At 46.2% G+C, this 72,089-nt stretch overlaps 1 protein-coding gene across 3 annotated transcripts; it reads right to left on the bottom strand.

The window, feature by feature from the left end:
• Positions 1-37,400: 37,400 nt before the first annotated feature.
• ZNF275 (zinc finger protein 275) lies at positions 37,401-54,964 on the bottom strand. 3 transcript variants are annotated; one of them, XM_079764868.1, is made up of 5 exons: positions 54,830-54,952; positions 52,461-52,539; positions 44,697-44,806; positions 43,941-44,037; positions 37,401-43,372 (listed from the first exon to the last, which is right to left on the bottom strand). In XM_079764868.1, exon 5 carries the CDS (start codon positions 43,341-43,343, stop codon positions 42,216-42,218), a length of 1,128 nt encoding a protein of 375 aa, XP_079620994.1. In that variant the 5' UTR covers positions 43,344-43,372; positions 43,941-44,037; positions 44,697-44,806; positions 52,461-52,539; positions 54,830-54,952; the 3' UTR covers positions 37,401-42,215. The 3 variants fall into 3 exon arrangements, with proteins under 3 accessions (XP_079620994.1, XP_079620995.1, XP_079620993.1); XM_079764869.1 differs by lacking the exon at positions 54,830-54,952 and adding an exon at positions 54,694-54,754; XM_079764867.1 differs by lacking the exon at positions 52,461-52,539 and having other exon boundaries at positions 54,830-54,964.
• Between the last annotated feature and the right edge of the window lie 17,125 nt (positions 54,965-72,089).

Here is a 72,089-nt window from a genome sequence, read left to right as displayed (position 1 = left end):
ACATGACAAACTCCACAAGGATTTATTGAGTACCTGCTATGTGTCAAGGTCCACAAGCATTTATTAAGTACATGCTGTATGTCAAGCTCCACAAGCATTTACAGAGTGCCTGCTGTATGACAAACTCCACAAGCATTTGAGAACATTCTGTATGCCAAGCTCCATAAGCATTTATTGAGTATCTGCTTTATGCCAAGCTCCACAAGCATTTATTTATTACCTGCTGTATGCCATGCTCCACAAACATTTATTGAGTATCTGCTCTATGCCAAGATCCATAAGCATTATTGAGCAGCACAATATTGCCAGATTTACTAGGAATTATTGAGGACATGCTGTATGCCAGGTTCCACAAGCTTTTAAAGAGTAACTGCTGTATGACAGACTCCAAAAGCATTTGACGACTTGCTGTATGCCTATCTCTTCAAGCATTTATTGAGTACCCCCTGTATGCCAAGCTCCACAATTATTTATTTGTTACCTGTTGTATTCCAAGCTCCACAATCATTTATTACCTGCTGTATGCCATGCTCCACAATTAATTATTTATTACCTGTTGTATGCCATTCTTCTCAAGCTTTTATCGACTCCCTGCTATATGTCAAGCTCCACAAGCATTTATTGAGTAGCAGCTTTATGCCAAGCTCACAAGCATTTATTGAGTACCTGGTATATACCAAACTGCACAGGCATTTATTTGCTACCTGCTGTATGCCAAGCTCACAAGCATTTATTGAGTACCTGCTGTATGACAAATTCCACAAGGATTGGAGTACCTGCTGTATGCGAAGCCCGTAAAGTATTTATAGAGTACCTACTGTATGCAAAGATCCACAATCATTTACTTATTGTCTACTGTATGCCGAGCTCCTTAAGCATTTATTGAGTACCTGCTGTCAGCGAACCTCCACAAGCATTTATTGAGTGCTAAAATATGCCAGAAAGATTTATTGAGTACCTGATATTTGCCATACTCCACAAGCAATTATTGACTACCTTCTATATGACAAGCTTGCAAGCATTTATTTATTACCTTCTGTATGCCATGCTCCACAAGCATTTATTGAGTACCAGCTATATGTCAAGTTCCAGAAGCATTTATTGTGTACCAGCTGTATGCCATGCACCACAAGCATTCATTGAGTAGGTGCTGTAAGCCAAGCTCCTTAAGCATTTATTGAGTACCTGCTGTAGGCCAAACTCCACAAGCATTTATTGAATACCTGCAATATGGCCAGCTCCACAAGCATTTATTGAGTACCTAATGAATGCAAAGCTCCACAAGCGTATATTGAGTACCTGGTGTATGCAAAGATCAACATGCATTTATTGAGTACCTGCTGTATACAAAGCCCCGCAAGCATTTATTGAGTACCTCCTGTATGCCATGCTCCACAAGCATTTATTGAGCCTCAGCCTGCAGATTAAAGGGTCCCAGGAGCAATTCCTGGCAAGGGCATGTACACGTACCTCAGTTGAAGGCCCCATCCCCCGGTCAGGGCACTGGCGCTGCAACCTGTCCATGTCTTTCTTAAATCAAGTTTCTCTCTGTCTCTCTCCCTCCTTGCACTCTCTAAAAATCAATGGGGAAAACATATATCTCCTGTTAAGGTTAAGAAAAAATTATTTTACATACGCTTTTGGCCTAACACCATCACACTGGTGATGAGGGAAAGAAGAGAAACATGTGGGCAAGGGTGCCCTGCCCACCGTTAACAGAGGTGAGGATACTAGGGATTCTTCTGGATTTAGCCTCTTAGGAATTATGCATTGGTGAGCTGTTTGAATTTTGTCCCCACTGAGCACCTATTATTCATATAATTAAAATATATTTATATAATAAAAAAACATGCCCCCACACCACGTTTTTCAGAGAGAATGGGTCACAAATAACTATGGGTTCCTCACCCTTAACCATTTCCTGAAATTCATGCAAAATGGATTTATTGAGTACCTACTGTATGTCAAGCACCACAAGGATTTATTGAGTACCTGCTGTATGCTGAACTCCACAAGCTTTCATTGACTACCTGCAATATGGCCAGCTCCACAACCATTTTTTGAGTACCTGCTATATGCCAAACACCACAAGCATTTATAGAGTAACTGCTGAATGCCAAGCTGCACAAGCATTTATTGAGTACCTGGTGTATACCTAGATCCATAAGCTTTATTGGGTATATTCAGTATGGCCAGCTTCACAAGCATTCATTGAGTACCTGCTGTATACCAAGCTCTACAAGCATTTATTGAGTGCTTAACTATGCCCAACTCCACAAAGATTCATCGAGTACCAGCTATATGCCGACCTCCACAATCATTTATTTATTAGCTGATATATGCCAACGTCCATGATCATTTATTTATTACCTACTGTATGACAAGCTCCACAAGCATTTACTGAGGACCTGCTTTATGCCAAGCTCCACAAGCATTTATTGAGTACCTGGTATATACCAAAATACACAGGCATTTATTGACATCCTGCTGTATGCCAAGCTCACAAGCATTTATTAATTACCTGCTGTATGCCATGCACCACAAGTATTTATAGAGTACCTGCAGTAAGCCAAGCTCCTCAAGCATTTATTGAGGGCCTCCTATATGCCAAGCTCCACAAGCATTTATTGAGTACCTTCTGTATGACATATTCTACAAGGATTTGAGTAACTGCTGTATGCCAAGCTCCTGACGTATTTATTGAGTACCTGCTGTATGCCATCGCCACAAGCATTTACTGAGTAACTGCTGTATGACAAACTCCACAAGCATTTGACGACCTGCTGTATTCCAAGCTCCTGAAGTATTTATTGAGTACCTGCTGTATGCCAAGCTCCACAATTATTTATTTATTTCCTGCTGTATTTCAGGCTCCACAATCATTTATCTATTACCTGCTGTATGCCAATCTCCTCAGACATTTATTTACTCCCTGCTCTATGCCATGCTCCACAAGCATTTATGGAGAACCTGCTATATGTCAAGCTCCACAAGCATTTATTGAGAATCTGCTTTATACCAAGCTCCACCAATATTTATTGAGTACCTGGTATATACCAAATTGCACAGGTATTTACAGACTACCTGCTGTATGCCAAGCTCACAAGCATTTATTGAGTACCTGCTGTATGCAGTGCTCTACAATAATTTATTGATACCTGTTGTATGACAAATTCCACAAGGATTAGAGTACCTGCTGTATGGCAAACTCCTAAAGTATTTATAGAGTACCTACTGTATCCAAAGCTCCACAATCATTTACTCATTGTCTACTGTATGCCAAGCTCCATAAGCCTTTATTGAGTAAATTATTTATTTATTAACTCCTGTATACCAACCTCCACAATCATTTATTCAATACCTGCTGTATGCCATTTTCCTCAAGCTTTTATGGAGTCCCTGCTATATGCCAAGCTCCACAAGCATTTATTGAGGACCTGCTATATGTCAAGCTCCACAAGCATTTATTGACTACCTACTGTATGCCAAGCTCAAAAGCATTTATTGGGTACCTGTTGTATGACAAACTCCACAAAGATTTGAGTACCTCCTGTATGGGAAGCTCCTAAAGTATTTATGGAGTACCTACTGTATGCAAAGCTCCTCAAGTATTTATTGATTTCCTGCTGTATGACATGCTCCATAAGCATTTATTGAGTACCTGCTGTCAGTGAAGCTCCAAAAGCATTTATTGAGTGCTGAAATATGCCAAACTCCAGAATGATTTATTGAGTACCTGCTATTTGACATACTTGACAAGCAATTATTGAGTACCTGCTGCATGCCAGGATCCATAAGCATTATTGAGTACCTTCAGTAATGCCAGATCTAAAACCATTTATTATGTTCATGATGTATGCCAGCTCCACAAGCATTTATTGAGTACCTGGTATATACCAAACTGCACAGGCATTTATTTAGTACCTGCTGTATGCCTAGCTCCTCAAGTATTTATTGAGTACCTGCTCTAGCTCCTCAAGTATTTATTGAGTACCTGCTCTATGCCAAGCTCTTCAAGTATTTATTAAGTACCTGCTATATGCCATGCTCCACAAGCATTTATTGACTCCTTGCTATATGAGAAACTCCACATGCATTTAATGAGTACCTGCTGTGTCAAGCTCCACAAGCATTTATTTACTACGTACTTTATGCCAAGCTCCACAAGCATTTATTGAGTACCTGGTATATACCAAACTGCACAGGCATTTATTGAGTACCTGCTGTATGCCATGATCCACAAGCATTTATTGACTCGCTGCTATATGACAAACTCCACATGCATTTATTGAGTACCTGCTGTGTCAAGCTCCACAAGCATTTATTGACTCCCTGCTATATGCCAAGCTCCAAAAGTATTTTTGAGAACCTGCTTTATACTAAGCTCCACAATCTTTTTTGAGTACCTGGTATATGCCAAAATGCATAGTCATTTATTGACTACCTGCTATATGCTAAGAACCCAAGAATTTATATATTACCTTCTGTATGCCATCCTCCAAAGCATTTATTGAGTACAGGCTATATGCCAACGTCCACAAGCATTTATTGAGAACCTGTTTAGGGCAAGCTCCTCAAGCATTTATTGATTTCCTGCTGTATGACATGCTCCACAAGCATTTATTGAGTATCTGCTGCATGGAAAATTACAAGGATTTGAGTACCTGTTGTATACCAAGATCCTGAATTACTTATTGAGTACCTGCTGTATGCAAGCTCCATAAGTTTTGTTGAATACATTTAGTATGGCCTGCTCCACAAGTATCCATTGAGTACCTGCTCTATGCCAAGCGCCACAAGCTTTTATTGAGTGCTTAAGTATGCTAAACTCTACAAGGATTTATTGACTACCTGCTGTATGCCAAGCTCCTCAAGCATTTACAGAGTACCTGCTGTATGAGAAACTCCACATGTATTTGAGTACCTGCTGTATGCCAAGTTCTTCAAGTATTTATAGAGTACCTGCTTTATGCCAAGCTCAACAAGCATTTATTGAGTACCTGGTATATAGCAAACTGCACAGACATTTATTGACTACCTGCTGTATGCCATGCTTCATAATCATTTATTGACTTCCTGCTATATGCCAAGCTCCACGAGCACCTTTTGAGTACCTGGTATATGACAAACTACATAGGCATTTATTGACTACCTGGTATATGCCATGCTTCCAAGCATTTATTTATTACCTGCTGTATGCCATGCTCCACATGCATTTATTGAGTACCTGCTATATGCCAAGGCCACAAGCATTTATTGAGCACCAGCTATATTCCATGCACCACAAGCATTTATTGAGTAGGTGCTGTAAGCCAAGTTCCTTAAGCATTTATTGAGTACCTACTGTATGCCAAGCTCCACAAGGATTTATTGAGTACCTGCTGTATGCCGAACTCCACAAGCTTTCATTGACTAACTTCAGTATGGTCAGTTCCGCAACCATTTTTTTGAGTACCTGCTATATGCCAAACACCACAAGCGTTTATAGAGTAACTGCTGAATGCCAAGGTGCACAAGCATTTATTGAGTACCTGCTGTATAACTAGATCCATTATCTTTATTGAGTATATTCAGTATGGCCAGCTCCACAAGCATTCATTGAGTACCTGCTGTATGCCACGCTCCACAAGCATTTATTGAGTGCTTAAATATGCCAAACTCCACAAATATTCATTGAGTACCATCTATATGCCAAGCTCCACAAACATTTCTTTATTAGCTGCTATATGCCAACTTCCATGATCATTTATTTATTACCTACTGTATGCCAAGCTCCGAAAGCATTTATTGAGGACCTGCTTTATGCCATGCACCACAAATATTTATAGAGTACCTGCTGTAAGCAAAGCTCCTAAAGCATTTATTGAGTACCTGCTGTATGCCAAGCTCCTGAAGTACTTTTGAGTACTTGCTGTATCCAAAGCTCCACAGTCATTTACCTATTGCCTGCTGTATGCCAACCTCCATAACCATTTATTGAACACCAACTGTCCGTGAAGCTCCACAAGCATTTCTTGAGTGCTGAAATATGCCAAAATCCACAAAGATTCATTGAGTACATTGGATATGCCAAGCTCCACAAGCATTTCTTTGTTTCCTGCTGTATGCCAAAATCTATAAGCATTGTTGAATACCTTCAATATTGCCAGATCTACAAGCATTTATTAAGTACATGCTGTATGTCAAGCTCCACAGGCATTTACAGAGTACCTGCTGTATGACAAACTCCACAAGCATTTGAGGACATGCTGTATGCCAATCTCCATAAGCATTTATTGAGTACCTGCTTTATGCCAAGCTCTCCAAGCATTTATTGAGTACCTGCTGTATGACATATTCTACAAGGATTTGAGTACCTGCTCTATGCCAAACTCCTAAAGTATTTATTGAGTGCCTGCTGTGTACCTAGCTCCATAAGCTTTATTGAGTACATTCAGTATGGCCAGCTCAACAAATATTCATTGAGTACCTGCTGTATGCCTAGCTCCACAAGCATTTATTGAGTGCTTAAGTAAGCCAAACGGCAAAAGATTTATTGAGTACCTGCTGTATGCCATACTGCACAAGCATTTATTGAATACCTGCTGTATGCCAAGATCCATAAGCATTATTGAGCAGCTTCAATATTGCCAGATTTACAAGCAATTATTGAAGACATGCTGTATGCCAAGCTGCACAATCATTTACAGAGTAACTGCTGTGTGACAAAGTCCACAAGTATTTGACGACCTGCTGTATGCCAAGCTCTTCAAGCATATATTGAGTACATTCTGTATGCCAAGCTCCACAAGTATTTATTTATTACCTGCTGTATGCCAAGCTCCACAATCATTTATTTCTTACCTGCTGTATGCCATGCTCCACAATTATTTGTTTATTAACTGCTGTATGCCATTCTCCTCAAGCATTTATTAACTACTTGCTTTATGCCAAGCTCCACAAGCATTTATTGAGTACCTAGTATATACCAAACTGCACAGGCATTTATTGAGTACCTGCTGTATATCAAGCTCCACAATCATTTATTTATTTATTTATTTATTTTTAAATATATTTTATTGATTTTTTACAGAGAGGAAGGGAGAGAGATAGAGAGCTACAAACATCGATGAGAGAGAAACATCGACCAGCTGTCTCCTGCACACACCCCACCGGGAATGTGCCCGCAACCAATGTACATGCCCTTGACCGGAATCCAACCTGGGACCTTTCAGTCCACAGACCGACGCTCTATCCACTGAGCCAAACTGGTTTCGGCAACACAATCATTTATTTACTCCATGCTATATTCCAAGCTCCACAAGCATTTATTGAGTACCTGCTGTATGACATAGTCTACAAGGATTTCAAGACCTACTCTATGCCAAACTCCAGAAGTATTTATTGAGTGCCTGCTATGTGCCTAGCTCCATAAGCTTTATTAAGTACATTCAGTATGGCCAGCTCAACAAATATTCATTGAGTACCTGCTGTATGCCTAGCTCCACAAGCATTTATTGAGTGCTCAAGTATGCCAAACTCCACAAAGATTCATTGAGTACCTGCTGTATGCAAAGCTCCACAAGCATTTATTTATTACCTGCTATATGACAACTTCCATGATCATTTATTTATTACCTACTGTATGCCAAGCGCCACAAGCATTTATTGCGGACCTGCTTTATGCCAAGCTCCACAAGCATTTATTGAGTACCTGGTATATACCAAACTACACAGGCTTTATTGAGTACATTTTGGGACTTGTCATACAGCAGGTATGCAATAAATGCTTGTGAGTTTGGCATACAGCAGGTAGCAAATAAATGCCTGTGCAGTTTGGTATATACCAGGTACTCAATAAATGCTTGTGGAGTTTGGCATAAAGCTGGTACTCAAATGCTTGTGTATCTTGATATATAGCAGGTCCTCAATAAATGCTTATGGAGCTTGGAATATAGCAGGGAGTCAATAAAAGCTTGAGGAGAATGGCATACAGCATGTAATAAATAAATAATTGTGGAGCATGGCATACAGCAAGTAATAAATAAATGATTGTTGAAGTTGGTATGCAACAGGTAATAAATAAATAATTGTGGAGCTTGGCATACAGCAGGTACTCAATAAATGCTTGAAGAGCTTGGCATACAGCACGTCGTCAAATACTTGTGGAGTATGTCATACAGCAGTTATTCTGTAAATCTTGTGGAGGTTGGCATACAGCATGTCCTCAATAATTGCTTGTAAATCTGGCAATATTGAAGCTTCTCAATAATGCTTATGGATCTTGGCATACAGCAGGTACTCAATAAATGCTTGTGGTGCTTGGAATATAGCAGGTACTCAATAAATACTTGAAGAGCTTGGCATACAGAAGGTACTCAATAAATACTTAAGGAGCTTGAAATACAGCAGGTTCTCAAATGCTTGTGGAGTTTGTCATACAGTAGGTACTCTGTAAATTCTTGTGGAGCTTGGCATACAGCATGTACTTGATAAATGCTTGTAGATCTGGCAATATTGAGCTGCTCAATAATGTTTATGGATCTTGGCATACAGCAGGTACTCAATAAATGCTTGTGGAGCATGGCATACAGCAGGTAATAAATAAATGCCTGTGAGGCTTGGCATACAGCAGGTACTCAAGAAATCTTTGTGGCGTTTGGAATATTTCAGCACTCAAGAAATGCTTGTGGAGCATCACAGACAGTTGGTGCTCAATAAATGGTTATGGAAGTTGGCATACAGCAGGCAATAGGTAAATGACTGTGGAGTTTTGGATACATCAGGTACTCAAGAAATGCTTGAGGAGCTTGGCTTACAGCAGGTACTCTATAAATACTTCTGGTGCATGGCATACAGCAGGTAATTAGTAAATGCTTGTGAGCTTGGCATACAGCAGGAAGTCAATAAATGCTTGTGTAGTTTGGTATATATCAGGTACTCAATAAATGCTTGTGGAGCTTGGCATAAAGCAGGTCCTCAATAAATGCTTGTGGCGCTTGGCATACAGTAGGTAATAAATAAATGATCATGGAAGTTTTCATATAGCAGGTAATAAATAAATGCTTGTGGAGCTTTGCATACAGCAGGTACTCAATGAATATTTGTGGAGTTTGGCATACTTGAGCACTCAATAAATGCTTGTGGAGCTAGGCCTACAGCAGGTACTGAATATTTTTTGAGCTGGCCATACTGAATGTACTCAATAAAGCTTATGGGGCTAGGCACATAGCAGGCACTCAATAAATACTTCTGGAGTTTGGCATAGAGTAGGTCCTGAAATCCTTGTAGACTATGTCATACAGCAGGTACTCAATAAATGCTTGTGGAGCTTGGAATATAGCAGGGAGTAAATAAATGAATGTGTTTTTGAAACCGGTTTGGCTCAGTGGATAGAGCGTCGGTCTGTGGACTGAAAGGTCCCAGGTTCGATTCTGGTCAAGGACATGTACATTGGTTGCGAGCACATCCCCGGTGGGGGATGTGCAGGAGGCAGCTGGTGGATGTTTCTCTCTCATCGATGTTTCTAACTCTCTATCTCTCTCCCTTCCTCTCTGTAAAAAATCAATAAAATATGTTTACATAAATAAATAAATAAATAAATAAATAAATAAATGATCGTGGAGCTTGATATACAGCAGGTACTCAATAAATGCCTGTGCAGTTTGGTATATACCAGGTACTCAATAAATGCTTGTGGAGCTTGGCATAAATCAGGTAGTCAATAAAAGCTTGTGGATCTTGACACATAGCAGGTACTCAATAAATGCTTGAGGAGCATGGCATATAGGAGGTACTTAATAAATACTTGAGGAGCTTGGCATACAGCTGGTACTCAATAAACGCGTATGGAGGTTGGCATACAGCATATCCTCAAATGCTTGTGGAGTTTGTCATATAGCAGGTACTCTGTAAGTGCTTGTGGAATTTGGCATACATCATGAACATAATAAATGCTTCTAGATCTGGCATTACTGAAGGTACTCAATAATGCTTATGGATCTTGGCATAAAGCAGGTACTCAATAATTGCTTGTGGAGTATGGCAAATAGCAGGTACTCAATAAATCTTTCTGGAGTTTGGCATATTTCAGCACTCAATAAATGCTTGTGGAGGTTCGCTGACAGCAGGTACTCAATAAATGCTTAAGGAGCTCGGCATACAATAGGCAATAAGTAAATGATTGTGAAGCTTTGCATACAGTAGGTACTCTATTAATATTTTAGGAGCTTCGCATACAGCAGGTACTCCACTCCTTGTGGAATTTGTCATACAGCAGGTACTCAATAAATGCTTGTGAGCTTGGCATACAGCAGGTAGCAAATAAATGCCTGTGCAGTTTGGTATGTACCAGGTACTCAATAAATGCTTGTGGAGCTTGGCATAAAGATGGTAGTCAATAAATGCTTGTGGAGCTTGACATATAGCTGGTCCTCAATAAATGATTGTGGAGCTTGGCATATAGCAGGGAGTCAATAAAAGCTTGAGGAGAATGGCATACAGTAGTTACTAAAAAAATAATTGTGGAGCTTGGCATACAGCAGGTAATAAAGAAATTATTGTGGAGCTTGGCATACAGGAGGTACTCAATAAATGCTTGAAGAGTTTGGCATAAAGCAGGCCGTCAAATGCTTGTGGAGTTTGTCATACAGCAGTTACTCTGTAAATGCTTGTGGAGCTTGGCATACAGAATGTCCTCAATAATTGCTTGTAAATCTCGCAGTATTGAAGCTGCTCAATAATGCTTATGGATCTTGGCATACAGCAGGTACTCAATAAAAGCTTGTGGAGCATGTCATGCAGCAGGTAATAAATAAATGCTTGTGGAGTTTTGCATACAGCAGGTACTGAATAAATCTTTGTGGAGTTGGGCATTCTCAAGTACTCAATAAATGCTTGTGGAACATGGCATACAGCATGTACTCTATAAATGCCTGTGCAGTTTGGTATATACAAGGTACTCAATAAATACTTGTGGAGCTTGGCATAAATCAGGTAGTCAATAAATGCTTGTGGAGCTTGACACCTAGCAGGTACTCAATAAATGCCTGAGGAGCATGGCATATAGCAGGTAATTAAAAAATACTTGAGGAACTTGGCATACAGCAGGTACTCAATAAATGCTTGTTGAGCTTAGCATACAGCATGTCCTCAAATGCTTGTGGAGTTTGTCATACAGCAGGTACTGTGTAAATGCTTGTAGAGTTTGGCATACATCATGAACATAATAAATGCTTCTAGATCTGGCATTATTGAAGGTATTCAATAATGCTTATGGATCTTGGGATACAGCAGGTATTCAATAATTGCTTGTGGAGTATGGCAAATAGCAGGTACTCAATAAATCTTTCTGGAGTTTGGCATATTTCAGCATTCAATAAATGCTTGTGGAGGTTCGCTGACAGCAGGTACTCAATAAATGCTTAAGGAGCTCGGCATACAGCAGACAATAAATAAATGATTGTGGAGCTTTCCATACAGTAGGTACTCTATACATACTTTTGGAGCTTCGCATACAGCAGGTACTCCAATCCTTGTGGAATTTGTCATACAGCTGGTACTCAATAAATGCTTGTGTGGTTGGCATACAGCAGTAGGAAATAAATGCCTGTGCAGTTTGTTATATACCAGGTACTCATGAATGCTTTTGGAGGTTGGCATAAAGGTGGTACTCAATAAATGCTTGTGGAGCTTGATATATAGTAGGTCCTCAATAAATGCTTGTGGAGCTTAGAATATAGCAGGGAGTCAATAGAAGCTTGAGGACAATGGCATACAACAGGTAATAAATAAATAATTGTGGAGTATGGCATACAGCAGGTAATAAAGGAATGATTGTGGAGCTTGGCATACAGGAGGTACTCAATAAATGCTTGAAGAGTTTGGCATAAAGCAGGCCGTCAAATGCTTGTGGAGTTTGTCATACAGCAGTTAGTCTGTAAATGCGTGTGGACCTTGGCATACAGCATGTCCTCAATAATTGCTTGTAAATCTAGCAGTATTGAAGCTTCTCAATAATGCTTATGCATCTTGGCATACAGCAGGTACTCAATAAAAGCTTGTGGAGCATGGCATGCAGCAGGTAATAAATAAATGCTTGTGGAGCTTCGCATACAGCAGGTACTCAATAAATCTTTGTGGCGTTTGGCAAACTTAAGAACTCAATAAATGCTTGTGGAGCTAGGCATACAGCAGGTAGTCAATGAATACTTCAGGAGTTTGGCATAGAGCAGGTACTCAAATCCTTGTAGAATATGTCATACAGCAGGTACTCAATAAATGCTTGTGGAGTTTGGCATAAAGCAGGCACTCAATAAATGCTTGTGGAGCTTGGCATACAGCAAGTACTCTGTAAATGCTCGTGGAGCTTGACATACAGCATGTACTTAATAAATGCTTGTAGATCTGGCAATATTGAAGGTATTCAACAATGCTTATAGATTTTGGCATACAGCAAGTAACAAATAAATGCTTGTGGAGCTTGGCATATCCAATGTACTCAATGAATCTTTGTGGATTTTGGCATATTTCACCACTCAAGAAATGGTTGTGGAGCTTCATGTACAGTTGGTGTTCAATAAAAGCTTATGGAGGTTGGCATACAGCAGGCAATAGGTAAATGACTGTGGAGCTTTGGATACAGCAGGTACTCAAAAGTATTTCTGGAGCTTGGCATACAGCAGGTACTCAATAAATGCTTGTAAATATGGCAATATTGAAGCTTCTCAATAATGCTTATGGATCGTGGCATACAGCAGGTACTCAACAAATGTTTGTGGAGTATGGCATACAGCAGGTAATAAATAAATGCTTGTGGAGCTTGGCATAGAGCAGGTACTCAATAAATCTTTGTGGAGTTTGGCATTCTCAAGCACTCAATAAATGCTTGTGGAGCATGACACCTAGCAGGTACTCAATAAATGCCTGAGGAGCATGGCATATAGCAGGTACTTAATAAATACTTGAGGAGCTTGGCATACAGCAGGTACTCAATAAATGCTTGTTGAGCTTAGCATACAGCATGTCCTCAAATGCTTGTTGAGTTTGTCATACAGCAGGTACTGTGTAAATGCTTGTGGAGTTTGGCATACATCATGAAAATAATAAATGCTTCTAGATCTGGCATTATTGAAGGTACTCAATAATGCTTATGAATCTTGGCATATAGCAGGTATTCAATAATTGCTTGTGGAGTATGGCAAATAGCAGGTACTCAACAAATCTTTCAGGACTTTGGCATATTTCAGCACTCAGTAAATGCTTGTGGAGCTTCGCTGACAACAGGTACTCAATAAATGCTTGAGGAGCTCGGCATACAGCAGACAATAAGTAAATGATTGTGGAGCTTAGCATACACTGGGTACTCTATACATACTTTAGGAGCTTCACATACAGTAGGCAATCCAATCATTTTGGAATTTGTCATACAACAGGTACTCAATAATTGCTTGTGAGGTTGGAATACAGCAGGTAGCAAATAAATGCCTGTGCAGTTTGCTATATACCAGATACTCAATAAATGCTTGTGGAGCTTGATATATAGCAGGTCCTCAATAAATGCTTGTGGAGCTTGGAATATAGGAGGGAGTCAATAAAAGCTTGAGGAGAATGGCATACAGCAGGTAATAAATAAATAATTGTGGAGCTTGGCATATAGAAGGTACTCAATAAATGCTTGAAGAGCTTGGCATACAGCAGGTGGTCACATGCTTGTTGAGTTTGTCATACAGCAGGTACTCTGTAAATGCTCGTGGAGCTTGACATACAGCATGTCCTCAATAATTGCTAGTAAATCTGGCAATATTGAAGGTATTCAATAATGCTTATGGATTTTGGCATACAGCAGGTAACAAATAAATGCTTGTGGAGCTTGGTATATCCAATGTACTCAATAAATCTTTGTGGATTTTGGCATATTTCAGCACTCAAGAAATGCTTGTGGAGCTTCACGGACAGTTGGTGCTCAATAAATGGTTATGGAGGTTGGCATACAGCAGGCAATATGTAAATGACTGTGGAGGTTTGGATACATTAGGTACTCAAGAAATGCTTGAGGAGCTTGGCTTACAGCAGGTACTCTATAAATATATCTGGTGCATGGCATACAGCAGGTAATTAATAAATGCTTGTGAGCTTGGCATACAGCAGGAATCAATAAGTACCTGTGTAGTTTGGTATATACCAGGTACTCAATAAACGCTTGTGGAGCTTGGCATAAAGCAGGTCCTCAATAAATGCTTGTGGAGCTTGGCATACAGTAGGTAATAAATAAATGATCATGGAGGTTGTCATATAGTAGGTAATAAATAAATGCTTGTGGAGCTTTGCATACAGCAGGTACTCAATGAATCTTTGTGGAGTTTGGCATACTTGAGCACTCAATAAATGCTTGTGGAGCTAGGCATACAGCAGTTACTCAATGAATATTTGTTGAGCTGGCCATACTGAATGTACTTAATAAAGCTTATGGAGCTAGGCACATAGCAGGCACTCAATAAATACTTCTGGAGTTTGGCATAGAGTAGGTCCTGAAATCCTTGTAGACTATGTCATACAGCAGGTACTCAATAAATGCTTGTGGAGCTTGGAATATAGCACGGAGTAAATAAATGATTGTGTTGCCGAAACCAGTTTGGCTCAGTGGATAGAGCGTCGGTCTGTGGACTGAAAGGTCCCAGGTTGGATTCCGGTCAAGGGCATGTACATTGGTTGCGGGCACATTCCCGGTGGGGTGTGTGCAGGAGACAGCTGGTCGATGTTTCTCTCTCATCGATGTTTGTAGCTCTCTATCTCTCTCCCTTCCACTCTGTAAAAAATCAATAAAATATATTTAAAAATAAATAAATAAATAAATGATTGTGGAGCTTGATATACAGCAGGTACTCAATAAATGCCTGTGCAGTTTGGTATATACTAGGTACTCAATAAATTCTTGTGGAGCTTGGCATAAAGCAAGTAGTTAATAAATGCTTGAGGAGAATGGCATACAGCAGTTAATAAACAAATAATTGTGGAGCATGGCATACAGCAGGTAAGAAATAAATGATTGTGGAGCTTGGCATACAGCAGGTAATAAATAAATAATTGTGAAGCTTGGCATACAGAATGTACTCAATATATGCTTGAAGAGCTTGGCATACAGCAGGTCGTCAAATACTTGTGGAGTTTGTCATACAGCAGTTACTCTGTAAATGATTGTGCAGTATGGCATACAGCATGTCTTCAATAATTGCTTGTAAATCTGGCAATACTGAAGCTGCTCAATAATGCTTATGGATCTTGGCATACAGCAGGTATTCAATAAATGCTTGTGGAGCTAGGCATACAGCAGGTACTCAATGAATATTTGTTGAGCTGGCCATACTGAATGTACTCAATAAAGCTTATGGAGCTAGGTACACAGCAGGCACTCAATAAATACTTTAGGAGTTTGGCATAGAGCAGGTACTCAAATCCTTGTAGAATATGCCATACAGCAGGTACTCAATAAATGCTTGGAGAGCTTGGCATAAAGCAGGTACTCAATAAATGCTTATGGAGATTGGCATACAGCATGTCCTCAAATGCTTGTGGAGTTTGTCATACAGCAGGTACTCTGTAAATGCTTGTGGAGCTTGACATATACCATGTACTTAATAAATGCTTGTAGATCTGGCAATATTGAAGGTATTCAACAATGCTTATAGATTTTGGTATACAGCAGGTAACAAATAAATGCTTGTGGAATTGGCATATCCAATGTACTCAATGAATCTTGTGGTGCATGGAATACAGCTGGTGCTCAATAAATGCTTGTGGCCTTGACATATAGCAGGTCCTCAATAAATGCATTCGGAGCTTGGCATACAGTAGGTAATAAATAAATGATCATGGAAGTTGGCATATAGCAGCTAATGAAGAAATGCTTGTGGAGCTTGGCATATAGATGGTACTCAATGAATATTTGTGGAGTTTGGCATACTTAAGCACTCAATAAATGCTTGTGGAGCGTGGCATACAGCAGGTACTCAATGAATGCTTGTGGAGCTGACCATACTGAATATACTCAATAAAGCTTATGGATCTAGGTATACAGCAGGTGCTCAATAAATGCTTGGCATACAGCACCTTGGCATTCAGCAGTTACTCTATAAATGCTTGTGGTGTTTGGCATATAGCAGGTACTCAAAAAATGGTTGTGGAACTGCCCATACTGCAGGTAGTCAATGAAAGCTTGTGGAGTTCAGCATACAGCATGTATTCAATAAATCCTTGTGGAGCTTGGCATACAGTAGGTACTCAATAAATGCTTAAGGAACTTGGCTTACAGCACCTACTCAATAAATGCTTGTGGTGCATGGAATACAGCTGGTGCTCAATAAATGCTCGTGGCCTTGACATAGAGCAGGTACTCAATAAATGCTAGTGGAGCATGGCATACAGCAGGTAATAAATAAATGCTTGGAAGCATGGCATATACCAGGTAGTCAATAAATGCCTATGTAGTTTGTCATATACCAGGTACTCAAAAGATGCTTGTGGAGCTTGGCATATAGCAGGAAGTCAATAAATGTCTGTGCAGTTTGCTATATACCAGGTACTCAATAAATGCTTGTTGAGCTTGGCATAAAGCAGGTACTCTATAAATACTTGAGGAACTTGGCATACAGCAGGTACTCAAATACATGTGGAGTTTCTCCTACAGCAGGTACTCTGTAAATGCTTGCGGACCTTGGCATACAGCAGGTAGTCAATAAATCCTTGTAGAGTTTGGCATTCTTAAGCACTCAATAAAAGCTTGTGGCGCTTGGCATACAGCAGGTACTCAATGGATACTTGTGGAGCAGGCCATACTAAATGTATTCAATAAAACTTAGGGAGCTGGCATACAGCAGGTACTCAATAAGTACTTCAGGATCTTGGTATACAACAGGTACTCAAATCCTTGTGGAATTTTCCATGCAGCAGGTACTCAATAAATGCTTGTGGAGCATGTCATACAGCAGGAAATCAATAAATGCTTGAGTAGCTTGCCTTATCACAGGTACTCAATAAATGCTTGTGGACGTTTGCATATACCCTGTACTCAATAAATGCTTTGGAGCATGGCATACAGAAGGTAATATATAAATGCTTGGGTTCTTAGCATATAGCAGGCAGTCAATAAATGACTATGCATTTTGGCATATACCAGGTACTCAAAAAAGATTGTGGAGCTTAGTATAAAGCAGGTTCTCAAAAATACTTTTGGAGCTTGGCATATAGCAGGGAGTCAATAAATGATTGTGGCGCTTGGCATACAGCAGGTACTCAATAAATGCCTGTGCAGTGTGGTATATACCAGGTACTCAATAAATGCTTGTGGATCTTGGCATAAAGCAGGTAGTTAATAAATGCTTGTGAAGCTTGACAGAGCAGGTACTCAATAAATGCATGTTGAGTTTGTCATATAGCAGGGAGTCAATAAATGCTTGTGGAGCATGGCATACAGCAGGTACTCAATAAATGCCTGTGCAGTTTGGTATATACCAGGTACTCAATAAATGCATGTGGAGTTTGTCATATAGCAGCGAGTCAATAAATGCTTGTGGAGCATGGCATACAGCATGTACTCAAGAAATGCCTGTGCTGTTTGGTATATACCAGGTCCTCAATAAATGCTTGTGGAGCTTGACACAGAGCAGGTACTCAATAAATGCTTGTGGAGCATGGCATATAGCAGGTACTTAATAACTACTTCAGGAACTTGGCATAGAGCAGGTACTCAATAAATACTTGAGGAGCTAGGCATACAGCAGGTACTAAATAAATGCCTGTGCAGTTTGGTATATACCAGGTACTCAATAAATGTTTGTGGCGGTTGGCATATAGCAGGGAGTCCATAAAAGCTTGAGGATAATGGCATACAGCCGGTAATAAATAAATAATTGTGGAGCATGGCTAACAGCAGGTATTAAATAAATGATTGTGGAGGTTGGCATACAGGAGGTAATAAATAAATAATTTACTCAATAAATGCTTATGGATCTTGGCATACAGTAGACAATAAGTAAATGATTGTGGAGCTTTGGATACAGTAGGTACTCTTTAAATACTTTAGGAGTTTGCCTACAGCAGGTACTCAAATCCTAGTGGAATTTGTCATACAACAGGTATCAATAAATTATTGTGGAGCTTTGCATACAGCAGGTACTCAATAAATGCTTGTGAGCTTGGCATACAGCAGGTAGTCAGTAAATACCTGTGCAGTTTGGTATATACCAGGTACTCAATAAATATTGGTGGAGCTTGGTATAAAGCAGGTACTCAATAAATGCTTGTGGAGCCTGACATATAGCAGGTTCTCCATAAATGCTTGTGGAGCATGGCATAGAGCAGGGAGTAAATAAATGTCTGAGGAGATTGGCATACAGCAGGTAATTGATAAATGATTGTGGAGCTTGGAATACAGCAGGAAATAAAAAATGAACGGGGAGCTTGGAATACAGCAGGTAATAAATAAATAATTATGGAGCTTGGCATACAGCAGGTACTCAATAAATACTTGAGGAGCTTGGAATACAGCAGGTCGTCAAATGCTTGTGGAGTTTGTCATACAGCAGTTACTCAGTAAATGCTTGTGGCGATGGCATACAGCAGGTAATAAATAAATGATTGTGGAGCTTGGCATACAGCAGGTACTCAATAAATCTTTTTGGAGTTTGGCATACTTAAGCACTCAATAAATGCTTGTGGAGCCAGGCATACAGCAGGTACTCAATAAATACGTCAGGAGCTTGGCATACAGCAGTTACTCAAATCCTTGTAGAATATGTCATACAGAAGGTACTCAATAAATGCTTGTGGAGCTTGGCATAAAAGAGTCCCTCAATAAATGCTTGAGGAGCTTGGCTTACTGCAGGTACTCTATAAATACTTGTGGTGCATGGCATACAGCAGGTAATTAATAAATGCTTGTGAGCTTGGCATTCAGCAGGATGTCAATAAATGCCTGTGTATTTTGGTATATACCAGGTACTCAATAAATGCTTGTGGAGTTTGGCATAAAGCAGGTCCTCAGTAAATGCTTGTGGAGCTTGTCATACAGTAGGTAATAAATAAATGATCATGGACGTTAGCATATAGCAGCTAATAAATAAATGATTGTGGAGGTCGGCATATAGCTGGTACTCGAAAAATCTTTGTGGAGTTGGGCATACTTAAGCACTCAATAAATGCTTGTAGAGCTTGTTATACAGCAGGTACTCAATGAATGCTTGTGAAGCTGGCCATACTGAATATACCCAATAAAGCTTATGGATCTAGGTATTTAGCAGGTACTCTATAAATGCTTGTGCAGCTTGGCATTCAGCAGTTACTCTGTAAATGCTTGTGGTGTTTGGCATATAGCAGGTACTCAAAAAATGGTTGTGGAGCTGGCCATACTGCAGGTAGTCAATGAAAGCTTGTGGAGTTCAGCATACAGCAGGTACTCAATAAATCCTTGTGGTGCTTGACATACAGTAGGTACTCAATAAATCCATTTTGCAAGAATTTCAGGAAATGGTTAAGGGTGAGGAACCCATAGTTATTTGTGACCCATTCTCTCTGAAAAACGTGGTGTGGGGGCATGTTTTTTTATTATATAAATATATTTTAATTATACGAATAATAGGTGCTCAGTGGGGACAAAATTCAAACAGCTCATCAATGCATAATGCCTAAGAGGCTAAATCCAGAAAAAGCCCGAGTATCATCACCTCTGTTAACGGTGGGCAGGGCACCCTTGCCCACATGTTTCTCTTCTTTCCCTCATCACCAGTGTGATGGTGTTAGGCCAAAAGCGTATGTAAAATAATTTTTTTAACCTTTACAGGAGATATATTTTTCCCCCATTGATTTTTAGAGAGTGCAAGGAGGGAGAGAGACAGAGAGAAACTTGATTTAAGAAAGACAATACAGGTTGCAGCGCCAGTGCCCTGACAGGGGATGGGGCCTTCAACTGAGGTACATGTACATGCCCTTGCCAGGAATTGCTCCTGGGACCCTTTAATCTGCAGGCTGAGGCTCAATAAATGCTTGTGGAGCATGGCATACAGCAGGTACTCAATAAATGCATGTTGATCTTGGCATACAGCAGGTACTCAATATATGCTTGTGCAGCTTTGCATTCATCAGGTACTCAATAAATGATTGTGGAGTTTGGCCTATGGCAGATACTCAATACATGCTTAAGGCACTTGGCTTACAGCACCTACTCAATAAATGCTTGTGGAGCATGGCATACAGCTGGTACTCAATAAATGCTTGTGGACCTTGACATATAGCAGGTACTCATTAAATGCTTGTGGAGCATGGCATACAGCAGGTAATAAATAAATGCTTGGGATCTTGGCATATACCAGGTAGTCAATAAATGCCTATGTAGTTTGTCATATACCAGGTACTCAATGAATGCTTGTGGAGCTTGGCAGAAAGCAGGTACTCAATAAATCTTTGTGGAGTTTGGCATATTTCAGCATTCAATAAATGCTTGTGGAACTACATGGACAGTAGGTACTCAAGAAATGCTTATGGAGCTTGGCATACAGCAGGTAATAAATAAATGCTTGTGGAGCATGGTATACAGCAGGTAATAAATAAATGATTGTGGAGCTTGGCATACCGCAGGTACTCAATTAATACTTGAGGAGTTTGGCATACAGCAGATCCTTAAATGCTTGTGGATTTTGTCATACAGCATGTACTCAATAAATGTTTGTGGAGCTGGCAATACTGAAGGTACTCAATAATGCTTATCGATCTTGGAATAAGCAAGTCATCAATAAATACTTGGGGAGCTTGGCATACAGCAGGTACTCCAATGCTTGTGGAGTTGTCATATAGCAGGTACTCTGTAAATGCTTGTGGAGCTTGACATACAGCATGTACTTAATAAATGCTTGTAGATTTCGCAATACTGAAGGTACTCAATAACGCTTATTGGTCTTGTCATAAAGCAGGTACTCAATAAATGCTTGTGGAGCTTGGCATAGAGCAGGTACTCAATAAATCTTTGTGCAGTTTGGCATACTTAAGCACTCAATAAAGGCTTGTGCAGCTTGGCATACAGCAGTTACTCAATAAATGCTGTGGAGCATGGCTTACAGCAGGTAATAAATAAATGGTCGTGGATCTTGGTATACAGTAGGTAGTCAATAAATGCCTGGGCATTTTGGTATATACCAGGTACTCAATAAATGCTTGTGGAGATTGGCATACAGCAGGTACTCAAAAAATTCTTGTGGAGCTTGGCATGTAGGAAGGAGTCAATAAATGATTGTGGAGCTTGGCATACTGCATGTACTCAATAAATGCCTGTGCATTTTGGTATATACCAGGTACTCAATAAATTTTGTGGAGCTTGGCATATAGTAGGTCCTCAATAAATGCTTGTGGAGGTTGTCATATAGCAGGGAGTCAATAAATACTTGTGGAGAATGGCATACAGCAGGTAGTCAATAAATGCCTGTGCAGTTTGGTATATACCAGGTACTCAATGAATGCTTGTGGAGCTTGGCATACAGCAGGTACTCTGTAAACGCTTATGGAGCATGGCATAGAGCATGTACTGAATAAATGCTTGTACATCTGGCAATACTGAAGGTACTCAATAATACTTATGGATCTTGACATACAGCAGGTATTCAATAAATTCTTTGGAGCATGTCATACAGCAGGTAATAAATAAATGCTTGTGGAGCTTGGCAAATAGCAGGTCCTCAATAAATCTTTGTGTAGTTTGGCATACTTCAGCACTCAATAAATGCTTGTGGAGCTATACAGACAGAATGTATTCAATAAATGCTTGTGGAGCTTGGCATACAGCAGGTACTCAATGAAGGCTTGTGGAGCTTGGCATAAAGCTGGTACTCAATAAATGCTTGTGGAGCTTGGCATACAGCAGGTCCTCAAATGCTTGTGGATTTTGTTTTACAACATGAACTCAATAAATATTTGTGGAGCTGGCAATACAGAAAGTACTCAATAATGCTTATGGATTTTGGCATACAGCAGGTACTCAATAAATGCTTGTGGTGCTTGGAATATAGCAGGTACTCAATAAATACTTGAGGCGCTTAGGATACAGCAGGTACCCAATAAATACTTGAGGAGCCTGAAATACTGCAGGTTCTCAAATGCTTGTGGAGTTTGTCATACAGCAGGTACTCTATAAATGCTTGTGGAGCTTGTTATACAGCATGTACTTGATAAATGCTTGTAGATCTGGCAATACTGAAAGTACTCAATAATGCTTATGGATCTTGGCATACAGCAGGTACTCAATAAATGCTTGTGGAGCATTGCATACATCAGGTAGTCAATAAATGCCTGTGAAGTATGTTATGTACCAGGTACTCCATGAATGCTTGTGGAGCTTGGCATAAAGCAGGTACTCAATAAATCTTTGTGGAGTTTGGCATATTTCAGCACTCAATAAATGCTTGTGGAGCTACACGGACAGTAGGTACTCAATAAATGCTTATGGATCTTGGCATACAGCAGGTAATAAATAAATGCTGGTGGACCATGGTATACAGCAGGTAATAAATAAATGTGGAGCTTGGCATACAGCAGGTACTCAATTAATACTTGAGGAGCTTGTCATACAGCAGATCCTTAAATGCTTCTGGATTTTGTCCACAGCATGTACTCAATAAATGTTTGTGGAGCTGCAATATTTAAAGTACTCAATAATATTTATGGAGCTTGGCATACAGCAGGTACTTAATAAATGCTTGTGGTGCTTGGAATATAGCAAGGAGTCAATAAATGCTCGTGGAGCTTGTCATATAGCAAGGAGTCAATAAATGCTTGTGGAGCAGGGCATACAGCATGTAGTTAATAAATGCTTGTAGATCTGGCAATAGTGAAGGTACTCAATAATGCTTATGGATCTTGTCATACAGCTGGTCCTCAAAAAATGCTTGTGGAGCTTGGCATATATCATGTACTCAATAGATGCTTGTGGAGCACGGCATACAGCAGGTACTCAAGAAATGCTTGAGGAGCTTGGCTTAAAGCATGTACTCAATAAATGTTTGTGGAGCTGGCAATACTGAAGGTACTCAATAATGCTTGTGGAGCCTGGAATATAGCAGGTACTCAATAAATGCTTGTGGTGCTTGGAATATAGCAGGTACTCAATAAATACTTGTGGAGCTTAGCATACAGCAGGTACTCAATAAATACTTGAGGAACTTGGCATACATCAGGTACTCAAATGATTGGCGAGTTGTAATACAGCAGGTACTCTGTAAATGCTTGTGGAGCTTGGCTTACAGCATGTACTTAATAAATGCTTGTAGATATCGCAATACTGAAGGTACTAAATAATGCTTACGGATCTTGGCATAAAGCAGGTACTCAATAAATGCTTGTGCAGCCTAGCATAGAGCAGGTACTCAATAAATGCTTGTGGAGCTTGGCATAGAGCAGGTACTCAATAAATCTTTGTGGAGTTTGGCATATAGCAGGGAGTCAATCAATGCTTGTGGAGCATGGCATACAGCAGGTAGTCAAGAAATGCTTGTGCAGTTTGGTATATACCAGGTACTCAATAAATTTTGTGGAGCTTGGCATATTGTAGGTCCTCAATAAATGCTTGTGGAGCTTGTCATATAGCAGGGAGTCAATAAATGCTTGTTGAGCATGGCATACAGCAGGTAGTCAATAAATGCACGTGCAGTTTGGTATATACCAGGTACTCAATGAATGCTCTTGGAGCTTATCATAAAGCACGTTCTCAATAAATGCTTGTGGAGCTTGTAATATAGCAAGGAGTCAATAAATGCTCGTGGAGCTTGTCATATAGCAAGGAGTCAATAAATGCTTGTGGAGCAGGGCATACAGCATGTAGTTAATAAATGCTTGTAGATCTGGCAATAGTGAAGGTACTCAATAATGCTTATGGATCTTGTCATACAGCTGGTCCTCAAAAAATGCTTGTGGAGCTTGGCATATATCATGTACTCAATAGATGCTTGTGGAGCACGGCATACAGCAGGTACTCAATAAATGCTTGAGGAGCTTGGCTTAAAGCATGTACTCAATAAATGCTTGTGGAGCTTGGCATACAGCAGGTACTCAATGAATGCTTGCGGAGCTTGGGTTACAGCAGGTAGTCAATAAATGACTGTACAGTTTGGTATATACCAGGTACTCAATAAATGCTTGTGGAACTTGGCATACAGCAGGCACTACATTAATGCTTGTGGAGCTTGCCATTTAGCAGGTACTCAATAAATGCTTGTGGAGACTGGCATACAGCATGTAATAAATAAATAATCATGGAGATGGCATACAGAAGGTCCTCAAATGCTTGTGGATTTTGTCATACATCATGTACTCAATAAATGTTTTTGGAGCTGGTAATACTGAAGGTACTCAATAATGCTTATGGATCTTGGCATACAGCAGGTACTCAATAAATGCTTGTGGAGCTCTGCATATAGCATGTACTCAATAGATGCTTGTGGAGCAGGGCATACAGCAGGTACTCAATAAATGCTTGAGGAGCTTGGCTTACAGCATGTACTCAATAAATGTTTATGGAGCTTGGCATACAGCAGGTACTCAATAAATGCTTGTGGAAGTTGACATATAGTAGGTACTCAATAAATGCTTGTGAGCCTGACATATAGCAGGTACTCAATAAATGCTTGTGGAGGTTGGCTTACATCAGGTACTTAATAAATTCTTGTGGAGCTTGGCTTATAGCAGGGTGTCAATAAATGCTTGTTGAGCATGGCATATAGCAGGTAATAAATAAATGATAGTGGTGCTTGGCATACCGTAGGTACTCAATAAATACTTGAGGAGCTTGGCATACAGCAGGTACTCAAATGCTTGTTGAGTTTGTCATACATCATGTACTCTCTAAATGCTTGTGGAGCTTGGTATACAGCATGTACTCAATAATTGCTTGTAGATCTGGCAATACTGAAGGTACTGAATAATGCTTAGGGACTTTGGCATACAGCAGGTATTCAATAAATACTTGGGGAGCATGGCATATGGCAGGTAATAAATAAATGCTTGTGGAGCTTGACATATAGTAGGTACTCAATAAATCTTTGTGGAGTTTGGCATATTTCAGCACTCAATAAATGTAAGTGGAACTCTGCGGACAGCAGGTACTCAATAAATGTTTATGGAGCTTGGCATTCAGCAGGCAATAAATGATTTTTGAGCTTTGGATACAGCAGGTACTCAATAAATACTTGAGGAGCTTGGCAATGAGAAGGTCCTCAAATGCTTGTGGATTTTGTCATACATCATATACTCAATAAATATTTGTGGAGCTGGCAATACTGAAGGTACTCAATAATGCTTATGGATCTTGGCATACAGCAGGTACTCAATAAATGCTTGTGGAGCTTGGCATATAGCAGGTACTCAATAAATGCTTGTAGAGCATTTCATACAGCAGGTACTCAATAAATGCTTGTCATACAGTAGGTAGTCATTAAATGCCTGTTCAGTTTGTTATATACCAAGTCCAAAAAAATGCTGGTGTAGCTTGGCATAAAGCACGTCCTCAATAAATGCTTATGGATCTTGGCATGTAGCATGGAGTCTATATATGCTTGAGGAGAATGGCATATAGCAGGTAATAAATAAATGATTGTGGAGCTTAGCATACAGGAGGTGATATATAAATGATTGTGGAGCTTGGCATACAGCAGGTACTAAATAAATCCTTGTGGAGCTTGGCATTCAGCATGTTCTCAATAAATGCTTGTAGATATGGCAATACAGCAAGTACTCAATAATGCTTATGGATCTTGGCATAGAGCAGGTACTCAATAAATCCTTGTGGAGCATGGCATACAGCAGGTAATAAATAAATGTTAGTGGAGCTTGGCATATTGCAGGTATTCAATAAATGTTTGTGGCGGTTGGCATATAGCAGGGAGTAAATAAATGCTTGTGGAGCATGGCATACAGCAGGTAATAAATAAATGATTGTGGAGCTTAGCATACAGCAGGTTCTCAATAAACACTTGAGGAAGTTGTCATACAGCAGCCACTCAAATCCTTATGGAGTTTGTCATATAGCAGGTATACAATAATGCTTATGTATCTTGGCATATAACAGGTACTCAATAAATGCTCATGGAGCTTTGCATACAGTAGGTACACAATAAATGCTTGTGATTCATGGCATACAGCAGGTGATGAATAAATGCTTGTGAGCTTGGCATACAGCAGGTAGTCTATAAATGACTGTGCAGTTTGGTATATTCCAGGTACTCAATAAATGCTTGTGGAGCTTGGCATTGAGCAGGCACTAAATTAATGCTTGTGGAGCTTGCTATTTAGTAGGTACTAAATAAATGTTTGTGGAGCTTTGCATACAGTAGGTACTCAATTAATCTTCGTGGAGTTTGGCATACAGCAGCACTCAATAAAGGCTTGTGGATCTTCACGTACAGCAGGTACTTAATAAATGCTTGTGGAGCTACCCATACTGCAGGTATTCAATAAATGCCTGTGGAGTTTGGCATACAGCAGGTTCTCAATAAATGCTTGTGGAGCTTTACATAGAGTAGGTACTCAATACATCCTTGTTGCTTCAATTTCAGGAAATATGTACGTGTGAGAAACACAGGGTTATTTATGATCCATCTTTTCTGAAAAAGTGGGGGTGGATGTATTTTTATTATCCTATCTAATAAAGAGGGAATATGCTAATTGACTATCACTCCTTCACCAAGATGGCTGCACTCATAGCTGAGGCCAAGTTCCCATAAGGATCCTTAATGAGCAATCTGCAGGGACCTGAGACTATGCCCTACCCCAACCCGTGGGGCTTAACAGGGAACCTCAGGCCGCGCCCCCCACCTCAGCACCAGCCAGGGGACTTGAGGCTGCACCCCACTGCCTGGTTGGGCTTGACAGGTACCTCAGGCCATGCCCCCCACCCAGTGGGGCTTGATGGGGGACCTGAGGCGCACCCCCCTCCCGGTGCTGGACTGGGGGACCTGAGGCTGTGCCCCCTGCCTGGCGGGGCTTGACGGGGCCTCAGGCCATGCCCTCTACCCAGCAGGGCTTGACAGGGGATCTCAGGCCATATCCCCCACCTGGCGGGGCTTGATGGAGGACCTCAAGGCATGCCCACCGCCCCGTCTGGGCTGGAGGACCTCAGGCAATGCCCCCCGTCCTGGCGCCAGGACAGGGGACCTGAGGCTACACCTCTGACCGACAGGGCTTGACAAGGGTGGGACAGGCCGGGTCTGTATTTAGCCCAATGTGGGGTGCCGGCTCGGACTGGGTATCATGCAATTTTGAGGTGCATGTGGGTGGGGGGGACTTTACTCTGGATCCTGTTGCGAGCCCCAGGCTCTGACAAGAGAAAGTTTTCATATACATTTTATTAATTTTCTTTCATCTTTGACACTTCTATTATAGAGAAAGGGCAAATAGTAATATTAAATTAATTCCTCTAAGTAATCCCCTTTTAATATGCATGAATTTCTTGCACAGGGTCACTAGTATAAATATATTTTAACTAAATGAATAATAGGAGCTTAGTTGGGACAAAATTCAAACAGCTCACCAATGTATAAGTCCTAAGTGCCCAAATCCAGAAGAAGCCCGAGTACTCTCACCTCTGTTAAGGGTTGGCAGGGCACCCTTGCCCCCATGTTTCTCTTCTTTCCCTCATCACCAGTGAGATGGTGTTAGAGCAAAAGCGTATGTAAAATAATGTTTTTTGTTAATTAATCTTTACTGTGGATATATTTTACCCCATTGATTTTTAGAGGGTGGAAAGGAGGGAGAGAGATAGAGAGAGACATTCATGTAAGAGAGACATGGATTGGTTGCAGCACTAGCGCCCTGACCGGGGGATGGAGCCTGCAACTAAGGTACATTTTCACTACATGTCTGCCTTGCTCTGGCATTCTGTGCTTGAAGGTAGGGATTATGTCATTTGCTTTTGGAGCTTGGCATACAGCAGGTACTCAATAAGTGCTTGAGGTGGTTGGCATACAGCAGGTAGTCAATAAATGCCTCTGAAGTTTGGTATATAGCAGGTACTCAATAAATGTTGTGGAGCTTGGCATACAGCAGGTACTTAATAAATGCTTAAGGTGTTTGGCATGCAGCAGGTAGTCAATAAATGCCTGTGCAGTTTGCTATACAGCAGGTACTCAATAAATGCTTGTGGAGCTTGGCATATAGCAGGTACTCAATAAATGCTTGTGAAGCTTGGCATACATCAGGTAATAAATAAATGCAGGTACTCAAATCCTTGTGGAGTTTGTCATACAACAGGTACTCAATAAATGCTTGTGGAGCTGGCCATACTGAAGGTACTCAATAATGCTTATTGAGCTAGGCATGCAACCGGTACTCAATAAATGCTTGTGGAGCTTGGCTTACGGAAGGTACTGTATAAATGCTTATGGAGCTTGGCATATAGCAGGTTCTTAATATATCCTTGTGGAGCATGGCATACAGCAGGTAATAAATGCTGGGGAGCTTGGCATACAGAGCTTCAAAGAGGAAGCCCCCCTTTATATCTGCAGGTCTGTCATGGACTGAGAGTGTCACCCCGAAGTTCATACACTGACATCCTAGTGTAACAGGTACACATGTGGATACATTTCAGACTTATTGAATCTCAAATTCTTTTCCTGGTAGTGGGATTTGTGATTTGGCCTGACCATCTAGCATTGGCCAAATGTGTCTTCCCTGCTCTTCATTGCCATTCAGCAGCTGGCTTGGCGCTGTGAAGCTTCTGGAAGTTCAGGGTCACCAGCCCCCACCAATTAGGCTCCTCCCAGTCAGCCGCCCAGTGTGTAGGCAGCTGCTGGCCTTGAGGGGCCTTCTGAGTCAAGGCTGACGCTGCACCCCATCCTCCAGGCACCTGGCACCTCCCACCAGCAGATCCTACCACTGCCACCAAAGTGGCTGTCCTGGGACACACAGAGGCCTGAAAGGACTTGAGTCTGGGCTTCCTGCTCTCTGCCGTGCCTGGCACCCTCCCTCCTGCCCTCCTGCCCTTGGCTCCAGCCAGTTCCCTGGACCCTCCACCTTCCTGAGGGTCTTGGGGCTCACCTCTCCCTGGCGAAGCCTCTGAGTCTCCCTATCTGTGAAGGGGACCAGCAGGGCCCAGGTGGAGGGAGGTGTGGGCAGAGGAGGAGCCATGAAGGGTGGGAGTGGAGGTGGCCCTGCTCCCCAGTGCCCAGGCCCCGTCTGACAGCTGGCATCAGCCTCCCCCCCGCAACCTGGACATCCCATAGAACCCTCTGGGCTCACCCGTTCCCCACCTCCACATAGTTGCTTGCCAGATCCTGGTTCTCTTTCACCAGGTTGAGCAGCATCATGGGCACCGCCATGGACTCTGAGGCTGGGGCCCCTGGGAGCCAGGGCCGGCCCAGTCCCGATGGGTCTTTCCGCACCCAGTGTACGATCTGATCCATCATCTCCATGGCTTCGCTCTGGGTGAGGGGAGAGGAGGGGAGGCTCAGGCTGAGGCTGCATCCCATCCAGCCCACCCACTCACAGGACACCTTTCTCCACCAAGGGCCCACTCCGGGCCTGGCCCCTCATTGTGTGCAAGGACCAGGGTGGATCTGCCCCACCCTGACTCAGAGGCTCCCAGGGGGGGGGGGTATAGGCGACTCCCAGGCAGTGAGGTTGGGCCTGAGAGCACGCGGGGCCCCAGGAGGAGGGAGAGGCCCCCTCCCAGCCAGGGCAGAGCATGGAGGTCCTTGAAATGTAAAATCAGCAGGACCTGAGCATGGAGGGAGGGGGATTCGTTTGCTAGTATTGTGTGTGTTTGGCTCTGCAGTTTTTAACATTAAAGTGTAACCGGCACCCACTAAAGTGCACCAATCCTAGGAATTCAACTTGGTGAGAATGTAGGTCCCACTTGCGATGATATTTTTGCTACATGTCTGCCTTGCTCTGGCATTCTGTGCTTGAAGGCAGGGTTTATGTCTTTTGCTTTTGGAGCTTGGCATACAGTGGGTACTCAATAAATGCTTATGGCGCTTGGAATACAGCAGGTAGTCAATAAATGCTTATGGCACTTGGAATACAGCAGGTAGTCAATAAATGCAGGTGCAGTTTGGTATATAGCAGGTACTCAATAAATGCTATCGGAGCTTGGCATATAGCAGGTACTTAATAAATGCTTGTGGAGCTAGACATATAGCAAAGACTCAATAAACGCTTGTGGAGCATGGCATACATCATGTAATAAATGCTTGTTTAGCTTGGCATACAGCAGGTACTCAATAAATGCTTGTGGAGTTTGGCATACAGCAGATTCTCAATAAATCCTTGTGGAGTTTGTCATATAGCAGGTACTGAATAAATTCTTGTGGATCTTGGCATACAGCAGGTACTCAATAAATGCGTGTGGAGCTGGCCATACTGAAGGTATTCAATAATGCTTATGGAGTTTGGTATACAGCAGGTACTCAATAAATGCTTGTGGAGTTTGGCATATAGTAGGTACTCAATAATTTCTTTTTGCATGAATTTTAGGAAATGCTTAAGGGTAAGGAACACAGTGTTATTTGTGATCCATCCTCTGAAAAAAGTGGGGGGATTTTTTTAATTATATAAATATATTTTAATTAAAGGAATAATAGGTGCTCAGTGGGGACAAAATTCAAACAGCTCACCAAAGTATAAGTCCTTATTGCCCAAATCCAGAAGAAGCCCGAGTACCCTCACCTCTGTTAAAGGTGAGCAGGGCACCCTTGCCCACATATTTCTCTTCTTTCCCTCATCACCAGTGTGATGGCGTTAGGCCAAAAGTGTTTGTCAAATAATTTATTTTGTTAATTAATCCTTACTGGGGATATATTTTTTCCCCATTGATTTTTAGAGAGTGGAAAGGAGGGAGAGAGACAGAGAAACTTGATGTAAGGGAGACATTGATTAGTTGCAGCGCCAGCGCCCTGACCAGTGGATGGAGCCTGCAACTGAGGTACATGTACATGACCTTGCCGGGAATTGAACCTAGGACCCTTCAGTCTGCAGGCTGAGGCTCAATAAATGCTTATGGAGCTTGGCATACAACAGGTACTCAATAAATGCTTGTGGAGCTTGGCATACAGCAGGTACTTAATGAATGCTTGTAGATCTTGGCATACAGCAGGTACTCAGTAAATGCTTGTGGAGTTTGGCATACAGCAGGTACTCAATAAATGCTTGTGGAGCTTGGCATACAGTAGGTACTCAATAAATTATTGTTGCTTGAATTTCAGGAAATGGGTAAGGGTGAGAAACACAGGATTATGTGTCCCATCTTTTCTGAAAAAAAAGGGGGGAGGTTTATTATCCTATCTAATAAAGACGGAATATGCTAAGTGACTATCACTCCTTCACAAAGATGGCTGCACTCACAGCTGAGGCCACGTTCTATCTGCAGGAACCTGAGGCTATACCCTACCCCGCCCCCGTGGGGCTTGACAGGGGTCCTCAGGCCGCGCCCCCCACCTGGCAGGGATTGACAGGGGACCTTAAGGTGCCCTTCTTGTCCTGGTGCTGCACTAGGGCACCTCAGGCTGCTCCCCTGCCCCAGCACCAGGGTGAGGGACCTCAGGCCAAGCCCCCCACCCAGCAGGGCTTGACGGGGGAACCTGAAGGTGCACTTCCCATCCTGGTGCTGGACTAGGGGACCTCAGGCTGCTCCCCCCACCCCAGCGCCAGGACGGGGGACCTCAAGCCGTGCTCCCCACCAGGTGGGGCTTGACAGGGGACTTCAGGACATGCCCCCAACCCCTGTACCAAGCCGGGGGACCTCAGACTGCACCCTCAGCCCGGTGGGGCTTGACAGGTCACCTCAGGCCAGGCCCCCCACCCCAGCACCAGGCTAGAGGACTTGAGGCTGCACCCCGCTGCCTGGCTGGGCTTGACAGGGCACCTCAGGCCATGCCCCCCACCCAGCGGGGCTTGACGGGGGACCTCAAGTTGCACCCCCAGTGCCGGGTCGGGGAACTCAGGCCACGCCCCTGCCCAGCAGGGCTTGATGGGGGACCTCAGGCCATGCCCTCCATCCAGGGCGGCTTGACAGGGGATCTCAGGCCATGTTCCCCACCTGGCGGGTCTTGACAGAGGACCTCAAGGCATGCCCACCGCCCCAGTCTGGGCTGGGGGACCTAAGGCCATGCCCCCGATCCTGGCGCCGGGGCAGGGGACCTGAGGCTATGCCCCCTGCACAGCAGGGCTTGACAAGGGTGGGACTGGCCGGGTCTGTATTTAGCCCAATGTGGGGGGGCCGGCTGGGACTGGGTCTCACGCGATTTTGAGGTGCATGTGGGTGGGCGGGGACTTGACTCTGGGTCCTGTTTTGAGCCCCAGACTCTGACAGGAGGAAGGTTTTCATATACATTTTACTAATTTTCTTTTATCATTGACACTTCTATTATAGAGAAAGGGCAAATATCAATATTAAATTATTTCCTCTATGTAATCCCCTTTTAATGTGCATGAATTTTGTGCACTGGGTCACTAGTATAAGTATATTTTAATTAAATGAATAATAGGTGCTCAGTTGTGTCAAAATTCAAACAGCTCACCAATGTATAAGTCCTAAGTGCACAAATCCTGAAGAAGCCCCAGTCCCCTCACCTCTGTTAACGGTGGGCAGGGCATCCTTGCTCACATGTTTTTCTTCTTTTCCTCATCACCAGTGTGATGGTGTTAGGCCAAAAGCATTGTTTAAAATTTTTTTTGTTAATTAATCCTTACTGGGGATGTATTTTTTCCCCATTGATTATTTTAGAGAGTGGACGGGAGGGAGAGAGACAGATAGAAACATTGATGTAAGGGAGACATCGATTCGTTGCATTGCCAGTGCCCTGACCGGGGGATGGAGCCTGCAACTGAGGTACATGTACATGCCCTTGACTGGAATCGAACCTGGGACCCTTCAGTCCACAGGCGTCTGATGCTCTATCCACCGAGTCAAAGCCGCTAGGACAGGCCAAAGGTGTATTTCAATGTGAGGCTAGTGACAGCCCCGGCCATGTGAATGAAATACATTTCAGCCCAGGATTCCAATGATGAACTGGGCCACAGCAGAAGCTCTTGAAGGGCCTGGGATGGTAGAATCTTGAGGCTAATGGGTTGGGAGGATCCTAAGCTAAAATTCAGTGAGCTTCAAAGCAGAAGACCCCCTTTCTATCTGCGTGCCTGTCATGGACTGAAAGTATCACCCAAAGTTCATACATTGACATCCTAGTGCAGTGTTCAGCAAACCGCGGCTCGCGAGCCACATACGGCTCTTTGGCCCCTTGAGTGTGGCTCTTCCACAAAATACCACGGCCTGGGCACGTCTATTTTGAAGAAGTGGTGTTTGAAGAAGTTTAAGTTTAAAAAATTTGGCTCTCAAAAGAAATTTCAATCGTTGTATGTTGATATTTGCTCTGTTGACTAATGAGTTTGCCGACCACTGTCCTAGTGTAACAGGTACACTTGCCGATACATTTCAGACTTATTGAATCTCAAATTCATTTCCTGATAGTGGGATTTGCGATTTGGCCTGACCATCTAGCATTGGCCAAATGTGTCTTCCCTGCTCTTCATTGCCATTCAGCAGCTGGCTTGGTGCTGTGAAGCTTCCTGAAGTTCAGGGTCACCAGCCCCCACCAATTAGGCTCCTCCCAGTCAGCCGCCCAGTGTGTAGGCAGCTGCTGGCCTTGAGGGGCCTTCTGAGTCAAGGCTGATGCTGCACCCCATCCTCCAGGCACCTGCCACCTCCCACCAGCAGATCCTACCACTGCCACCAAAGTGGCTGTCCTGGGACACACAGAGGCCTGAAAGGACTTGAGTCTGGGCTTCCTGCTCTCTGCCGTGCCTGGCACCCTCCCTCCTGCCCTCCTGCCCTTGGCTCCACCCAGTTCCCTGGACCCTCCACCTTCCTGAGGGTCTTGGGGCTCACCTCTCCCTGGCAAAGCCTCTGAGTCTGCATGGCCCAGGTTGAGGGAGGTGTGGGCAGAGGAGGAGCCATGAAGGGTGGGAGTGGAGGTGGCCCTGCCCTCCAGCGCCCAGGCCCCTTCTGGCAGCTGGCATCAGCCTCCTGGCTCCCCCCCCCCCCCCCCGAACCTGGACATGCTATAGAACCCTCTGGGCGCACCATTTCCCCAGCTCCACATTGTTGCCCACCAGATCCTGGTTCTCTTTCACCAGGTTGAGCAGCATCATGGGCACCGCCATGGACTCTGAGGCTGGGGCCCCTGGGAGCCAGGGCCGGCCCAGTCCCGATGGGTCTTTCCGCACCCAGTGTACGATCTGATCCATCATCTCCACGGCTTCGCTCTGGGTGAGGGGAGAGGGGGGAGGCCCAGGCTGAGGCTGCATCCCATCCAGCCCACCCACTCACAGGACACCTTTCTCCACCAAGGGCCCACTCCGGGCCTGGCCCTCATTGTGTGCAGAGGACCAGGTTGGATCTGACTCAGAGGCTCCCAGGGGGGGTATAGGCGACTCCCAGGCAGTGAGGTTGGGCCTGAGAGCACGAGGGGCCCCAGGATGAGGGAGAGGCCCCCTCCCAGCCAGGGCAGAGCATGGAGGTCCTTGAAATGTAAAATCAGCAGGACCTGAGCATGGAGGGAGGGGGATTCGTTTGCTAGTATTGTGTGTGTTTGGCTCTGCAGTTTTTAAAAATAAAGTGTAACCGGCACCCACTAAAGTGCACCAATCCTAGGAGTCCAACTTGGTGAGAATGTAGGTCCCACTTGTGGTGATATTTTTGCTACATGTCTGCCTTGCTCTGGCATTCTGTGCTTGAGGTCAGGGATTATGTCATTTGTTTTTGGTGCTTTGCATACAGCAGGTACTCAATAAATGCTTGTGGAGCTTGGCATACAGCAGGTACTCAATAAATGCTCATTGCATGAATTTCAGGAAATTGGTAAGGGTGAGGAACACAGGGTTATTCGTCACCCATCTTGTCTGAAAAAAAGTGGGGGTGATGTTTTTTTATTATATAAATATAGTTTAATTAAAGGAATAATAGGTGCTCAGTGGAGACAAAATTCAAACAGCTCACCAATGTATAAGTTCTAAGTGCCCAAATCCAGAAGAAGTCCAAGTACCCTCATCTCTGTTAATGGTGGGCAGGGCATCCTTGTTCACATGTTTCTCTTCTTTCCCTCATCACCAGTGTGCAGGTGTTAGGCCAAAAGCATTGTTTAAATGTTTTTTTTGTTAATTAATCCTTACTGGGGATGTATTTTTTCCCCATTGATTTTTAGAGAGTGGAAGGGAGGGAGAGAGACAGAGAGAAACATTGATGTAAGAGAAACAAGGAGTGGTTGCAGCGCCAGCGCCCTGACCGGGGGATGGAGCCTGCAACTGAGGTACATGTACATGCCCTTGACTGGAATCGAACCTGGGACCCTTCAGTCCACAGGCTGACGCTCTATCCACCGAGTCAAAGCCGCTAGGACAGGCCAAAGGTGTATTTCAATGTGAGGCTAGTGACAGCCCCGGCCATGTGAATGAAATACATTTCAGCCCAGGATTCCAATCATGAACTGGGCCACAGCAGAAGCTCTTGTAGGGGCTGGAGATGGTGGAATCCTGAGGCTGATGGGTTGGGAGGATCCTAAGCTAAAATGCAGTGAGCTTCAAAGCGGAAGCCCCCCTTTCTATCTGCGTGCCTGTCATGGACTGAAAATGTCACCCCGAAGTTCATACATGGACATCCTAACCCCCAAGGTGGTGGTTTTGGGATATGGGGCCTTTGGGAGGTGATTACGTCATGAGTGTGGAGCCCCTATGAAAGGAATTTGTAAGAGAGACTCCAAAGGGCTCCCATGTCAGTTCCATGTGAGGACCCCGCAAAATGACAGCCATCTATGAATCAGGAAACGGGTCCTCACCAGACACTGGCTTTGTCAGCAACTTGATCTTGGACTTCTGGCCTCCAGAACTGTGCGCAATAAATGTCTGTTGTTTATAAACCACCTGACTTATGGTATTTTCATTATAGCAGCCTGAACAGATTAAGACAATGCCAATAGTCCCTCCCAGGTGGGCCACAAGCTGGACAGAAGTGGGTTCGGACAGAGGGTCATGCTTGGGAGAATGGTCTAGGGCAGTGGTCAGCAAACTGCGGCTTGCGAGCCACATGCGGCTCTTTGGCCCCTTGAGTGTGGCTCTTCCACAAAATACCACAGCCCGGGCGAGTCTATTTTGAAGAAATGGCGTTAGAAGGAGTTTAAGCTTAAAAAATTTGGCTCTCAAAAGAAATTTCAATCGTTGTACTGTTGATATTTGGCTCTGTTGACTAATGAGTTTGCCGACCACTGGTCTAGGACAACAAGGTGGGGTTGTGGGGATTGTGAACCCCCAGTCAGCAAGACTTTTGGGGGGTGGGGGCTCAGAGGAGGGTGATGTTGGAGAAGCTACTGGGCTCCAAAAGGCAGTGGCACTAGAATATTCTGAAACCCCTACTAGAGGCCCACAGGGGGTCCCAAGAGAAAAGCCCAAGCTGTCCCCTCTCCTGGGGTCTGGTATTAGGTGTCCAAGTGGACCTGTGGCCTTAACTTCTGTAAAACCAAAGCTTGCCAGAACAGAGTTTGCATGTTTTAAGGAAAAAAATGGGTAGAATTGTCAGTAGCAAGCATATCATGAAATCGGCAAAGCAAATGAATGATTCTTTTCAAACATGTGGCTTGCAAGCAGAGTTGGCTGGGCTGCAAATGGGGCAAGGAGCTATTACCATCCCCCTTGCCTAGAAGTTGGCAATTGACAGCGTGATGAGGATGGGGCCCTGGAGGAAAGATGGCATGATCCTTGCCTGGGAGCCTCCAGGGAGACTGGGTGGGTGGGGGCAGTCATGCTCTATTCCAATGTTGCTCTCTCCTGTTGGGGTACACTGTAGACCACAAGGGTCCAACCCAAGCACTCCTGGAGCCTACTCTGTGCTTGTCCTTCCAGGACCAGATAATCGACTCCACAGCTGAGCTGCTTGTATTTAGAAGGGCCAGGTAGCCAGGGTCCTCTCCTATTACCTGCCTTTTATGAGATAATGGTCATCGGAGAGAGGGCCAGCCACTGGCCACCAAGAGGACTGACCTCCCCACTCCTGTCCTCACCCAGCCCAGAGAGGCTGACCGATTCTCAAGTCCCAGAAGTGATGTTACTCTATTCCTTAGGGGAGGAGCTCAGGGTCCACCCTGGTCTTCTGCTCCCACCTGGAATTGACTAGAGGGGGAAGGCACGAGGCTGAATGACAGGCCCCTTCTGCCAAGGGGGAGCTCAAACTTCCAAGCAAACCAGCCCTCCCTCATCAGGGCATCTCCTCTCCCCTCTGAGTGTCCAGCAAGTGGAAGCCAATACAGCACCTGGACCCCAGGATGGGGGAGAACTCCAGAGTGTGGAGAAAGGCCAGGGAAGAACTGATAAACTAAGCTTTGACAAAATAAGTTCAGGAGACCAAAGCCATTTAACATATATTTATTGAAATCTACTTGATGCAAGGCACTGTGCTAGGTCTGGTAGGGGAATAAGACATGAAAGACCACCCCTGTCTTCTAAGAGCGCACAATCTAACGGGTGGGGGAGGGCAGGGAGGGCGAAGCTCTAGTGCAAGGCTGGTTATAGTCAAGTGCCATAAAACAGACAAGTTATGGAGATTGGGAGGAAGGAGAAGAGAGTGCCAACAACCAAAATACCAACTGGGGTGGGACAAAGCTACTGTTCTTAGATATGCAAATACTGCTGAAGGCCAAGTTTAAAGAGACCATTTCTACTTTTGAAAGTAAATACCCAAACTGATGCAAGGACAATTACAGAATGTAAATATACATAGTAATAGAGAAGTTATCGATTCTTTGTCTGATGGATTTGCTGGAAGTAGGGAGACGCTTCCAAAATCAGGAACACGGTGGGTGGGGCAAACTTGGGGTCAGTACAGGAGTGATAACCAGACAGAAAAGCATTGGTCAAATTCACTGATACTAGAAGTCATAGATTTTTTTTTAACCCATCTTAGCAAACAGAAAACAGTACCACATTTAAATGGGTGTTTACTATAGTCAGGGGGGACTTGGGCCAGGAACTCGGGCCAGGTGAACAGAAGGAAAGCCAGCCACCTGATGCTTCTCAGGAAGCAGCCAAATGATACATTGACTCTTGACAGATTGCAAAAAGCAGAGACCCACTCAAGCTGGCTCGGTCAAGGAAGTCTATAGCGGAGGGCAGTCCTCAGAAATCCAAGAACATGAGACCAGGCTTTCTCTGGGGTGCTGGGATTGAAGCATCTCTGGGGCACCTAATAGGAACCCATAGATCTCCAAGCCAGTGCTGCCCAACTCCTCTAAATGTGGAGTGCTCCCTCTTTCTTCCAACACCAACTAGAAACTTCTTAGTTTCCTTGTTTGCAAAACCTGAAAGGCCTGGCCCATCATCCCCAGCCATCTCTGGTGACCAGGTGCTGCCCATGAGTCACGTGGTTCGCTGTGGTTGAATGAATGTGGTCTAGAAGAGGGGTGGAAGTCACGTGGCACACAACAGGGCCCAAGCCGGGGGCACTGGGAATGCAACACCACATGAGAAGGATGCCCACTGTGATCGGGTGGGGCTCATTGTGGAAATCTGAGAGTGGGTCTGACACAACTAATCAACAGTTAATCTCAAGCAGCAGAAATGGTAAGCAATTGCTTTTTTGGAAAATTTCAGCAAGTATTCAAAACTTTAATAAAAGCAGTGGAGGCTTTCTTTCAGAATATAACAAAAGGATAGATTTCTAATGAGAGCTAGCATTCTATGTAACCCAACTGCTCTTCGTTTCCCTTGCAAAAGGTCTGTGTGATTAGAAAGAAAAGTGAAATGAGGTAGATACCCAAATGCAGAGACAAGCACACACGACAGAAAGCTCGATCACATTTGGCATCTGACGTAGCAGTATGCCTAGAGAATCCCAGGAAATCCACCTCCTAGTTGCCAGAGGCAAAAACGGAACTCGGTGCAACTACAGGACATACGTGAAAGCCACAAATTGATTGTTTGGAGCAAACGCAGCGATGGAAAAGATGCAGTCTTTAGTGTTAACTCTGGAAAAGGGTTTCTTTGAGAGGAAATTATAGAACCAGGAATGGAAAAAAGTAAAGGAGGGCATGATGGGATGGCAGGACGCCATGTCCCGGCTGGGGGAAACGAGGCAGTGTGGATGATGCTAAGTTCCGAGTTAATACTGCATCTGGATCCTTCAAGAAACCCGACAAATGCCTAGTGAATGGGCAAGAAATGGCAGAGTACTTGCAGGTACAGGTGCCAGATTGTCCCCCTCCATGACGTCACCATTCCTTACCAAAGGACACTTGTATCAAACACGTCATAACAGCTTGAAAAGAGAAAAACTGCTGAGAGAAGGAAGTAGCGATCTCAGACACAGATTCACGACTACTGCGAGAACTGAAGCCCACAGAGCAAAAGGAATTGCTATGTAACAAGTGCTGTCGGCGGCTCTCCAGCCTGGGGCTCAGGATGGAGCTGTCGCAGATAGCCACTGGTGTGGCCTGGCGGCCATTCCAGAGTACCTTCTGGCTAAGGTCACAGGGGTCACTGTGGGACCCTGCTTCCCAGGATGGGAGCTTTTGGGAAGTTCCGCCTCAGCCTTGGTGGGCCCATCAGAAGGGCACACTTCCTCTCCAGGCCTTCTAGTGCCCCTCCTGCCGCCTCTGACCCCAGGCACAGCTGCTGGGAAGTCACAGCCCGTGTGGCTGGCTTCTCCCTGTGGGCTCTGCAGGAGGGGCCAGGCTGCTGGCCAGCCCTTGCTGCTATTCCTCCTGGGGAGGCTGCTGGAAGTCACAGCCCAGCCCCAGAATGACCAGCTTTTATTTCTATGCCACATGGGCCATCAGAAGGGCATTATTGCCCTCCAAACCCTTGTTTTATTGCCCCTTCTGGGCGCACATGCTGTTAAGTCACAGCCCAGGCCTGTGTGGCCAACTTCGATCATGATGACATGCAGGCCACCAGAGGGGCCATGGTTTCTCTCTGAGACTTTGCTCTGTTGCTCCTCTTAGGTGTGGCTGCAGGTGACATTAGAACACGTGGGTGAATTGCCCCCTGGTTGCCAAAAGTGGAAGCCACCAAACTGACTTCTTTCTTGTTCCAGAGTCACTTCCTAAGAGGAGGATGCGATTCATGTGACATCGTCGTCAGGTAAGTCTTCTTGTGTTGGAGGAGATGTCTCTTGGGTGGATCTGCTGCTCAGGCATTGAATCCACATCGGACATGGCCAAGGCTCCCAGGAGCCCAAAGGATGGCCAGCTGTTGCCAACACCAAGTTGGGACCACCCCATCGATCGGGTGAGGCCCAGCCCTGCTGCTGATGGCTAGGGCTATACTGAGGAACAGTCAGTGTTCTGGCCAAGCTGTGATGGAAGTTTCTCTCACGTGCCTGAGTGGCCAGGTTGGATAGTCAAGTACTGCCTGCAGACATGCAGAGTCTGCGTCTTGGATGAGGAGCGAGCCTGCTTCTCCGGCCCATTCCCATCCAGCCTGCCCGCTTGGAACATTCGCCTTCTGGTGGGGCAGGGCTTTCAACTTTTCGTTTGTAGTTAAAATTCTAGAACAAAATGTCATATCTAACTACTCAACCAATGGAAATTATGACTTAACGGACAATGAATGCTTGGGTATGTAAAAATTAAAAGCTTACATAACAAAAACTGTAATAAAACTGCTACAAAGAACAAAGCAATAAAATTGAAAAAGAGATCCTCACAATCGATATAGAAAGAACTTCTGTATAAAGTCAATATATCCGAAGGTAACTTGAGAACTGGTCAAAGGAGATGAACGTACGATTTGCATGCAAGAAAACGGAAACAGCATTTAAGTCACTGCGTGAGAAAGATGAGACTAGGAGTCAGAAGGCCTGGGTCCATCCCCAGTTCTGGTACTAATGAGCCAAAGGATGACAGCAATAACTATGACCATGACAGCAGATGCCCTTCACTGAGTGTCCCTCCATGCAGGGCGTGGTGTCACAGTCCTCACCATAACCCCAGGAGGTAGTCCTGTGATCACCCCTGTTTTAGAGCCCGAACTGAGGGTTGAGAAGTAACATCTAGGTCCCATTCGATGAGAGGCAATTGTTCTCTGAGAGGCAATTGTTCTAGAAAAGGAGGTGTCACACTGGAGTCCTTGATGTCCCTGTTACTATGGGGATGCTCTCTCAACTACTTGATTTTGAACAAGATAGTGCCACTAAGGACGACTCATTAGCCTGAAGCAAACTCCAACAGATGCTAGTTTTGTGTATGTGTGGGACTCAGCAGACAGAATTGGTTTCAGAAAAAAAGGATACCAAAGAAACTGAACCTAGGAGTATGACCTCACAATGACAAGTTTTAGATGCTTAAAGGGCTTTGAAAGGTCATTTAAAAAGCAACACCTTGAGTGGTTATATTGTAAAGTTATGGGACCATTTTTAAAAATAATTGTCCTAATCTTACATGGACACGTGACTTATGGCTTGGGAGGAAATTTCTAGTGAGAGCCTTGTCACAATGCTACATGGCACACGGCTTGAATGGATGGAAAACCATTCGATGTGCTTTGAAACCGATGATTCAAAAGGGGCTCCCAGGCTGGTGAAGATGGTGAGGTCAGAAATGCACGTGAGGAGTTAGAACAAAATGATATGGAGCGGAGTGGGGGGGGGGGAGGAATATTTTCTAAATTAATATATTATTCCATATAATATGTGATTTATAATATGTACGTATAACTAAATAAGTTAAACATTATAACACATTTGAACATTCTATTTATATCCCTAAAAATTTATAGATTCAAGTAGGCCGAAAGACTTTGGGGGCAATCTTTTCTTCGGGAAAGTTGGGCTCACTTTACGTTGACACCATCACTGAACATCTGTGTCAGCTTCCCTGAGGTGGGAGCTCAGAGGGGAGGACCAACAAGCCGCCCTCGAGCCCCACATCCAGGTTTCTCTTCTCTCATTCTCAGATTCAAGGCCTGCAGATTTAAATACCTTGAAGATATTTGATGCCAGATAAACTCGCTGAAATGAGTTAAAATGGACAAAGCTACTCTCGAGAGGCAAAATGGGAAATGTACACTTATAAATTGCTGGTGGCAGTATAAATTGGTTTCAACCTTTCTGACAATAAAATATATAAGCGCTACAAAACTGTTCATCTCCTTTGACTCTGCCATCCCACTCTAGGGTGGGGGGGGGGGTAGGGGGGGCAGGGACCCACTGACAGACAAGGGTCTGCGGGCCTCATCTACTCATGATGGGTTGGCTGATGCTTCTGCAGCGAGGACCACCTCTTGAACACGCGGCCACACTCACTGCACTCACAGCGTCTGGCTCCACTGTGGGTTCTCCGATGGCGACTCAGGCCCGAGCTCCTCCGGAAGGCCTTCCCGCACTTGTCACACTCATAGGGCTTCAGTCCACTGTGGATCCGCCGGTGTTTGATCAGGTCGGAGGGCCCCCGGAAGGCCTTGCCGCAGTCGCCACACGCGTAGGGCCGCTCGCCCGTGTGGATGCGCTGGTGCTCCAGGAGGCTGGAGCTCTGCCTGAAGGCCTTCCCGCACTGGCCGCACTCGTATGGTTTCTCGCCCGTGTGAATCCGCCGATGCTTAGTGAGCTCTGAGCTCCTCCGGAACAGCTTGCCGCAGTGGGCACACCCGTAGGGCTTGGCACCGCTGTGGATGCGCTGGTGCTCGGCCAGGCCGTTGACCGCTCGGAAGGACTTGCCGCAGTCGTCACAGTCGAAAGGCAGGTGGCCAGTGTGCACTCGCTGGTGCTTGAGAAGCTCCTGGCGATCCAGGAAATCCCTGCTACACACCTTGCAGGCAAAGGGCTTTTCCGAAATATGCAGCTTCTGATGGCGAAAGAGGTGGGTGTTCACTTTGAAGGACCGCCCACACTCCTCGCAGTCAAAGGGCTTCTCTCTGCTGTGGACTCGCAGATGTTGACTAAGGCCTGCGTTCTTCTTAAACCTCTTCCCACATTCCTCACACTCGAAGGGCTTTGCCTCCTCCTCCATTTGCTCCCTCTTCTCCGTGGCATCATCCAGGGCCTGGCTTGGGCCGGGGCGGGGCTCTACAGCCACGTGGCTCTTCCGGTGCTCATTGAACTCAAAGACCCCCCTGAAGACCTGCCCACAATCCCCACACTCCCAGCCCTTCTCCTCACTGTGAATTCTCTGGTGCTGCACAAGGAGGACCTTAAGCCGAAACGCATCCCCACACTCTTTACACGCAAAGTGATGCTCTACAGGCAGATTCTGGGGGATCCCTCTCCTCCCCTTAGAGTCCCCATTCTGTTTGACCTCAGGTTTGGGCGCACTGGCCCTCGGGGAGCTCCTGAATGCCATCTCCTGTGGTTGGGCGTCTTCACCCATCGTCTGGTGTTGGGTCGCCAAGATGCTTTCTGAAATGAGAACCACAAGACACTGAAGTCTGCAAAGGAGGGAGGAAGGAGGTTATTCTTTGTCAAGAATCGCTTTCCTGCCCAGCCGGCATGGCTCAGTGGTTGAGCATCGACCTATGAACCAGGAAGTCATGGTTTGATTCCAGGTCAGAGCACATGCCTGGGGTTATGGGCTTGATCACCAGTGGGGGGTGTGCAGGAAGCAGCCAATCAGTGATTCTCTCTCACCATTGATATTCTCCCTCTCTCTCTCTCTCTCTCTCCCCCTTTCTCTCTGAAATCAATAAAAGTATATTTTTTTTAAAAAAGAATCGCTTTCCTCCTGAGTCAGCTGCAGAGCACTGGGCCTGGGGGCCACCGGGTCAGGACAGCTGGTGCTCACCCGACCGGAAGCAAGGACCATAGAGGGAAAGGGTAGAAGGGCCTGATTGATTGTGCTTCCTACCAAAGTGGACCCAGGGAGGTCTCTCCTTCTGTGACTGAGCAGCAGCCACACCCTCTCCCCAAAGGCTCAGCTGGGCTTCCCCTACCATTTCCTCACATTTCTTTAGGATTCTTTTTCACTCACCAGAATACGTAGCTCGATCCGTGTTAAGGGTCTGATACCAATAGTGCGTGTGCTGGCACCCAGTGAGAGACCAAGGCAGGATTCAAAACAGGAACTCCTGCTCGTGGGAAAGGAAAGGATTATGGCGGCGGCCAGAGATGGCATCGGAAGAGCACAGAACAAGCAGGGACTTCCAAGGGGAACCTTCTTCAATTCTCAAAGTCTAGGTTGGCTGTGACCTTCAGAAGTCATTTGTCTATTTCAAATGCCTTCCCCAATGGGTAACTCCTGCTAGGGGCTGGATGAGATGGCTCTGGGCCTGCTCCGTCGGAGTGGCAGGTGGTCGTCCTGGGGAGCGGACCCTCCCTTTCTCTATATCCACCCCCTCGGGGCCCCACACTGAACTCCATGCTCTTCCACAATCCACATGTGACCCCGGTGTCTCTCTTCTAAGAACCCTCGCCACCTCACACATCAGCATGATGGCGAGCAGAAGCTTGCTGGTGACAACCTTTCTCTTGATAGTCAACTATAATAAAATGGCCATGCAATTTGTATCATTTGTGGGATTAATTTATTCTAAATTACAGTGGCACATTTATTTCAATTTCTTTTCTAATAAAAAATTGGGGGGGGTCTTTTCATGCCATTAGAAGTTGGGGTGTGGCAGACCCTTGTATTTTCTTACAGCCCATCCCTAGGGGGTGCAAGCCCCCTCCATCCCACTCCTGCTGCTTAGGATCATGAAGCTGGTGGAAGGGCTAGGGGTGTCCTTACCCACAAGAAGTCACGTTGCCGTAATATGCCGGCGTCCTCTGCTCAGGGTCAGGCCTCAACCACTCCCTTTTTGTGAGGTACTGTGCCACGTCACCAAATGTCAGTGAATCCTGAAAGAATTGAAAAGGATCATCAGTTCTTCCATCCATTCTAGAATGAGGTAGAGGCAGTCCCTGTAATACCAGGAACATGCGGTGGGGGTCTGGAGTGGGTGTGCCCTGCTAACATGGAGATCTACTCGCAAGTGTCGAGAAGTCCTGGGAAGACAACCTGACCATGTGCCAGGAGACCTGGGCCACGGCACTGGCCTTCCAAGGGACCTTGGTTCAGTCCTTTTCCTGGATTGAAATTTAGCTCCCTCCCCCAGTGGTATGATGGGGATTACAAGCCCAGTGGGCATCCATTCCTTGGCAGAGCCCAGGGAGAGAAGCGGAGGGAGAAATGAAAGTAGGGAAGGCAGCAGCTGAGGTCCAGGCCCTGCCTTGTGTCATGCTGGGGCAAGAGGTGAGGCTAAGGCCAGAACAGGGAGGAGTGACGGGCAGAAGAGATGCCTCCAGCATCTCAAGATGGCCTGCCAGGACCTGTTTCCCCCAGCTCTATCCAGGGGAAAGGCAAGACCCTGGTGGGGGGCAGGAGCAGGCAGAGTTAAGGGAAGTGGAAAGAGCTGTGAGTGACAGCAGCCCTGGGATGTGACTGGCAATTTCCTTTTCCCTGGTTTTATATCTCGTTGAGTCTTCTCTTGCGCAGCTGCCGAATGACAAGCCAGAGCCTGGGTGGGCCTAAGAAAACATACCCCAAGCAGTGGGGAAAGTGGACTGGCAAAGAATGAATGCAGGCAGGCCAGAGGGAGCCCTGAGGAGACAAATGAATGATAGCCCAGGCACAGCCGGGAGAAGACAAAGGTGGAGGGCTGATGGCAGGGAGACTGGCTCTCAGAGACAGGCCAGCCACAGGCCTCCCAGCAGCGAGCCTTGAAGAGATCAGTGCCCACTTATACCGCACAGGAAGAAAGCGTTCCCCGAAGAATATCAGAAGAAATAATTAGGAAGTGAGAGATTCTTCCCAACTGTGTAGGGGCAACAAAAAACCAGATCGGGCCACTGGAGAGAAGAGAGGCAACAAAGGGCAGGAGGCAGGGCTTTCTGCCCAGCGGCAAGGCCTTTAATAGCCACCTCCCACCCACTGAAACTGCGCCAGGTGACCATGAGTCAGCCACAGACAAGAACACTTGTGTGATACATTGGACAAAAGGAAGATTTGAAAAAAACAGCTGGAAAAAGAAGCATCAAAGAAAATATCTTCAAGCACTAACCTGCTAAATAAATAAAAGGTCTGAATAATATATATGTTACCTTTTGCTTCCAGGTTGCAGAATAGGTGAAAAATTACAAGATGCTACCACAGACATGCGCATCACAGGCCTCCCACTTCAGTGAGTTCAAAGAAACAGGAGCACAGTGTCTGTTCTGATGCCAGGTCAATTCAATTCCATTTATAATTCAATGAAAAGGAAGCATTTTTACACCAGCTCAAGGAGTACAAAACCCAGATACTCCAGCAGAAAGACTTACATAAAATTCGATGCTATGTTAAAAGGATGGAGATTTCCACTTCTGGCTGTGATGGATTAATAAGGATAGACTTCATGTCCTGCCATAAACAAGCAGAAAACTGTATAGAATAGATGTTTTTGTTGTTGTTAATCCTCACTTGAGGATATTTTCTCATTGATTTTTAGAGAGAGTGGAAGGGAGAGGGAGAGACACAGAGAGAGAAACATCGATTGAGTTGCCTCTCGCACATGCCCTGACCAGGGCCGGGATTGATCCTGCAACTGAGGTACATGCCCTTGACCAGAATCGAACCCGAGACCCTTCAGTCCGCGGACTGGTGCTCTAACCACTGAGAAAACTGGCTAGGGCAAAGCAACAGTTTTTAGACATTGGACAGCAGACAGCACAGGATCATGATTCCTGAGAGAAGAAAAACAAAATGAGATGAACCTTATCGCTGTCCAGGTTCTCTCTGGAAGCAATTTCCAGATTGAGAGTGTAGAGAAGAAGGACCCAAATAGAGCTCCGTGGCTTCAAGGCACAGATCAGTGTTCAAGGCAGTCGGAAGTTCCAGAGCAGAGTTCCAGAAAGGAGGGAGCTATGCAGAAAAAAAGAGCTCCAAAAAAAAAAAGTCTCCATAGGACTCCCCTCGAGTCTTTCCTGACTCCCCAGCCATGCATGCACACAGTGAAACTCCAAGACTGGGGAAAGCAGGACCAGGAAGCTGTAAGCGGAATAATTCCCAGGACACACAAAGGAAGAGAGATGTTCAGGGTCCAAACAACTAGTAGAGAGTCCTCCTCAGTGATCACCTGGAGCATTCAGTAGACAGTAGGGCAGTGAAGGCCTGGGGAAGGGGCGGGAGAGAGGTTGGGGGAGTCAATGGGGGGGAAGGGGGGAACATCTGTAATACTTTCAACAATAAAGATAAACAAAAAAAGAAATAAGGGAAAAAGAACAGACAGGACAGATAGAAACAAACAGCCAGACAGTAAATATAATTCCAACCATATAATTAAGTAAAATGCAAATGGAGTCACAAAGGGTAGGATTTCCTTCTTTTTTTACAGCTAAGTAGTATTCCATTGTGTAACCGCACCAAACTTTTTTTGGGGGTGGGGAGAGCATTATGCTAAGTGAAATAAGCCAGTCAGAGAAAGACAAGTGCCATATGATTTCACTCATAGGTAGAATCTAATGAACAAAATAAACTAATAAACAAAATAGAAACAGACTCATAGATAGAGAACAGACTGGTAGCAGAGGGTTGGAGGCTGGGCGAAGGGATTAAGCAAAAAAAACAAAAAAGCCCTCATAGGTACAGGCAACAGTATGATGATTACCAGAGGGAAAAGGGGAGTTGGGGGAGTTAGAAGCGAGTAAAGGGGGGATAAATGGTGATGGAAGGAGACTTGACTTGGGGTGGTGAACACACAATACAGTGTACAGATGATGTGTTGTAGAATCGTGTACCTGGAATCTGTAATATTTTGTTAACCAGTATCCTCCCAATAAATTCAATAAAAAGGGGAAAAAAAGTACAAATGGACTACACACTCCAAATAAAAGGCAGAGATTATCAGACTGTATTTAAAAAACGAGACTCAACTACACTGAGTGGCCAGATTATATATGCTCTCTGAACACATAATAATCTGGCCACTCAGTGTATATCCTATGTAATAAAAGACTAATATGCAAATTGTCCCCTCAACCAGGAGTTCAACCAGCAGGCAGGCCAGCCAACCGCCCATGTCCCCTCCCGCTGGCCAGGCTGGCCGGACCCCACCCATGCATGAATTCATGCCCCGGGCCTCCTCTAATATATATACACACACACACACACACACACACACACACACACACACACACACACAGAGTGGCCAGATTATTATGCGTTCAGAGATCATAATAATCTGGCCACTCAGTGTATATGCTGTCTAAAAGAAACCTTAAATTTACATAAAGACTTTAAATGTAAAGACCTGGGCAGATTAAAAGTAAAAGGATGGAAAACAATATACTATCACCAACAGGAAGGGTCTAAGTTATCCCCTTGTCATAAAAACGAGAGAGAGAATGAGAGAATTATGAATGAAGCTCAGAGCTCTGGAGACTACTGAAGGGTACTAGAACTCGGAGCAGGCATGACAACTGGAGAGCTTAGGTATCAAATCAACAGGTGGCAGAAAACCAATAAACAAATGAACAAAACAAAACAAACAAACAAACAAAAAAAGAAATCAACAGGTGGCCAATGCAGGATGATAGATTATAAAAATGCAAATCCTTCGCAGAAGATGTAGACAGACAGAACTATGTGTTAAATCATCAAAAAAGGGTAGGTAAAGGGGAGAGGATGGCTAACTATAGATTTGCTTTTTACAAGGTGAAAGGAATAAACTGAGAGCGGCTTGTAGCTATACCTATACTGCAGCGAGTGCTACCCTGGGGTGGGGTCTGGGTCTAGAAAGATCTGCTTTCTGTTTCTGTAATGTGTGAATTACTGATAACCAAACTGCATTTCTTTGGTAATCAGAAAAGAATAACCATTTAAAAAGGTGTGGGTAGATTTTGGATTAAAAAGATGCTCAGATGCAAGAGGACAGGGTTGAGGGGCCGAGGAGACAACAGGGAACCGCCCTCCAAGCTGGGCAACATCCTGAAGGGCCCACATGGGCAAGGCAGGCACAGGGAAGAGGGGCTGGCAGGAATGTGGGTAGTCCCAGAAAACTTAAGAGGCAACATCATGGGGTTGAGACTTCCAGGGCCTGTCTCCCCCCAACCCCCATGCTGTCAGCGCCATGGACAGGTGTGTGCAGGTCTTCCTTGGCCCCAGCATCCACAGGAGCACCATTCCCATCTCTAACCAGCTGCCCAGCACAGGCGATTTCCCGGTGTGTGAATTAAGCCCCAAGTGCCCAGCAGCCAAGCCCTCTGTGTCCCGCTATCACCTGGGCAGGGCCCACTCTGAGCAGTTGGATTCTTCCTGGTATACATTTGATGTCTGGTTTGACTTCCAACTCGAAGCGAATTGGTCATAGATTACTTACACGACTCATTTATTAAGATGTACTTTCATTTGCCATTGAGGTTTTGCTGCCAAGTGTAAGGGTGGTGGAAGGACACCTTGCATTCACCTTCTGAGAAAGATGGCCTGTTACAAACCCTCAGGCCAGAGACCCAAGTAAGCCCTTAACCCCTGACAGGGCCCTGGCCGAGCCCACCAGACCCATATTCTGCACCCCAAATCTCAGTCATTCCTTCCAGACGCTTTGACCTTCATCCTTCCTAGATATGCCAAGGCCATGCCTTCCAGGGCCTCTGACCATTACACTGATGGCTTCTTCTAGGAATTCAACCTCACTCGAGTGTTTTCATTCTCCAGCCCCATAAGGGTATACTAATAATACTAGTAACACTTTTTACTACCTAAAAATTATCCTCTGAAATTGCTTGTTTTTACCCGCCTCTCCCCAGAAGAAATGTCACCTCCCACAGGACAGGGGTCTTTTCTTTCTTGGTCACCCTGACCCCCAACATCTGTAGCAGCTCCTGGCCTTGAGTGGGCAGTGATAAACAGAGGGGGAGGGCCATGTTAAACAGCGCAAACTGCCATTTACGGGTTTGGCAAAGCGTTCCCTTCCCCAAATTTAATTTAATTTGTCTAATTGTCACAACCTGTAGTTATTACGCCTCCATTTTACAGAGAAGGAAGTCATGGATCCAAGAAGTTAAGTAACTTGCCTAAGGTCCAGCTCCCAATATTGTAGACTTTTCGAACCACAAAAGAGGAGAGAAATAATACCCAACCCTCTATCACCAGAAGATAGGCAGTCACGGAGAGTCCCTTCAGCCTGATGGTATATGTGAATTTGGGGGACTGGCTTCAAATTGTCTGATAAGTAGGCCATCGCAGACCTTTACTGCGCTCTCTCTCTCTCTCCCTCCCCCCCCCTGTCTGTCTCTCTCTCTCTCTCTCTCTCTCTCTCTCTCTCTCTCTCTCTCTCTCTCTCTCTCACACACACACACACACACACATGCACGCTCACACACAGTTCTTCCAAGACACCCACATTTAATTGAGCAAATCCTTTTGAAGTGTTCCATTTAATGGAGCAGATCCCACCGAAGTGTATTTATTTAACTGGCCTGATTAACTGTTAAAATCCTGGAGCCACAACTCCCAAGCGAATTATTGGTTATTCTTTCCCAGGTAGCAACAGGAGTGGTCCTTCCTGTGCCAGGCTTGCCCAGGGACTTCACCTGAGGCCACTTCACATCACCGCCCACAGCAACAGAGCCCACAGACACAGAAATCATTTAGAAGGTGCTCACAAACACCGGAGGGAAAAGATGAGCCCTGATTTCACAAAAGGAAGCGAACCTCTGTGTAATTAACCAAGTGTGTCGGGTAAAAGCTTTCAGAGAAGCAAAGATAGATCGTTAAGAGAGATAATACACATTAACCCCCCACTGCAGTTAAAAAAATAAAATTATCCTCTATCTTGGAGACAACCTGATCATTTAGAAGCCATGTTGCACAATGGCTCCACTTTAAAATGGTGGAACTAATCAGGAAAAGCTGGACGCCGCGACCAAAGTGACAAAAACAGGTGTCTGCTGCCTTCTGAAAGTGGACCTTGGGGGACCAAGGTCAAAGCAGTTCCAGGCAGAATATAAAAACCATTGTGGTGTACCCAATGGATACAGAGGGTGAGGCTAACCTTTAAAACGAAGTCACTGTGGATAAGCACCCGCCAAACCTCACACAGTGCACTCCTACCCAGCTGGGAAATGTAATTTCAGAGAAAGATACAGGAAGACACATCTCTGCCTCCTAATATAAATCATATTATCTTCCTTTATTAAGTGAGATGTGAAGTTGTGGCTAATGACTAGACGCTCTCAGAGACTCAGAGCCCTCAAGTTGACTTCAGATTCCACCTTGAACCTAGTCGAGTGCCGCAGCCACTGCGGCTGTTTCATAAACACAGGGAGATCATGTCCATACTAACCCACTGCCTGGCAGTCTGAAAGGCCATGCATTGTAAAGCATGAGAGCTCATTGCGTTCCTGATAGTGCTTTACACTGAGTGGCCAGATTATTATGATCTCTAAATTCATAATAATCTGGCCACTCAGTGTATATTCTATGTAATAAAAGGCTAATATGCAAATTGTCCCCTCAACCAGGAGTTTGACCAGCAGGCAGGCCGGCCAACCACCCATGTCCCCTCCCCCTGGCCAGGCTGGCCGGACCCCACCCATGCACGAATTCATGCACCAGGCCTCTAAAATATATATATACTTAGTGGCCAGATTATTATGCGTTCAAAAGATCATAATAATCTGGCTACTCAGTGTAGATGGCGATGTGAATTTCAACCAACTCATTTAAATAGACTTTTGTGCAGGGAATCAGAAACATTAAGAGAACCAAAATAATCATTCCACTTTGATCAGAGAGAACAGAAAGTAAGAGTTGAATTCAATGGAGACAAAAACCAACCAGTAATCACAAAAAGAATTAGGTGTCTTCTGGTCGACTTTGAGGTGAGGACCCCTCTTCTAGATATCTGGCTGCTAAGTAAAGATTGATTTGGAGCCTAAAGATCAGTTTTTTTGACCAATCACATGGCACAAATAGCCAAGCAACCACCTCGGCACCCGTCAGTCCCTGGGCAGTGGGGGCAGGGGACAAGCAGCAAGGCCACCCAAACTAGATCATTCTGGCAGCTTCTGGAAATTTCCAAGGGGTGCCAGAAGCACCTGGACTCCCTGGAGTATCTAGATAAGGACTGTAGCAGAATGTTCACAGGCCCCAGATGACAATAGGCGGCTCGTGATGTTCAGTTAGGTTCTGGGCTGGAGCAAACATGTCCTGGGGGGTGCCTTTTTTGGTCACACAAGACCTCTTTTTTCAGCATCTAATTCAGACAGGTGCCTTCAGCTCCTGCTCCGGTCCAAATGATCACCTGGATTCCCAATTCTCCTGACTGGATACCTGTTCTTCCTTGAGTTGTGTCACTTACACTGAGAGAACTGTGTGTGGGCAAAGACGGTGTGGCAGTACTGGCATATATGAAAATATAGTCGCTTCCACAGCGGAAACAATACTTCTCACCATCTTGCCTCTCCACCCTGGGGTCTTCTAACAGCAAGGCTAGCTTTAAGGCCACCAGATAGGTCTGGAAACACCCAGACTTACCCCAAAGGGACACCCAGGGATGGCTCATCACGTCTTGGAACGATTGCTGAGTGATTCATCAACCCGATAAATGTCCTACCTGTTGGACCAAAATAATTCGAGGAGACAGAAGCAGACTTGGGAACATGTCTTTTTGGGTTGTGAATGCTCAACCAAAGGACAGGCTGAGACTGAACATACTCTGCAAGATCCCGATCTCTGACCCCCCCCTCCCCCTCCGCCCCCGGAAAGGCCAGGTCGCTGAGCCCAGGGCTGGAGATGGTCTGGCTCTTTACCTGCCTGGCCAGGATGGGGTCCCAAAGGCCTCATTTGGGCCCACCCTATACTGTACAAATGCACTGTTACTAGAAGTGGCAGAATCCTAAAGGGCCGAGAGAGGGTGTTTCACCAGGAAAAGGCTGTTTCTCTCAGGATGTTTTTGTCTGTGTGTGTGTCTTTTTTGGTGTGTGTGGGTGGGAGGCATCTGTCTCTGTCTTCCTCAGTTTTTCTCTCTCACTCCGCCTGGGCACCTGTCCCTCTCTGTTTAGGTTTCCATTTTCCTTCCCTTCTATAAAAAGCCAGAAGGTAGACCAGAAGGGGAGTTTGTAGTGTTTGTTGTACTTACTTGAGGAAAGGTTTGTGTTCCCATTTCTCCCAGAAGATGCATGCCGTTTTAGTAAAAACCAAAATAAATTGTAAGCATGGCTTCATTTAGGTTATACTGCCCTGGATATGAAAGAATCTAAATGAGGGCGGGGGGTGCTGTGCAAATCCCAAGGGGTCCCTGGGCCATTTGAGGAGCTCAGGTAAGTTAGGGCTAGAGCTGGATCAGTGGGTTCGAACCCTGATTTGGGTTTGGCTAAGAACTCCAGGGGCAGAGTAGCAGCTGTGGGTGGGGCCAAGGAGTCTGCATTTCTAACCAGCACTGGGCTTGGGATACAGAGCTGCTGCTCCTCCTTAGCAGTGGGCTGTCTAGATCTGGAGACTTCCTCTCCTCTGCTCAGCAGACAGGATTCTGGCCCATGAGCCTCCTGAGTGGAACCCTACTATGTTCTGTCAGAATTCACATTTTCTAGTGATTTTCCAAGGGGTCTCTCACCCAAAGAAGGCTGGAGATTACTGCTCAATAGGATTCTAAATATAGCTCCAGGGATGTTTTTTTGGGAATGGACTGGACTGTGCCAGACACTATGCAAGCTGCTTCTACTTAAAGGCCCAATGGGGGAGGGGGACTGGTGGATCTGGGCATTAGTGCCCAGAGGAGGTACTGTTCTAGCAATCCCATCTGAAATCCTTTGGTAAAGGAAAAATGTCGGGTCTGAGGTTGAAGAAATATTTCACTGACCAAGGAGACTGGAGGGGGCTGGAGGCCGAGCTAGGCAAACGCTGGCTGGAGGGCGTCAGTTGGAACAGGGTGGGACCTCCGGGAAGAGGGCCAGGATTTTTTTTGGGGGGGTGGTGATTAAAAGGGACCATGGGCTTTGGGCAGCAGGCGACTGTGTGTGTGTGGGGGGGGGGAGGATGGAAAAAGACATGTAATTAATCACCCAAATATAGACTAAAGGAGGCAGCAAAGGAGTTTGGGGGGAGGTGGTACTGGAGCAGGAGATGGTGGCCCCCAGAAGGGCAACAGATAAAGCCCTGTTCAGACCAAGGGCCTTGAGCAAGGGCTGCCTCCCCCCCTCCCTCGCAGACCTTGGGCTCTAATCTACCCGCCTCCAGCCTCCCTGCCAAGATGAGGCTCGACCCCCACCCAAAAGCAAAGGAGGGACTCCACTAGCAGGAACCTTCCCAGTTCACTTACCAGGCGCCCCGGACTGTGGCTCAGCCCCCGCCCCCCAACCCCCAGACTGGAGAAATGCCCTTTAAACACCCACCTAACACCCCCACCCCCTCGGCCTCCATTACGTTTGGGGAGGGGGTCAGTTCCTTCCCACACTGACTCGTTCCCACGCCTTCACGTCTTCCGACGTCCGCGAATCCCGCCCCTGACCACCGCCCCCTGCCCGTCCTGGGAAGGCCTTCGGCCCTCCTCCTACCCGTCAACCTGGACCCAGTCCCCTCCGGCTGGTCCCAAGGCCAAACAGCCTACTGCAGGCCCAAAGACGCGCCCCCCCCCCCCCCCCCCCCGCGCACACACACACACAAGGCTTGACAGTCCCCTCTAACCTCACACTCTGGAAGCACTCATCCCAAACCCCCACATTCTCCCGGGTCATCCCCCTGCGCATCCTTCCGCGGCCCAAAGGTTCACCTCAGTCCCGCACATTCACCCGCGGCCCGCGTTCTGTCCCGGGCCCCCAGGACATCCTTTCGCGTCCCAAATGATCACCCATCTCAGCACACCCTCCAGTGCTCCGCGGACATCCTCCCGTTGCCCGCACGCTCACCGCAGCCCGGCGGTAGTCAACGCGCAGCCCTCGGCTGAGCGGCGCTGGAACAGCCCCCGCAGGCCCGGCGTGGCAGGAAGCGCCACGGAGCCACCCGCGCCGGGTTGAGCCCCACAGCCCCACGGCGCGTTTCCGGAGCCGCGGGAGCCGCCAGGGGTAGTGTGGAGCGAGACCCCGCCCAGACCCTGGCCCCGCCCTATCTCCCGGCCACGATTGGCCCAGAAAGGGGGCGGGGCGGGACTGGGGTGGGGCTGAGGCCGGCGAGAGCGGGGCGCCGGGGTGAGGGGGGGGTGGTCCAGCCTGAGCCCTTGGAGTCGTGCGCGCGCTGGCGAAGCCTGGGTGGAGGTGGGGGGGAGTGGATCGAATGTACTAATGAATTAATGAATGAACGAGTGAACGAACCTACCAGCCCACGAAAAAAGGGAACGAAGGAATATAAAGGACCCCACCCCCTGGCGCCTTCTGGAGGAGGGTGAGGGGTGGGGAGAGGAGAGGAGAACGTCAGGAGAAGTAGAGCAAAATCAGGCCTCACTGGAGGGGTCAAAGTGCATCACTGATTCACTGAAGAAGTGAGCCCTGGTTGCACCAGGGACTGAGAATACATCTGTGAGCAAAACCAGGCCACATCCCTGCCCTCAGGGGGCGCGCATTTGGCGTCCAAGAATTCCTGTGAATGTGTCTGAGTGTGTGCGCGCGCGCGCGCGCGCGCGCGCGCTCTTGCGGGGAGGAGGGGGGAACTGGGGAGGGGGGAGGGCGCGGAGTACGGGTGGAAGGGAAACGCACTTGAATTAATTTCAAAACAGCAGGTTATACAGTAAAGGAAAAGAATAGGATTCTTGGATTCGGGGTGCTGCAAATAGTGACAGCTAGTTGCAGATGAATTTGCTGCCAATCAACCTAAATCTAGGAAACTGCAGCAGCCCTGCAGTGTGCAAAGCCCATCTATGCTTTCCTGAAGATGCCGGTTTTGAAAGGAAGCCGGTAATCAACAAGGATCAATATATAACACAGAAGAGTTATCAGAACTGTGAAGACCATCAATTAGGGTGATGGCTGGGGGACTTAGGAGGTGAGGCTACGGTTGAGATGAGACTTGAACGACAAGAAGGGCTCAACCATGTAAAGGTTGTTGAAGACAGGAAAGTGTCCGCAGGTAAAAGGAACAGCAAACTGGACGTGTTCCAGAATTCAAAAGAAAATGCTGGAGTGCAGTAAGTCAGCCAAGGGAAGGAAGAGTCAGGCGCTGGGCACTGAAATTGAGTCTGAAGGATATGGCCTAACATTTTTCTTCATTTTAAAATTAATAAGCATTTAATGATTTATTCATAATAATGAATATAACCAACTTCTTAAATATTCTCTTAACAATTTTATCCATTCGATGCTAACAACTTTTTTTCTTATTTTCCCTCCACATTTTATTATGAAAACTTTGCAACATACAGCTCAATTGAAAGATTTGTACCCATGTACCAATATGCTCTACTTGCTCGATTGCATGGTCATCCTTATGTTACTGATCCATTTCAGACAAGATGGGGCATGTTCAGGGTGGTATGGCCGTAGACTTACTGATCCATTTCAAAGTAAGTTGCAGACATCAATCAATACACTTCACCCCTAAACACTTCAACATACACAGCATTAGCTAGAGATCAATACCTGTTTACAGTTCTTTTTGTTTTGTGAAGATAAAAGTTCATACAGCAAAACACACACATTTTAAGAGCCCACACATTGATTTTTGACAAATGTGTACTCCAAGCTCCTATCAAGATACAGAACACTATCAACATTCCAGAAATTTCCCCTGTGTCTATTCCCAGTCAGTCCCCACCACAATCCCACATGGAGGCAACCACTATTCTAATTTTTCCCCACCACAGATTACTTTTGCCTACCTGAGAACTTTGTAAGAATGGAATCATTCATTATGATGATTTTGAGATTTATCTATATTGTTGAATGTTATTACTTCTTTACTTTCATTACTGAGTAGCATTCCATTATCTGGACATATCTGAGCTGGCTTATTCACTCACCACTTTATGATTTGTGTTGTTTTCATTTTGGACTACTATAAATAAAGCTACCATGATCACTTGTGTACACATTCATGTAGATATATGCTTTCATTTTACTTGGGTAAGTACCTAGAAAGGAAATTGCCATGATAGTTGTTTTATAAGAAACTGCCAGAATAATCTCCAAAGTGATTGTACAATTTATGTTCCCACCAGAAATATATGAGAGTTCCTTTTATTCCCAATCCTCCTCAACATTTGGGGTTGTCAGCCTTTATTTTTAACCATTTAAGTGGGTGTGAAATGGTAACTTAGTGTGATTTGAATTATCATCTCCCTGATGACTAATCACATCAAGCATGATGTTTTTATGTGCTCACTGGCCATTTCTCCATCCCCCTTTATAAAGTGTCTGTTCAAAAGCTTGGCCACTTTTATGGGATTATTTGTCTTTTTATTATTTACTTGTAGGTGCATTTGTTTGAAAAACAGATCTTTTGAGGTATATTTAACATATGATAACTTGGACATATTTAAGCTGTACAATCTAAGGTTTGACATGATACCATGACCACAACCAAGGCAACAAACATATCCATTATTCTCAAAGTTTGTAGTCCCTCTCTCCTCTCTCTTCTTGCTTCTCTCTTTCTCAAGCAACCATTGATCTACCTTCTGTCACTATAGGGTAGTTTGCATTTTTTAGAGTTTTATATATAAACTAGAAGCCTGGTGCACGAATTCATGCACGGGTGGGGTCTGGCCAGCCTGCTCCGATGGGGGCCTGGCCGGCCCCATCCTGATAGGGGTGGGGGGGCGCTTAGGGGTGGGGCTGGCAGGGGGAGTCTCAGGAGGTTGATCCGCTAGCCTCGCCCCTCATCAGAGTGGGGGGCGGTGATCAGGGGCCAGGCTGGCTGGGGGAGGGGCCGCGGGAGGTTGGGGGGCCGATTGGGGCTCCAATAGGGCTGGTTGGCCACCGTAGTGTGCATCATAGCAACCAGTCATTCTGGTCACTTGGCTTTTATATATATAGATGGAATAATATTATAAGTGTTTTTTAAAAATCTGGCTTTCACTCAAAATTATTTTGAGATTCATCCACATTGTTGCATGTACCAACAGCTCATTCATTTCTATTGCTGAATAATATTTCATTGCACGAATGTACCACAATGGGTTTATTCATTCATTCGTTAATGGGCATTTGGGATATTTCCAGTTTGGAAGAACTGTGAATAAAAGCTGCTATGAATATTTGTGTACAAGCCTTTATATGGGCATATATTGCCTTTTATCTTGGGTAAGTATTGAAGAATGGTATGGCTGATAGTATAGTAGAAGTACGTTTAATTTTTTAAAATGACCAAACTGTTTTTGCAAAGTGGGTGTACCATTTTACATTCCCACCAGCAGTGTAAGAGAGTTCCAGTTGTTTGACATTTTTGTCAATACTTGGTATGGTCAGGCTTTTTAATTTTAGCCATTCTAATAGGTGTGTAGTATAACCTCATTATGGTTTTAATCTGGATTTCCTTGATTAGTGATGTTGAGCATATTTTCATATCCTCATTAGCTATCTTTAGTGAAGTATCTGCTTAAACATTTTGCCCATTTTATTATTATTGAGTTGCTTGTCTTATTAAGTTGTAAGAACTCTTTATTAATCCTTAATACAAGTGTTTTTTCAGGTATATGCTTTGCAAACACTTTCTCCCAGTTAGTGGCATGTCTTTTTATTCTCTTAGCAGTGTCTTTTGAAGAATAGAAATTCTAAGTTTTGATGAAGCTAAATTTATCAAGCTGTTCTTTTATGCATTATATATTTTTGGTGTCATACCCAAGACATCTTTGTCTAATTCAAGGTCACAAGGATCTTCTTTGCTTTAGAAGTTTTATGGTTTAGGCTTTATATTTATTTAGATTTCGGATCCATTTTGAGTCTATTTTTGTATGTAGTGGGAGATATGGGTCAAAGTTCATTTTTGTGCATGTGAATATCCAGTTATTCCAGCATCATTTGTTGAAAAGACTATCATTCCCCACTGTACTGTTCTGTGCCTTTGTCAATGTTCAGCTGTTCATAAATGTTTGGATTTAGGGCTCTATGCTGTTCTGTTGATGTCTATCTTTACACCAATAATGTGCAGTTTTTATTACTGTAGATTTAGAATAATTGTTGAAATCAATTTGTGTAAGTTCTACAACTTTTGCTATTTTCAGTGTTGTTTTAATCAGTTTAGGTTTTTTGAACTCCCATATAAATTTTAGAATCATCTTAGTTCCCAGAAAAAATGTCTGATGGGATTTTGAGTGGGACTGGATTAAATTCTGTAGGTCCATTTGGGGAGAATTGACATCTTAACAATATTAAGTCTTTTGACCCAGGAATGAGGTCTCTCTCTCTCCATTTATTTTGTCCTTTAATTTCTCTCAGCAATATTTTGTAGTTTTCAATGTACAAGTCTTTCATATCTTTTGTCAGACCTATTCCTAAGTGTTGCATATTTTGATGCTGTTGTGAGTGGTATTGTTTTAAATTTTTTTAATATCTAGAATTGTTCATTTCTAGTATATAAAGATGCAATTGATTTTTGTATATGGAACTTAAGTCCTGCAACCTGCTAAACTCACATATTAGTTATAGGAACTGTTCTGTAGATTCCAGTGTATTTTCTACATAGATAATCTTGTCATTTGTGAATAAAGACAGTTTAGTTATTCCTTTCCGATCTGCATGATGTTTCTTTTCTTTGCCTAATATCTCAGGGTCGAACCTCCAGTACTGTGTTGAATACAAAGTGAAAGAGTGGACATCCTTGTCTTGTTTTGATTTGGGGGGGGGGGGGAGGGGACACTCAGACTTTCACTGCTAAGGATGATGTTAGCTGTAGGTTTTTTATAGATGTCTTTTATCAGGTTGAGGAAGTTCCTTTCTATTCCTAGTTTTCTGTGATTTTTTAAAAATCAGGAATGGATGTCAGATTCTGCTTTTTCTACATCTATTGAGAAGATTGCTACTGTCTGAGTGTGTCCCTCCCTAAAATTCATATGTTGAAGTCCTAACCCCCAAAGGCATTAGAAGGTGGGATCTTTGGGAAGTAATGAGGTCTCAGGGGGGTTAATGCCCTTATAAAGAGGCTCCAGAGATGCTTCACCATGTGAGGACATGCACAGAAAGGCTCTGGCTATGAACCAGGAAGTGACTCCTCACCAGAACTCAACCTTACTGGCACCTCGATCTTGAACTTCCAGCCTCCAGAACTGAGGAATCAGTTTCTGTTCTTTATAAGCCACCAAGTCAGTGATATTTTGTTATACCGGCACAAATGGACTAAGATCGAGATTAGAGGGTTTTTATTTTTTAGTTTGTTAATATGCTGAATTACATCGATAAAATTTCAAATGTTTAAATGAAACTTGTATTCTCATGGTAAACTACTCAGTCATGTTATGCTATCATTTTTGTATCTTGCTGAACTCCATTGGCTAAAATTTAGTTTAGAATTTTTTTTGTGTGGATGTTCATGAAGCATTTAGGTCTGGACTTTTCTTGTCATATGTCTTCGTATAGAGTCAATATAAAGGTAATGCTGACCTCACTGACTGAGTTGGAAGTAGTCTTTCCTCCTCATTTTTCTGGAAGAGTTTGCATAGTGTTGGCATTATTTATTCCTTAAACAATTGGTAGAATTTGAGTTTCCTGCCTGCATATTTGTTCATGTGTGAGGGCAGGCTACAGAGGATGCCATGTTGGGTGCCCAAAACCCAGAGACCCAGAGGGCAGAGTGCAGGGTGACCAGGGCAGAGGGAAAGCAAGAGGGAATATCCTGAAGAGGGAGAACCACAAACAGGGAACCCACATTTGGCGTATACACTCTGCCCAAATCTCTGGGAGCCCTGGGCTGGGTATGCACTCCAAGAAAAGAGCTGAGCAGAGATTTCAGTTGGTGCCTAATACAGGGAAGACTGAATCTGGAGTCTGAGTTTAGCTAGATGTCTGCTAGTCAAAAACACATAGAATTCATAAAAGTCTATGCACCCAATAACAGAATTTTAAGCTATCCTATATAATAAAAGGCTAATTTGCAAATCAACTGAAAGACGGAAAGACCGGTCACTATGATGCACACTGACCACCAGGGGGCAGATGCTCAATGCAGGAGCTGCCCCCTGGTAGTCAGTGCATTCCCACAGGGGAGTGCCACTCAGCCAGAAGCTGGGCTCACAGCTGGGCAGCGGCAGTGGCGGGAGCCTCTCCCACCTCTGCGGTAGTGCTAAAGACCCCTGGAGATATCTGCCTGCCAGCTTAACCCACAGGCGGACACCCCCAAGGAGTCCTGGACTGCGAGAGGGTGCAGGCTGGGCTGAGGGACCGCCTCCCCCGCCCCAGTGCACCAATGTCATGCACCAGGCATCTAGTAGGAAATAAAACTTGACAGAATAAAGGGAGAGATAGATATTTCCACAATTATAGCCAGATATTTTAACACCCTTGCCTCAGCAATCGATAAAATTAGACCCCCAAAAAATCAGTAAATATATAGGAGATCTGTATGACATTATCAACCACCTTTACTTCATTGATAGTTACAGAACAATATAGCCAGCAACTGCAGACTATAGATACTTTACAAGGGCATTCACCTGGATAGATCAAATACTGGGCCATAAAATCAAGTCTCAATACATTTAGAAAAAGTGAAGGTTTACATAATAAGTTATCTGAGTCCACAGTAGCGTTCTGTTACAAATTAATAACAATAATGTGTCCCCAAATGTTTGGAAATTCAACATCACACTTTCTTCTTTGTATCAAAGAAGAAAACACAAAGGAACTTTAAAAGTATTTGAAATTGAATGATAATAAAAATAAAATATCAAAATTAGTGGGAGGCAGCCAAAGAAGTGATTAGAGGAAGATTTATTGCTTTAAATCATATTAGAAAGAAAAAAGGCATAAAATCAATGCCCTAATAGTCCATCTAAAGAAGCGAGAAAAAGCAAAGCAAAGTAAATCCAAAATAAGTAGAAAAAAGAATAACAGAGATAAGAGCAGAACAAAATGCAATAGCAAACAAACTATGGAGAAAATGAACAAAGCCATATATTTTTTAGAAGAGAAATGAAATGTACAACCCCCAGCAAGACTAATCAAGAAGAGAAAGCACACTAATCATCAGCATCAAGAATGAAAGAGGGCTATCACTATAGATCATGCAGATACTAAAAGAATAATGAGGGGCTCTTGTGGGCATCCTTATGCCAATAATTTTGATAAATTAAATAAAATTGAAAAATTCCTTGTTAACAAAACAATTGATCAAAACTGACAGCAGGTGGTTTTTTTTAAAAAACATATTTTATTGATTTTTTACAGAGAGGAAGGGAGAGGGATAGAGAGCTAGAAACATCGATGAGAGAGAAACACCGATCAGCTGCCTCCTGCACATCGCCTACTGAGGATGTGGCCACAACCAAGGCACACGCCCTTGACCGGAATCGAACCTGGGACCCTTCAGTCCGCAGGCCGATGCTCTATCCGCTGAGACAAACCGGTTAGGGCACAGCAGGTTAAATATAAAATAGGAATAGCCCTATTTCTTAGACGTGAATTTAATTTACTGTAAAAAAAACTTTCCTGAAAACAAAACAAACACAACAAAAGAACAATCCAGGCCCAGATGACTTCATGGGTAAATTCCAGCAAATGTTTAAGGAATGAAACTCGCCAAATCTCACACACTTTCAGGAAATAGGGGGGCAGGGAACAATTCCTAATTCATTTTGCGAAGCTAGGATAAACCTGGAAATAAATCTTGATTTTAAAAGATGGTTAAGAAAAAAGAGAAAATTATAGGAAAATGTCCCTCATGAATAGTTAGCAAAAATCTTTACCTATCAGCCAGTCAAATCCAGCAACGTATGGTAAGGAAAGTTTTTCTATTGTCTATTCACAGGTGCAGGGCACAGATGTTCAGTGACTTGTATGGCTTCTGTGTTGGGCTCACACAAGCCCACAGACCTTCCACTGCAATGGCTGCCTGCCTGGTTAAGAGCTGGCTTCACAGTGTAGAGAGGTGTGATGAGGATGCTGGCATGGGAATAGCTAGCCTGCGTCTCTTGTGGAGATTCCAGGCTTAATGAGGGCAGGCTGTGAGAGCAGAGGGGCATCGGGGGCCTCTTCTTAGGTTGCTCTGGCCCCTTTCTCCTGGTTTTCAGCCCCCACTGCACCCCCATATTTGCTGCAGTTATTGATGGAGGCCATTTTGTGGCTGGAGGGCCAATGGGTGTAGGCTCCAGGCCTTGCCTCATGAATCCATTGCCAGGGCAACACTGACGCCTCCTCACGTGCTCTCCGCATCCAGTCATTTGCCCTGCATCCAGACGCAGTGATCAGTCTGCCTCATCTACCCGGGGCTTCTAGAAGCCCTGGGAAGCTCACCTGGCCTTAGCTCCGAGGGGGCTACCCGGGAGACCCCTGGACTGCGCAGCCCTAGGCCACGATCTTCTGACTCTCTGGCTTCAGGGCTCTGCGGTGGTATCCGCAGTGGGCTCCGCAGCCCGCAGGCGGTACTCCCCCCGCTCCCCCCCACCACCACCACCAACACCGCGGCAGCGCTTTCAGAGGCGGAGAGAGTCAGCAGGTGACTGGGGGCTTCACTGGGGCTGGACCCCAGAATTACAGCGGGCCAGCGCCCTGGGTAGGGGTCGAATCTCAGCCCGGGCTGGGAAGGTAGTGGGGGCGGAGGGGGGGTCTCTGGGCGGGTGGTGCCGGATGGGGAGGGGAGGGGAGGTGGGATACCGGACTGCAGGGGTCTGGGGAGGAGAGGGCTCCTGGCTGCGGAGGGGCCGGCTCTGGCGGGTGGGGGAGGGGCTCTGGACTTGGCTGCGGGGGCTGCGGCAGAGGGTTTACAGGTTGCCTGAGTCAGAGTAGGGAGCGCAAGAGCTCTAGCTCTGCTCTAGGAAAGAGAGGGTGGGAGCATTCCTGGCTGCGGGGTTTGCAGATGATGGAAGGGTAGGACTCCTGGCTGCGGGGTTTGCAGACGATGGAAGGAGGGGCTCCAGTTGCTGGGGCCGGATCAGGGGTTTAAGCCCAGACCAAAGGGGGTCTTCTTGCTGCGGAGGTGAGAGGTGCAGTGGGGAATTACGCAGCAGTGGGGGTTGGGGACGCGAACTGGACTGGGAGGCGGTGGGGTGGGCTGTGTGGCACCAACATTCCTCTCTCTCCCCCCGCCCCCCGCCCCTTTGCATTCCCAGGCCGCCCCAGCAGAGACTGCGACAGTCTGCGCACCCCTTTCCTCTCGCGCCTGCTCCCCCCACATCTGGGAGATGGCGCTGACGATGCTGCGGGACTGGTGCGGCTGGATGGGCGTGAATTCGCAGCGCGCCGTGCTCGTCCTGGGCATCCCTGATGACTGCGAGGAGGAGGACTTCCAGGAGGCCCTGCAGGATGCCCTGTGGCCCCTGGGCAGGTACCGAGTGCTGGGCAATGTCTTCAGAAGGGAGCTAGGGTGCAGGGTCGCTTTGGTTGAGTTTGCTGACAATTTAAACCGAAGTCTGATCCCCCGGCACATACCAGGCAAGCAAGAGGACTGGACTTTGATCTTCCTTCCTCAGGCCTTTGACTCTGAGTCACAGGATAGACCCAATTTTCCTGCACAGCCCCAGAGGCAAGCCGTGGCTGGCCCAGCTGGTGAGGCAGGAGCCCCACAGGGGGTTGGAGCTGCAGGTGAAGCAGGAGCCCTGGGTGAGGAGGGCGCTGCAGATGTGGCAGGAGCTGCAGATGTGGCAGGAGCTGCAGATGTGGCAGGAGCTGCAGATGTGGCAGGAGCTGCAGGTGAGGCAGGAGCTGAAGATATGGTGCGAGTTCCAGGTGAGGCAGGATCAGCAGAGGACGCAGGGGCTCCAGGTTTGGCAAATTCTCCAGATAAGACAGGATCTGCAGATGAGGCAGGGGCCTCAGGGGAGAAGGGAGTTGCAGGGGAGGAAGGAGCTGCAGCTGTGGCCTCAGTTGAAGCTGTGGCAGAAGCTCCAGGTGAGAAAGAAGCTGCAGGCGTCTCTGGAGATACAGGCGAGGCAGGAGCTCTAGGCAAGGCAGGAACTCCAGATGTGGCAGGAGCTGCAGGTAAGAAGGAGACTGTAGATCTGGCCAGAGCTGCAGGCGAGCCAGCAGCTGCAGATGCGGTGGAAACTGCAGATGTGGCAGGAATTGCAGGTGAGCAAGAAGCTGCAGGGACAGCAGGAGCTGAAGGTGAGGCAAAGTTAGCAGGTGAGGCAGAAGTTGAAGATGTGTTAGAAGCTCCAGGTGAAGAATTAGCTGCAGGTGAGGCAGGAGCTGCAGCCGAGGCAGGAGATGCAGCCGAGGCAGGAGATGAAGCCGAGGCAGGAGGTGCAGCTGAGGCAGGAGGTGCAGCTGAGGCAGGAGGTGCAGCCGAGGCAGGAGATGCAGCCGAGGCAGGAGGTGCAGCTGAGGCAGGAGGTGCAGCCGAGGAAGAAGCCTGGATCCAGCAATGGAATCAGGCCCTGAAGCCTGTGCTGGAAAATATGGCCTACCAGGAACTGAGAGACTTTTATGGGAACGAACAGCCAGGTCACAAGGAGCCCTTTGAGAGCTGGCTGGACCACGCCAACGAAATGCTGTACCTGTGGCGCCACATATCAGAAAGGGAGCGGCGGAGGAGGCTGGTGGAGAGCCTGCACGGGCCCGCACAGAATTTCATGTATGGCTTCCTGAATGAAAACCCTGCCATCTCTGCTCGGGACTGCCTGACAGCGCTGGCTAAGGTGTTTAGAAACAAGGACACCCTGGCGGTCCTGAGGCTGAAGTTTGTGAATTGTGCCCAGCAGCCCCAGGAGAGTCTCTTTGCTTATGTGATTCGCCTGGAAGACATGCTGCACGCGGCCATGGAGAAGGAGGCCATCCATCCAGGCTTGGCGAATGAGGTACGGAGCGAGCAGGTGCTGATGCGGGGCCGCCCCAATGAGAAGCTCCAGAACAAGCTGAAGAGGATGCACCTGGAGGGGAAACCACCTGGCTTCCTGGAGATGCTTCGGCTCGTTCGGGAGTCAGAGGCATGCGAGGCCACTCCAACTATGAGACAGCAGTTTCCAGTGGAAGAACCGGTCTGGGTGGACATTAGAGACCTGGCTGCTGCCCGGGCCACCCTAGCCCATGAAGGTGCTGCCCAGGCTGCCCCAGCCCATGAAGATGTTGGCCAGGTCGCCCCGGCCCATGAAGATAGAGCCCAGACCGCTACAAGCCATGAAGATGCAGCCCAGACCGCCACAACCAACGAAGATGCTGTCCAGGCCTCTCCAGCCCATGAAAATGTTGGCCAGGCCGCCCCAGCCAATGAAGATGCAGCTCAGGATGCTCTAGCCAATGAAGATGTTGGCCAGGCCCCCACAGCCAATGAAGATGCAGCCCAGGCTGCCCTTTCCAAGGAAGATAGTGCCGAGGCCACTCTGGCCAAGGAAGTGGCCATTGATGCGGGTCCTGCCACTGCCGATCCTGATGAGGCTGCTCCTGAAACCAGTGATGCCACCGGGGCAGACCCTGCCCCTGAGGACACCACCAAGGCCTCCCCTGCCGTTCAGGGAGATGAGAATGCTCTGGCTCCTGCAGGTCTAGGTCAGGCAGGGCCCTCCCTTGCCCACATGGGCATTGCTTTTGAGGTGGGCTCAGGAGGTCCTGGCTATGACCCAGAGGGCCTGCTCCAGGAAGAAGAGGAGGAGGCCAAGGAGCCCCATGAGGAGGGGCTCATTCTCTTACCGGAGGAGTCAGGAAGTGAGGATGGGTCTGGGGAGATGAGTCCCCCCGAGCCCTCCTTCAAGTAAGCTTGGAGGGCCCAGTGGCCTCCTGTTCTCTGGGGCAGCAGAGCCCTGGAGGCAGGGGAAGGCCACCTCACCCCACATGGGGAGCAGGGCCCAGGGAAGGGTCTGCCTTGCCCCCTGGCCCCCCACTACTCCCAAGGGGCCCTGACCACCACCATCAGCCCTTCCAAGTCACCAAGATGACCATGTTTGACACCCAATGGGGTGGGGGGAGGTGCCCACACATGGTAGTGCCACAGCTGGCCTCAGCCCCAGCCCCAGCCCCTGCCAACTTGCGCAGCTGGCCTGGGAGCACCGCTGAGCAGCCCATCTCAGCCTAGGAGAGGGGCACCTGAAGACATCTGCCACCCGCGTGGAACTGAGAGACTTTAGAGCCCATCACAGGGGTGCCATTCTTGGGGACCCCCATCCTCCATCCCCTGGGGAGCCCCAACTCATTTCTCTATAGCCCCATAGTGACCCACGTGTCAAGTGATTACCCCCCCCCCACACACACACACACTCACAGGCCACGGTGTCTGTGCAGTACCACCTGGTGTGTGTGAACCCAGGTGGGTGTCCTGGCCTCCCCCCGGGGCAGCCACCTCTCAGCCCCAGCACGTGCTGTGAGTCCCACTGCCAGCCAAGGCTCTGCCAGCTCTCGTCCAGTGTTGTGAGCTCAGCCTCTGCTTTCTCGGTGTAGATTTAGGCCAACTGCTGCTTGTGCTTGTGGAGATGTGTGTGTTCTTCTCTGAGCAGTTTCCCAGCACCACTCCCACCCCGGACGGAGACCCCGAGCCCGGGCCCAGAAGAACGGATGAGAAGGGCGGACCAGGGCGCGTCTGGCGCTCACCCAGTGACCTCTGGCAGGAAAAAATAGACCAGGGACAGAAGGCGGCTGCTGGAGGCTCCACGGGGACTGTGCTCTGTTATGCCACCCTGTTGTTCCCTGTGACTCAGTTTCCACAGCATGCTGGAGTGTCCCCTGCTGTGTTTTCCAGTATCTTGTGTCTGTTCAGTGCAGGCCACAGGGCAGGGCCAGGTCCCAACATGTCATCCGGAGGGGGGGGGGGAAGCCCTGCAGTGAGTGGACATCACCTGTGTCCATGGTCCTACAAAGTCCAATCAAAGGGCCCTCAGGGAGGGGGACTATGGAGGGAGGGCCACAGTGTGGGGGACATTTAAGGCACCTCGTTAGGGACCCCAGGAGCAGGGGGTGTGACCTATGGGCTCTAGTGGCCGTTAGAAGTTCCTCTCTGTGTTGTCATTCCCTTTCTTCAATGGATTCAATAAATATTTCTCTTCAATAAACATCATTGAATGATTCAGCTGAGTTTCGCCTCTGCTGTGGGCAATTGAGGGAAGGGTCTGCTGGGAACAGGGTTGGGGAAGAACAATGTCCTGGGCCTCCAAGTCAGCATTGGGGTAGGGTAGGGGCAGGGTCCATGGGGGCTGTGAAATCCTCTGGGCTGGATGACGTAGTTGGCACGAACAATGGCTGATTGGTTCTGCAGGAAACTCTGGGATCCCCTAGCAATAATTGGGTAAAACATTGAAGTTAGGGGGCTGGACAGCAGGCAGGATTGAAGGCCCTGGGTTCTCTGGCAGCATTGTGGGGACTCGGGGTCAGGGAAGTCACCTGTGTAGTCCCAGAGACCAGTGGGCCATAGAAGGAAGGGCCTGGGAGTAAGGTCAGATGCCCCTGCCAGAAGCTCAGTGCAGGACTCTGGGGTGAGGTGGGGTGACTGCCCACTCCTCTGTGATCAGCCTAACCCTGGCAGCTGACAATTGGCCAGCGTTGGTATAGCCATTGAGAGATACCGGAGGGATGAAGAGCAGGCCAGGTGGGTTTCACAGGGCTTATCCCTTGCCAGTGGGGAAGAGAGGCTAAGGTGGTTTTATCACTCCTGGGTCCTGCCCTTTCACCCCCGGGGACCACAAGCCCACCACAAATTGAGGACGGCCCTCCATAGGTCATTGAACTGATTCCAAGTTTTTGGGAGGCAGACAGAAGGAGGGACTGGGTCCTTGCATGTCCTGGAGGAGGGAAAAGTACTATTGACCCAGAAATGGTGAGAGACGCATTGGGGCTGCCTTAGTCTGTGCCCAGAGGTGTCCTCCAGCTATTCCGATGGGACAGAGTCTCTGACCACCCCCACAGCAGAGATGAAGGGCACAGTCCCCAGAGCAGCTGAAGAGCCAGGGCTCTGAGGCCTGGGGTCCGCAGGAATCATGCATCTGGGGAAACTTGGGCCCTGTGGTGAGGGCTGAGGACAGTGGCGCTGCAGGGATGGAGTGGCCCCTGGAAGTGCTAGGCACACAGGCAAAGAGGGGCAGTTGCAGTGGGGGGTGTTGGGAAGGAGTCATGAGGGCCATATCCGTTCTGCCCTCTGAAGTTTCCCCACCAAAGCTCAAAGCTGTCATTTGGCACCTCCCCCTCCTCAAGACCACCATTCTCCTCTGGACCCCACTGCTGCCTTCTGGAGCCTGGATCAGGGCCTGCCTCCTGAGCTGCTGTCCCTGCACATGGAAGTTCTTCCTTTGAACACTTAATTTTTTATTATTATTTTAAAATCCTCATTTGAGGATATGTTTTTATTGATTTTAGAAAGGAAGTGAGACGAGAGAGAGAGAAATATCAGTGTGAGAGAGAAACATGGATCAGTTGCCTCCTATACATACCCCTGAATGGAGGAAGGAATCCAGATCAAACCTGAAACCTGGGTATCTGCCCTGACCAGGAATCAAACCCTAGACCCCTCGTGCCTGGGATGACACTCCAATCAAATGAGCCACACCCACCAGAGTGTTCCCTTGAACACTTTAGCTGCCTGTACCTCTGGCTGTCCTGCTCCTTCCCCAGCTGTCCATCTGGGCTGGAATTCAGGGCTCCCATTCTCACACTAGAAAGCCTAGGTCCCTATCTCATTAGCACCTCTTGAGAGCCATGATCTCCATCACAAAGAGGGAAGATCAGCCCCCTAAGCAGATTGCTTTCTTATTCCAGGATGTGGCTGGGCACTTTTCTCTCCAGCAGGGCTGCCAGCCAAACCAGATGACCTCTGAGTACCTTTGGGGCCTGTGGCCCTGTTCTAGGGCACCTGGTGCTGCATAAGACTGGGCCCTAACCTCCCTGAGCTCAGACCCAGGTGTCCTAACACATGCACACAGGGGCTCTGCAAAGGCTCATCCCAGGCTCATCCCTATGCTGCCTGCCCTCTATGCTGGGCTTCCTGTGGCACTGCTTGTGGCAATGTCTCCCATAACCCCCCACACCTTGCTTCCAGTGTGGGGGGTTATGGGAGTCTGAGAGCTATGGCAGTCTGAGAGCTATGGTCCCACTTGCATGGCAGTCTGAGAATTATGGTCCCACCTGGCCAAATAAGGCACAGCGGACCTGGGACTGCAACATCAGCCTTGTACCCCAAATGTGCTGAAGGTTAGGGTCCTGGGAGAAGAGTGAGTGAGTACCTCCTTAAGAACTTCCATCTCTGGATGTTGACTGCCCACCAGGCAGTGGGCTGAGCAACTGGGCCTGCATCTCTCTGGGAGTCCTCAGAGGAGCCCTGGGGGGAGATGGACAGTATTGCGACCCCTCTGCTACAGATGAGGACCCCGGGCACAAGAAGGCTCAGGGACTTGCCCAATGCCCCACAGCACCTCAGTGGAGGTGTTGGGGTTTCAGGCCAGGCCGGTGGACCTCTCAGGCTAAAGGACACTTGAGGTATGTGGTTAGTAGTGACAGTCCTGGAAACACAGAGGGGGTAGTGCATGGGGATGGTGGGGATGCCAAGGCCAGAAGGACCAGAAGGGAGAGCAGGAGAGGGGGAGGGAGGGAGGGAGCAACCGAGAAGCAAGCATCATCCTGCCCTCCTTCAGGTGACTCAGGGCCCCAGCAGACCTAGATGAAACCAACCACCTTCCACCTCTGTAGGGCACATCTGCTCAGAGGAAGGGCCAAGGACACATCTGGAGGTCTGTTGCTTTTATTTTTTACCAAGAAGGGCTCCAGGCTCAGTGCATTCCCCTCCAGGAGATGGGCCCTGGGGGCAGGGGGCATTCCGTGGAGTTTTTTTTGCCAGCTTGTTTATTCACAATTCGGGATGGTGGTCCTGTTTGTAAGACTCAGTTCCTGTGCCAGCAGCTGGGCACACAGAGGGTGAGGGACCAATGGCAGAGGAAAGAGGCACCCTGATGTAGATAGTGGTGGCAGGGACGAAAACAGCCCTCATGGAGGACTCACTAAATGCTGGGTACCACCTTAGGACTATGTTGCATGGGCACTGCTTTACCTGTGGAGTCTCATGTCCTGTGTTGGAGTTACACAGGCTGAGTACTTGGCATGAGGTATGTGCGATGGCCAAGGGTAATCGACTTCGATTACATGGAACTCAGCCTGGGATTCACAGGGGCTCCCTGAGGGAGATGTGTTCTGAGCTCAGTCTTTAGATCAATCAAAGGACTTGTATGCATGCATATAAGCATAACCAATGGACGCAAAACTCTGGGGGGTGAGGGCATATATGGGAGTGGGGTGGGGGGGCAATGGTAAGATATGTACACATATAATACCTTAATAAAAAAATTGGAAAGAAAAAAATAAATAAATAAAAATAAATAAAAATAAAAAATATATATTTTTTATTGATTTCATAGAGGATGGGAGAGGGAAAGAGAGATAGAAACATCAATGATGAGAGAGAAAGATTGATCGCTGCCTCCTGCAAGCCTCCCACTGGGGATCAAGCCCGAAACCAGGCATGTGCCCTGACTGGGAATTGAACTGTGACCTCCTGATTCATAGATTAATGCTCAACCACTGAGCCATGCTGGCCGGGCCCCAGTTCTGAGGTAGAGGGAAGACTGGGAGAAAACGTGGCTTGTTCCATCAGAGAGGAGAGGCATGAGTGCCATGATGCACGCGTGCCTGGAGTGCCAGGGATGCCGAGAGAGAGGACAGAGGTGAAGCATGATCTGGAGAAGCAAAGAGGAATCCATAGTGAGGTTTTCATAACAGGTAGAGATCTGTCTCTCTCTCTCTCTCTCTCTCTCTCTCTCTCTCTCTCTCTCTCTCTCAAATTAAAATTGTACCATTACCTTTTATCCTCTCTATGCCCTCTACCACCTCCACCCATGCCCCTCCACCCCCACAATGGCCACACTGTTGTCCATGTCCATGAGTTCGCTTTTTTCTCTCAATCCCTTCACCCCGCTCCAACCTACCCCCTCCCCAAGAGCTGTCTGCCTGCTCTCTATCTACGAGTCTGTCTCTCTCTCTTGAAGTTGCTATGGACAGCACTCTGTGGAAAAATACTCAAGAGTGGTCTGCATCAGAAAGAGGTTGGCCAGCTCCAGTTGTTGCTAAGGAAACCACTGCAATTATAAGTCAAGAGTGGCTAGAAAGCAATTTGGAAGGAGGGTGA

This window comes from Cnephaeus nilssonii, assembly GCF_951640355.1.
Source record: "Cnephaeus nilssonii genome assembly, chromosome: X".
NCBI lineage: Eukaryota > Metazoa > Chordata > Mammalia > Chiroptera > Vespertilionidae > Cnephaeus > Cnephaeus nilssonii.
The sequence above is the reverse complement of the archived record's forward strand: the minus strand, read 5'-3'. Positions and strand labels throughout refer to the sequence as shown.

Excerpts from the sequence above, each read along its gene's own strand:
- ZNF275 (XM_079764867.1), bottom strand. The coding sequence starts at position 43,343 with ATGGGTGAAGACGCCCAACCACAGGAGATGGCATTCAGGAGCTCCCCG.